The 72,089-nt window shown below is 36.9% G+C and overlaps 2 protein-coding genes across 5 annotated transcripts; one reads left to right on the top strand and one right to left on the bottom strand.

Moving 5' to 3' along the window:
* The first annotated feature begins 24,484 nt into the window (after window positions 1-24,484).
* Window positions 24,485-30,238, top strand: LOC129902479 (immune-associated nucleotide-binding protein 9-like). Of its 3 annotated transcripts, XM_055977734.1 has the most exons (7): window positions 24,488-24,631; window positions 25,609-25,728; window positions 26,252-26,477; window positions 27,241-27,518; window positions 28,788-28,952; window positions 29,037-29,171; window positions 29,848-30,238. In XM_055977734.1, the coding sequence occupies exons 3-7, from the start codon at window positions 26,252-26,254 to the stop codon at window positions 30,058-30,060; spliced, it is 1,017 nt and encodes a 338-aa protein (XP_055833709.1). In that variant the 5' UTR covers window positions 24,488-24,631; window positions 25,609-25,728; the 3' UTR covers window positions 30,061-30,238. The 3 variants fall into 3 exon arrangements, with proteins under 3 accessions (XP_055833708.1, XP_055833709.1, XP_055833710.1); XM_055977733.1 differs by lacking the exon at window positions 25,609-25,728 and having other exon boundaries at window positions 24,485-24,631; XM_055977735.1 differs by lacking the exon at window positions 25,609-25,728 and having other exon boundaries at window positions 24,495-24,631; window positions 26,247-26,477.
* Window positions 30,239-30,914: 676 nt separating this feature from the next.
* LOC129903213 (agamous-like MADS-box protein AGL11) lies at window positions 30,915-40,374 on the bottom strand. Of its 2 annotated transcripts, XM_055978721.1 has the most exons (9): window positions 40,300-40,374; window positions 39,497-39,682; window positions 33,965-34,046; window positions 33,720-33,781; window positions 33,497-33,596; window positions 33,330-33,371; window positions 33,198-33,239; window positions 31,187-31,382; window positions 30,915-31,110 (listed from the first exon to the last, which is right to left on the bottom strand). In XM_055978721.1, the coding sequence occupies exons 2-8, from the start codon at window positions 39,676-39,678 to the stop codon at window positions 31,197-31,199; spliced, it is 696 nt and encodes a 231-aa protein (XP_055834696.1). In that variant the 5' UTR covers window positions 39,679-39,682; window positions 40,300-40,374; the 3' UTR covers window positions 30,915-31,110; window positions 31,187-31,196. The 2 variants fall into 2 exon arrangements, with proteins under 2 accessions (XP_055834696.1, XP_055834695.1); XM_055978720.1 differs by lacking the exon at window positions 40,300-40,374 and having other exon boundaries at window positions 39,497-39,751.
* Between the last annotated feature and the right edge of the window lie 31,715 nt (window positions 40,375-72,089).

The following is a 72,089-nucleotide window of genomic DNA, read 5'->3' as shown; positions in this document are numbered from 1 at the left end:
GAGGTATGTAAAGCCTATCTTTTCTTTCTTTTGGGCATGTCTTAGATTTAAGTGACAAATGATACGTATATGAAGCTTGGGGTAACTCTATTCATGATCTATGAACATGATTCATGATTCATAATTCGTGTTCACTTTTGAATATTAAGACTTTTAAAGTAGTTAAGCTCCTATCCCTCAAGTCTTCTATATGCTGAAAAGTAGTGTATGTAAAGCTTAACTTTTGTTTTCTTGTGGCATGTCTTAGCCATAAGTGGTTGGTATGTGTGATGTGGAGGTAGTTCCATTCTTAGAACCCCGAGCATGACTCGTTAATCTTAGTCACTTCTTGATGTTAGAACTCCCGCGATGGTTGAGTTATGGTCTTGTAAGTCTTCTACATGATAAAAAGTAATACACGTAAAGCCTATTTCTTCCTTTTCTTGAAATAGTTTAATGTAAGTGAAACGATATATGATATGAGTTAGAGATAGTTTCATTTACAGGTTCTGGATGTGACTCATGACTAGGACTCACTTTTAAAAGATAAGGGCCTTGAAGTAGTTGAACTACGACCCTTGAGCCTTCTATATGCTGAATAATGATTGGAGGTGTAAGATCCTATACCTAGAGACTCTTTGACACACCTTATGATGATATTAGGGAAACATTTGTTATGCTACCAAGTTTTATGTGCACATATATGTATTATTATATTATATAAGGATCGGGCCGAACGTTCATTGGCACTAACGTGTTATATGTATAGGGATCAGGCCGAACGTTCCTCGGCACTAACCTATTATATAGGGATCGGACCGAACGTTCCTCGGCACTAATGTGTTATATATATGGATCGGGTAGAACGCTCATTGGTACTAACCTGTTATATTTATGGATCGGGCCGAACGCTCCTCGGCACTAACCTATTATATATATGGATCGGACTGTATGTTCCACAATGCTAATAGTATGCATATGCCTATGATGATAAAGTGATGCATTTGTAACACCGAGTCCCCGAGCGGGCCAGATACGGTACGTGATAACCTATACATGACTTTATTTTGTGAGGTGCAGGTACAGTACCCTATTAAATGCTATACTTGATTTCCTGCATCCCTATGTCACTTGTTATCTCAGTTACGTTATGCTTATATACTTAGTACATATATCGTATTGACCCCCTTTCTTCGGGGGACTGCGTTTCATACCCGCAGGTACAGACATAGGTTTTGGGAGTCCGCCAGCTTTGGATTCCACTAAACTAGTTTGGAAGAAGCTCCATTGATTCGTAGTCGAGTTGTAGTACCAAACCTCCTATGTATATATTTGTTTATTTAGGGGTACGGCGGGGGCCCTGTCCCGCCATATGTTACTATTAATGTTCTTAGAGGTCTGTAGATATATGTATGGGTTATACGTGTAAGTTCTGTTCAGTTATGTCTACATAATGTATTGTAAATATTAAGATACTATGGCAGCCTTGTCAGCTTGTATGCCCTTTCATGATAAGATACAAATGAAAGAGGCAACAGACATGAAAATGTTATGACCCACTCGGTTCTTATGTATAGTTCTTATATTGATCGTTACATCTGCTAGATACATATACGGGGATCCAGGTCAGACCCCAGTCGCGGCCCACGAGTTGAGTCGTGATAGAAGTGATATCAGAGCAGTTCGTCCTTAGATTGTCTGCAGACTGTGTCTAGTAGAGTCTTATTTATCGATGTGTTACACGCCACATCTATAAACATGAGGCTACAGGACATTTAGGATGCTACTTTCTTTCATATCTAAGATTGTGCTATAGATCCGAGTCATAGGAAAACTCCTTATACTGACCTTGGGTTTTAGCAGAAGGACGACATCAGCAGAAGGAAGTAATTGACGACATTGGAAGTTATAAAGCACGCATGTAAGCAAAGGTATAAAGGAAATATGTTAGGTACGGTATTGAAATATGATTGAAATATAAAGTTGAAAACTGAAAGGAAAGTAGACAAGAAAGTGTAACAGATGCAGTTTGAAGTTGGACATACGAGGTAAGTTCATTATTTTTATATTCTTATTGATATTGAAAGCCCTGTGTGGCTACGATATAAGATGATATTGAAAGCCCTGTGTGGTTTTGATATGATATGAATATATATATATTGGCCATGTAAGGCATTGTTGGTATTTTCTGCGTGCAGGTTTTGAGGATAGTTAAGAAATATAGAGAAAACTCTGTCGAAATTTTTCTAGAACAGGAAAAGGGAATGAAACGTAGATTCTTAATATGTCTTGGAAGTTGATACCAAGTACCCCTATTATGTTAAATTAAAGCAGGTACCCTCCAAGTCATCGATAAGAAGATAAAGGTATAAGTACCCCATTAAAGGGGGGAAGCGGATAAGAGGAATACAAGGGTGAGATGGAAATAGTGGACACTACAATATATTGGACATGGATGCTTAAACTCAATAAGATCCCTTGCTGAAATAAGTTAGTAAGGTCTAAAAGCCACTAATGAGTGGATAGAAATTAGAATAGTATCTAAGGCAGTGTTAAGAAGTTTTTGACAAGACCCTAAATGACACAATGTTAGAAGATGAATACGCATGGAAAGGAAAGGGTACGACTAGGGAATGGTATCGATTAACTCATGAGATACTATAAAGGATAAAGATACGATGCTGGATTAAAAGCCAAGATATTGGCTATGGAATTGGTCGCGACTGATGTTGCGATAGATAAATAACCAAGGAAAGGGGAACAGAAAACCCCCTATGATAGGAGATGAGAGATGCTAAGATGGGTTCAGCCAAACTACCGAAATGGGATTAGAGTTAAGGTCAAGTAAGACATGGCCATAGTTGGACCAAAGAGTTATCCTAATATCGATTGTAGAATAAGGGAGGAAAAGGCAAGGTAACACATGAGACCTAGCGAGACGACGCTAAGATATTTCTCAGGTCAAGTTAAGCACCTTCTTATATTCTCGTGAAGGTAAAGGATAACACAAGATAACGTATGTAGAGGGTTATAAGCTGGGATAAGAAAATTGTGAAATGGTTTAACCAAGACAAGCAGAATTAGCTAGTTACTAAAAGATGACGAACTTATATGCCAAATTCCTTCTGCATTATACCAGCTAATGATAGACAGAGATCAAAGTAGCTAGGAAGGTCACTATATGAACGAACTTTAGTGCTACTCAGTAGCCAACCCTAAGGATTGGGAAAACAAGAAGAAACCCAAAGGGTAGAGTACCAGTTAAAGTCTTCTCTAAGAAGTTGAGAAGTAATATATGAGGTCCCCACAGGTATTGTCTTGAATAAAGGAGCTTAATTTACAGCTAGCATTTGGATATGAGTCCAAGAAGAAGTCAGGAACATATAAAAAGGTCTTAGTACCGCCTTTCACCCTCATAACTAATGAGCAGACTGAGCATACTACTTAAACGCTGGGAGATATGTCGTGAGATGGTGTTGTTGACTTCGAAGGTAGTTGGGACGGTCACCTACCATGCCTACAATAATAGCTATCATCCCAACATCTAGAGGGCCCCTTACAAGGCTTTATATGGCAGGACGTGTAAGTCCCTTATTGATCGGGTTAATATTGGGAAGACTAAACTAGCACACCCAAACCTAATTGAGCAAGCTATTAACTAGCAGCTCAGAGTCAGCAGAAATTACAAGCGGATAATTGACGTTAATATTTAGCATTCAAGTTGATGATTGGGTGTTCTTAAAAGTGTCACCTAGGAAGGGAATAATAAGATTCAACAAGAAAAGGAAACTTAGCCCAAACTACATTAGAACTTATCAAGTTACTCGTAAGATAGACAAAGTTACTTGTAAATTGAACTTACTACCTAATTTAAAAATTATACGCCCAGGCATCAGATATGGATGCTTCACAAATGTACTGTGATCCACCCAGAGTATGTCCCATAAATGATTTCCATGAAATGAAAGAGTTATCCTACGAGGAGCAACCTATCGCCATCTTGGAGTGGCAAATTAGAAGGTTGCGAACTAAGGATGTGACTTCCGTCAAAGAAGTATGGCAAAACAAAAACAAAAAGAGGGGATGACCTGAGAAGTCGAAAAAGAGATCGAGAAAAGATATTCGTACTTGTTCCCTATATCCTAGGGTAATCTGAACTCCTAAATGGAGCAGATAGCGACTGTTATCGAGAATGCCCAAAATCTCCCTAAAACCCTATAAGACAAGTTAATATTCGAGGACGAATGTTCTAAAGGGGGGAAGGATGTTATATCCCGTACTTCTGTACCTTGAGATGTGTTCTTAAGCTTCTTGAAAATCACCATGTGATCCCTATTATCTATCACGTTACCAAATAACCCTAAGAAAGGGAGGATGTGATGCCCCATGATAGTGAAGGTTGGAAATAGAGTTATAAGTAGTTGAAAGGAGTTAGAGTCCAACTAACAAATCGTGGAACTCGACTTGCTTGTGTAAGCTACCGGCTTGGACGTCTTATATAACTAAGCTACTTGAGTACACATCGAGCTTAAGTAGCAAGGAATACATAGGTTCTTAAAGTGAGACGAGATTATGAAACTAAGGAAGAGAAATAAGGAGACGACGCACCTACTTGCTTGATACACCTACTTAAAGCAAGTAGGTGACTCACCTACTTGGGATAGACCCCACATTGCCATGTGGCAGCTTTGGGTTGGAGGCATGGATAAGGTGGTACCCTAGGAGGCTATCACATGTCATCCCTAGGAGGCTGCCATGTGTCACCTTCTAAAGACGGGATATATACATGTGTAACATGCTGAAAATGTTTCATTTCTTCATCCTTTCACTTTGGAAAACTTAGAGAAACTAGAGAGAAGGCTAGAGGCAGCCACAGATTTTGCCAAGAAGAGGTAAGTCCTCCGATTTTGTTCCATAAGTTAAGTGTCTAAGGTATTCTTCAGTTAAGCAATGGTTTTTAACAACATAAAATTTATTGTTGGGGCAATGAGGAGGTTTTTGATCTTGTTAACAAACCCATTTTTAAATAGGACTTTTGTTAGTAATACTAGTATAACTTCTTGTATAAAGCTTTGTTTCGAGTGATTCAAGATGTTTTGGAAATATATTTCATAGGTCTATAACTTTCATTTAGACTCTAAAGCTTAGTTTTGCTTTTCTCTACTCGAAAGAGGGTGATGAAGTATAGGAGAGGTGCTGTCCAGATTTTGTTTTGAAAATCCTACACTGACTACTGTTGGTATTTTGGGCATATCCTTTTGTACAAAAATGTTGTAGGGGTGATTAAAAATTTTATGCGACCCTAAGACACATGTTTATAACTTTGATTCAGGCTACAAATCCTGTTTCCCTCAATTACTCCTTCAAAACTAAGCGACAAGACAAGACAGTAGGTTGTCCAGAATTCACGTTTTGATAGTTTTGGCGAGTTTGACGAGTTTAGAGTAAGGTAAGGTCTTTACTTCCAATTTAAAGTTTATGATGTTGTTATAAGATGTATTATATACCTTGTATGCTGCTGTAAGTGTAAAAATTTCGTAGAAATGCTTGACGTTAGAAACAAACTAAATTGAAGTTGTTATAGTTAAATTAAAGTCGAGTTGGGTATTGAGCTTGTGGTGCTGCAGATGTAGGTGGTGTGGTGATGTGTTGCAGGGCCTAAGAGTATTCTAAAAGAGGTGTAGGAGCTGCTTGTTACAGCCACACGACCCTCTGCTTCGTACGGTTAAAGGTTTTATGAACTAGAAACTAAAAACCTTATTTTGATATCGTAGCTTTGAGCGAGTCGCTTGGAGTTTGTATTATGTAATGTTGAAGTGAATTTCTTGTGTATATGCTGCAGGTTTTTGTTGTTGGTTGGCTGTATTGCTTAGGGATGTAATTGGAAATTCGGATAGGGCATGTTATAGGGGAGGTGCTACCCGATTTCCATTAACTTTCTAGCTAACTAAAAAACTAGTTGAGGAAGCGAGCGAGGAAATGAGTTCTATGAATACTCCTGTATAACTTAAGACGTTGAAAAGTCTAGGGTTGTTGATATTCATATTGCTTTCTTGTTAAATAGGTTCAGAGGATGACGAGGCGAATATGGTAAGGATTAATCCGAAAGAGGTATGTAAAGCCTATCTTTTCTTTCTTTTGGGCATGTCTTAGATTTAAGTGACAAATGATATGTGTATTAAGCTTGGGGTAACTCTATTCATGAGCTATGAACATGATTCATGATTCATAATTCATAATTCGTGTTCACTTCTGAATGTTAAGACTCTTAAAGTAGTTAAGCTCCCATCCCTCAACTCTTCTATATGCTGAAAAGTAGTGTATATAAAGCTTAACTTTTCTTTTCTTGTGGCATGTCTTAGCCATAAGTGGTTGGTATGTATGATGTGAAGTTCCATTCTTAGAACTCCGAGCATGACTCGTTAATCTTAGTCACTTCTTGATGTTAGAACTCCCGCGATGGTTAAGTTATGGTCTTGTAAGCCTTCTACGTGATAAAAAGTAATACACGTAAAGCCTATTTCTTCCTTTTCTTGAAATAGGTTAATGTAAGTGAAACGATATATGATATGAGTTAGAGACAGTTCTATTTACAGGTTCTGGATGTGACTCATGACTTGGACTTATTTTTAAATGATAAGGGCCTTGAAGTAGTTGAACTACGGCCCTTGAGCCTTCTATATGCTGAATAATGATTGGAGGTGTAATCTCCTATACCTAGAGACCATTTGACATACCTTATAATGATATTCAGGAAACGTTTTTTATGCTTCCATGTTTTATTTGCACGTATATGCATTATTATATTATATAGGGATCGAGCCAGACGTTCCTCAGCACTAATGTGTTATATGTACAGGGATTGGGCCGAACATTCCTCGGCACTAACCTATTATATGTATTGGTATGGGACCGAACGTTCCTCGGCACTAACGTGTTATATATATGGATCGGGTTGAATGCTCCTCGGTACTAACCTGTTATATGTATGGATCGGGCCGAACGCTCCTCGGCACTAACCTGTTATATATATGGATTGGGTTTTATGTTCCACAATGCTAATAGTATGCATATGCCTATGATGATAAAGTGATGCATTTGTAACATCGAGTCTTCGAGTGGGCCAGATACGGCAAGTGATAAAGGTATACATGACTTTATTTTGTGAGGTGCAGGTACAGTAACCTATTAAATGCTATACTTGATTTCCTGCATCCCTATGTCACTTGTTATCTCAGTTACGTTATACTTATATACTCAGTACATATGTCGTACTGACCCCCCTTTCTTCGGGTGGCTGCGTTTCATGCCCGCAAGTACAGACACAAGTTTTGGGAGTCCACCAGCTTAGGATCCCACTCAACCAGTTTGGAAGAAGCTTCATTGATTCGGAGCTGAGTTGTAGTACCAAACCTCCTATGTATATATTTGTTTATTCAGGGGTACGATGGGGGCTCTGTCCCGCCATATGTTACTATTAATATTCTTAGAGGTCTGTAGACATATGTGTGGGTTATACGTGTAAGTTCTGTTCAGGTATGTCTACATGATGTATTGTAAATATTAAGATACTATGACAGCCTTGTTGCCTTGCATACCCTTTCATGATAAAATACAACTGAAAGAGGCAACAGGCATGAAAATGTTATAACCCACTGGGTACTTATGTATAGTTCTTATATTGATTGTTACATCTGCTAGATATGTATACGGGGGTCCAGGTCTGACCCCAGTCGCAGCCCACGGGGTTGGGTCGTGACAAACCCTATAAGTTGAGTTAACATTCTAGGACGAATGTTCTAAAGGAAGGAAGGATGTTACACCCCACACTCTTAAGCTTGAAGTGTCTCTTAAGCATTTTAGAAGTTATCAAGTGAGTCGGATAATCTACTACACTATCGTACGACTCTAAGGAAAGAAGAATGTGATAATCCATGAGAGAGAAGGTTGGAAATAGGGTCATGAGAAGTCGGAAGGAGTTGGAGGCCAAGTAAAGAGTTGTAGGACTCGATTTACCTACGTAAGTTACTAACTTAGATGTTTGGCATACTTAAGCCACTTGAGTACATACCAAACTTACATAGTAAGGATTACACGGGTTCTTAAAATAAGATGAAGTTACGAACCCACGTGGAGGAGGAGAGACCTACACGTGGAAGCAAGAGGAGGTGCCATGTCGCGTCCTAGAAAGATTCCACATGGCAGCAGGTGACCCACCTGCTTGGGTTCAAGTAGGTGACCCACCTACTTAGGATGGGCCCCACCAAGGATATGTGGCAGCCTAGGAGCCATTGCATGGATACGTGGCCCAATAAAGGCTGGACACATGTCACCCTATGGGGATGACATGTGTCACCTCCTAATGAGGTGTATATATGTGTGTTTGGATGAATACTAAGTCATTTTCCATCCAAAGAAGTGAACAAACAAAGAAAAGAAAACTTAGAGTCTAAGAGAGAGCACCTACGGCAACAAGGAAAAAACAAAGGTAAGTTCCAATTTTCTTCCGCGAATTAATTATCTACAATTTGTTTCAAGCACGTGGGGAGTTATATATGTCTCTTATGATGTCTACGGATTTATTTCTTCAGCCCTACACTTAGAAACTTGAAGAGAAAAATGTTGGAGGGAAAGAAGAGGGAGCTACGGGTTTGGGGCTGCCAAGGCAAGCCTCCGAGTTTCATTCCGTGAATTAATTATTTAAGGTGTCCCAAATTTATATAATTATGTTTGATAACATAAAATTCCAATTTGGGGCAGCGGAGAAGTGACACAAATAGTCCGCCCCATTTCAGCACATCAAGAAGTTTCCGAGGTGCAGTTTTGGTGAGTTTTGGCCAATTTCGGGTAAGGTAAGGTTTCTCCTTTCAATTTGGACTTTATGATATTTTTATGAAGTGTATTACACGTCCTATAGATGTATGGAAATATAAAATTTGCGTAGAAATGCTTGACTTTGAAGACAATCTAAATTGGAGTCGTTATAGTTGAATTGTCGTCGAAGTAGAGTGTTGTGCTTGTGATGTGCTGATGCAGGCGTGTGGGGTGTGTTGCAGGGCCTAAAAGTATTCTAAAAGAGGTGTGGGTGCTTCTGGTTGCATCCACACGACCCCTTGTGTCGTATAATTAAGGATTTTACAAAATAGAGACTAGAAACCCTATTTTGGTATCGTAATTTTCAGCAAGTTGGTTGGAGTTGGTATTGTGTAATGTTGCCATGTTTTACTTGTATATGAGCTGTAGGTTGTTGTTGTTGGTTGGCTGTAGTGAGTAGGGAGCTAACTGAAAATTCGGATAGGGCATATTATAAGGGAGGTGCTGCCCAATTTTCCATAACGCCTTAACTAATTAAAGACCTAGTCGAGGAGACGAACAAGGACATAGGTTCCGTGAATACTAAGGTGCAACTTAAGGCGCCGAAAAGTTTAAGGTTGTTGATACTTGTATTTCTTCCAGGTTAAATAGGTTTGGAGAAAGACGACGTGGAAGTGATTAAGAGAAGTCCGTAAGAGGTATGTAAAACTATCTCTTCTTTCTTTTGGCATGTCTTAGATGTAGACTATGGATGATGTAAACTTTGGTGCAACTTCATTCTTAGGTTCTGAATATGACTTCAAGACTCTTGAACACTTCTGGATGTTAATATTCTTAAAGTAGATAAACTCCTATTCCTCGAGTCTTCTATGTGACTGTAAGTTATTGATAAGAAAAAACTCCTCTTTTAAAAAAAATGGGGCTTTGAGGTAACCAATGCTCAGACTTCTATAAGATATTTCACACTGGTATATGTCTAAGATTTCCAAAACTCCTTTTTACATAGTCCTTAGTGATATTTAGAGGGTATACGTCAAATACTTCCTACCCTAGTCCCCAAGTGATGGTTCGCTTGATGAATTCATTGAGTCTTAGATAATGATTTTGTTACACCCCACATTCTTGAACTCGAAAGGTTCCTAAAGCTACTTAGAAGCTATCATGTGATCCGCCTAAGTTACGACACTATTAAATAATTCTAAGAAGGGAGAATGTGACACCCCATGGTAGGGAAAATTGGAGATAAGGTCAAGAGAAGTCGGAGGAAGTTGGAGGCAAAGCGAGGAGTCGTAGGACTTGATTTGCTTACGTACGCCTCTAACTTAGAAGTTTACTTACCTAAAGCTATTTGAGTACACACCAAGCTTCCATAGCATGAATGACATAGGCTCTTAAACTAAGACGAGATTACGAACGCACGAGGAAGAAAAAAAATTTCGTGGGGCAGCCAATAGGAGAGTGACACGTGGCAGCCCTAAGCAAGAAGGTGACCCACCTACTTGGGGTCAAGTAGGTGACCCACCTGCTTGGGGGAGGTGGACCCCGCTGCCACGTGGCAGCACCCCATTGGTCGCATGGTTGAAGTGGCCCAATGATGGCCCGACACGTGTCACCCTTAGGGGATGACACGTGTCACCTTATATATATATTAATATGTGATGCTTCAGCTGTTAACTTATCCTAAAACAGAAGCTAGACTTAGAAAAAATACGTGAGAAGAGAGAAAAGAGAGGCAGCTTTGGTTCTTGAAAATTAAAGGTAAGTTTCTCAACTTTCTTCCGTGAATTAATTATATACGGTGTATATTAAGTATGTGGATACGTATATATGTGTTTTAAGACGTTTATGGAACTGAAACTCCAGCGTTGCAACTGAAATTTGGAAGGAAAAAAAAGGAGAAAACGTGAAAAGGGGCAAGGGAGAGGGTTACGGATTTGACCCTTGTTGGGTAAGCTTCCGGGTTTCGTTCCATGAATTAATTATTTGACGTGTCCCTAAGTTGTATATTAGTGTTTTATAACCTAAAAACTCAATTTGGGGCAGCAATGAAGTACCACAAGCAGCCCGCTCAATTTCAGCACATTGAAGAAGTTCCGAGGCACAATTTCGGCTAGTTTTAACCAATTTCGGGAAAGGTAAGTTCTTCCCCTCTAATTTGAAGTTTATGATGTTAAATTGGAGTGTATTATACACCTTAGTATCTGCTGGAAGTTGGGGAAAAGGCTTCAAAAGTTCGACGTTCGAAATAAGCGAAATTGGAATCGCTATAGTTAATTGTAATCGAATAATGCCTCGTACTTGTGGTATGTGACTGCTGGTCGTGTGATGAGTTGTTAGGGTGCTGGAATGTGTGTTTCTAAGGGTATGGGTGGCTGCTGGTTTCAGCCACACGACCCTCCACTTTGCAATTAAAGAATTCGCGAAAGAAAGATTAAAAACTGTAGTTTTGGTATCTTAGTTTTGAGTAAATTGTTGAGGGTTTATATTGTGTAATATTGTCGTAATATGTATATTTTTGGGCTGCTGGTTGTATTGTTGGTTAGCTGCAGGTTCTAAGGACATGGTTGTGTATTCGGATAGGGCACATTATAGGGGAGGTGCTGTCCGATTTTTGTTAACTTCTTAAACTGGTTAAGGAACTAGTTGAGGGTGCGAGCGAGGGGACGAGCTCTATGAATACTCGTAGGTAGTCTAAGTTGCTGAAAAGTCTAAGGTTGTTAATACTTGCCTTACTTCCATGTTAAATAGATTTTGAAGACAACGACGTGGACAAGATTACGGGAAATCCATAAGAGGTAGGTAAAGCCTATTCTTTCTCTTCTTTTGGCATGTCGTAGAGGTAAGTAAACAATGATGTGATCTCTGAAGTAATTCCATTCCTAAGTGTCTTTTATTCACTTCTGGGTAATGACCTTTATAATAGTTAAACTACTTTCCTTGAGCCTTACCTATACTAAGGATTTAATGAATATACGGGCTCCTAGTTGTAAGGACTATATAAAAACATGTATTCTGGAGTCCTTAAGCAGTTAGCATTATCTTAGTACGTGTCTAAGGACCCCAAGACACTAACTAGTATAGCCCCTAATGGCATTTAAAGGGCATTTAAGGTGATTACATTACAATCCTGATTCTCAGACAATAGCTTAATTTTCTTCTACGATTGAGTCTTCGATAATGATTTAAATTGCATATAGTTGCTCATTAATCTACTCGTGTATACTGTGACCCATCTTTCCCTGAGTCCCGGGCCAGGATATGTTCTCGTGCGCAACTCACTGCATTATTCCTCGAGTCCCTCACTAGAGGGCCGGGATACGTGTATATATATATATATGATGATATGTGGTAATAAGGTGGTGATGGCATTGGGCTGTGATGATATTACAGAGGTATCCACCGGACCCCTGATAGGGCCGGCTATACGATATAATTTGAACATGCATGTTTTGACACTTCACAGGGTACAGGTATAAGTTTTCATATGATATGTTATCCCCTGCTTCGCTGTTTCAGATATGTGTTCAGTTGTGCCATATTATGTTTTACATACTCAGTACATATGTTGTACTGACCCCCTTCTCTGGGGGGCTGCGTTCATGCCCGCAGGTACAGGTACACAGTTTGGGGATCCGTCAGCATAGGAGTCCCACTCAGCAGTCCAGAAGTGCTCCATTGTGCTGGAGCCTGATTTTGGTACTAAATGTGGTGTATATATTTGTTTGGTTACGGGTACGGTGGGGGCCCTGTCCCGCCTTATGTTACTGTTTTCTTACTCTTAGAGGTCTGTGGATACGTATGTGGGTTGTGCCTGTATATGAGTGGGATCTGAGTTATATATATATATGTATGTACAGCTGTACTGATATGACCTGTTATTTTGGGCGTTCCCTGTATTGTAGCAGCCTTGTCGGCTTGCGTATATGTGTGTTATGGAACGACCCTATATATAGTACTACAGCCTTGTCGGCTTGTATGTTTTCATATATATTGATGCATTTTGGGTATAAATAGGAGACAGGTTATGTATAGGTAGCAGGGGTATGCGTGTGTGTCCGGTTCGGGCACTCGTCACGGCCTACGGGGTTGGGTCGTGACAGAAGTGGTATCAGAGCAGTTCTTCCTTGGAGTGTCCACAGACCGTGTCTAGTAGAGGCTTGTTTATCGGTGTGTTGTGCACCACATCTATAAACAGGAGGCTACAGGACATTTAGGATGTTACTTTCTTTCTTATCATAGATCGTGCAATAGATTTATGTTTTAGGATGATCCTTCACTAATCTACCTTTATGTTTGTAGTGATGCCTCCACGGAAAGCAACCACTGCCCAGAAGGGCAAGTCGACAGCTGGGGAAACTAGTCAGACCCCAAGAATTACCAGGGCCCATGCCCAGTCTATGCCGAGGATTGTACTTCAGTCGGCAAGTTCTACTACGCCGCCACCCCCAGAGGAGTTTAGGGCAGCAGCAGCTGCAGATCCCGAAACTCCAGTACAGGAGCCTCCAGTCCCACAGCATGGGGCGGAAGACAGAGCTATGAGAGATGCAGTACAGTTGCTGACTGGACTGATGGTAGGACAGGCTCGGAGGCATGGCCCAGATAATGCAAATAGACAAGATAGCTTGAGGGTTCGTGACTTCCTAGCCTGCAATCCCCCAGAATTTCATGGATCGAGACCTGCAGAGGACCCACAGGAGTTCATTAGGCAGATGCAGCGTACACTGTGAATCATTAGGGCCTCGGAGACTGAGTCGGTGGAATTAGCCTCCTATCGGCTGCGTGATGTGGCTGCTAACTGGCACGAGTCTTGGGAGTTATCGAGGGGAGAGGGTGCTTCTCCAGCTGAATGGGATGAATTTGCAGAAGCCCTTCTTAGCCACTTCCTGCCTCCAGAAATGAAACGAGCTAGGGTTGATAATTTTTTGCAGTTAAAGCAGAACGGCAGGAGTATTCGCGACTATAGCCTCGAGTTTGACTCATTGGCGAGGTATGCCCCCACAGTTGTGGCAGATATGGCAGACAGGGTGCATCGGTACATCATGGGCTTAGACCTTTATTTGGTTGATAGCTGTATGGCCATGGCTTCTCAGCCAGGCGTGGACATTGCCCGGGTACAAGCATATGCCCAAGGGGTAGAAGAGCGACATAAGAGGCGTCAGCCTGACAGATGCTTTGATAGAATTCAGGCTAAAAGGGCTAGGTCAGCTGGTTATCCAGGAGAATTTCGTAGCGGGCGATTCTAGCAATCTAGTAGGTATCCCTCCCAGCCAGCTCGGAGTGTACCTCCACAGTTTCCAGGTGGAAGAGTTGAGAGCACCAGATATTTGGGGCCTAGTCAAAGCTCCAGAGCATCAGGTATACAGATGGACCAGAGTTCTCGACAGTGAAGACCACTAGTACCACAGTGTCCCCGTTGTAATAGACTTCATTTTGGAGAATGTCGCCGAAGTATAGGTGCCTGTTTTTCTTGTGGCCGCCAAGGCCATATTGCGAGGGAATGTCCGTTTAAAAATACTCCAGGTGGTATAGCTCAGCCAACTGGGTCGGTTGCGGGTTCTTCTTCTTCTGTGTCTATGCGCCCGATAGGGCGGGGTATGCAGATACCGGCAGGCCGTGGTAGAGGTCGTGGTGGAATTTCTAGTTCTGGCGGCCCTTCTAATCGTATATATGCTTTGGCTAGTAGACAAGATCAGGAAGCGTCGCCAAAAGTAGTCACAGGTATATTATCAATCTTTGCTCGGGACGTATATGCGTTGATGGATCCCGGCTCTACTTTATCATATATATCTCCTTTTGTTGCTAATAAAATTGGGATTAAGCCTGAATTAATAGAAGCATTTGAGGTGGCTACACCAGTAGGAGATTCTCTTGTGGTGAAACAAGTATATAGAAATTGCCCGGTTAATGTATATAGTCATCGTACTTTGGCTGATTTGATAGAATTGGATATGGTGGAATTTGATGTTATTATGGGTATGGATTGGTTAGCTTCATGTCGTGCCAATGTAGACTGTAGAAATAAAGTAGTTCGGTTCCAGTTTCCGGGTGAATCAATTGTTGAGTGGACAGGAAATACGGCGTCGCCGAAGGGTAAGTGTATTTCACACCTTAAGGCAAGGAAAATGATCATGAAGGGGTGTATTTATCATTTAGTCCGCGTGCATGATCTGGAAGCAGAGGTGCCAACTCTTCAGTCGGTACCCGTGGTTAATGAATATCCGGATGTGTTTCCAGATGAACTTCCAGGTCTTCCTCCCGAACGGGAGATAGAGTTCACGATAGATATGCCACCAGATACTCAGCCTATTTCTATTCCCCCATATAGAATGGCACCCGCGGAATTAAAGGAGCTAAAGGAGCAACTGAAGGACTTGCTGGAAAAAGGCTTCATTAGGCCCAGTACATCCCCATGGGGAGCGCCGGTATTATTTGTTAAAAAGAAAGATGGATCGCTGCGAATGTGCATTGACTATAGGCAGCTGAACAAGGTAACAATTAAGAATAGATATCCCCTCCCCAGGATTGATGATTTGTTTGACCAGTTGCAGGGTGCTAAATGCTTTTCGAAGATAGACCTGCGGTCAGGCTACCATCAGGTACGGGTAAGAGAAGCAGATATCCCAAAGACCGCATTCAGAACCCGATATGGACATTATGAATTCAGAGTGATGTCTTTTGGGTTGACAAATGCTCCAGCGGTGTTTATGGACTTGATGAACCGAGTGTTCAAACCATTTCTAGATTTGTTCGTGATTGTATTTATTGATGATATTTTGATCTATTCACGATCAGAAAAGGAACATGCAGATCATTTGCGGGCAGTGCTGGAAATACTCCAACACCAGAAATTATACGCTAAATTTTCTAAATGTGAATTTTGGTTAACTTCAGTGGCTTTTCTGGGGCATATTATTGGGATTGATGGTATTCGCGTAGATACGCAGAAGATTGAGGCCGTGAAGGCATGGCCAAGACCTACAACTCCTACGGAGGTACGTAACTTTTTGGGATTAGCAGGATATTACAGAAGGTTCGTAGAACAGTTTGCTTCCATTTCGGCGCCTTTAACAAGACTGACTCAAAAGGCGGCTAAGTTCCAGTGGACTGATGCTTGTGAACGGAGCTTTCAGCTGTTAAAAGAAAAATTGACTACGGATCCTGTTCTAACCCTTCCAGAAGGACCCAATGGCCTTGTTATTTATTGTGATGCTTCCGGTATTGGACTTGGATGTGTATTGATGCAATATGGTAAAGTTATAGCTTATGCCTCCCGACAGCTCAGAAAACATGAAAAGAATTATCCAACTTATGACTTGGAATTAGCAGCGGTGATTCATGCCTTGAAAATATAGAGGCACTATTTATATGGTGTGCATGTGGATATTTATACAGATCACAAAAGCCTCCAGTATATTTTTAAACAAAAGGAATTGAACTTACGGCAGAGAAGGTGGTTGGAATTGCTGAAAGATTATGATGTCGACATCTTATACCACCCTGGGAAAGCGAATGTGGTGGCGGATGCGCTCAGCCGTAAATCAATGGGTAGCTTAGCAGAGGACGACCAGGACAGAAGGAAATGATCCGTGAGATCTGCCAGCTTGCCAGTCTTGGAGTCCGCTTAGTTGATTCGGGTGATGACGGGGTTTCTGTTCGAGGAATTGCTGAATCCTCTGTCATGGAGGAAGTAAAGCGATGTCAATACCATGACCCTGTTATAACGAAGTATAGAGATGAAATTCTCCGAAAGAAAAAGACTCCATTTGACCTTACGGCCGGTGGGATATTACGATACCAAGGCAGAGTCTGTGTACCGGAGGTTGCAGGACTACGACAGCAAGTACTGGGAGAGGCACATTACGCTCGCTATTCTATTCATCCAGGGTCAACCAAGATGTATCACGACCTCAGATGTCTGTATTGGTGGGATGGTATGAAAAGAGATATAGCAGAGTTCGTAGCCCAATGCCCAAACTGCCAACAAGTTAAAGTTGAACATCAGAAACCAGGTGGGCTACTACAGGAGATGGAGATTCCAACTTGGAAATGGGAAGCGATTAATATGGACTTTATTACAGGTTTGCCTCGGACTCTTCAAAAGCAGGATTCCATATGGGTTATCGTGGATAGGCTGACAAAATCAGCCCATTTCCTTCCAGTCCGGACCACTTACTCAGCCGAGGACTATGCAAAGTTGTACATTAAGGAAATAGTACGACTTCATGGAGTTCCCACATCCATTATTTCAGACAGAGGAGCTCAGTTCACAGCCCACTTTTGGAAGTCATTCCAGGAAGGCTTGGGGACACAGGTAAGCCTTAGTACAGCATTTCATCCTCAAACTGATGGGCAAACGGAGCGTACGATTCAAACGTTAGAGGACATGTTGCGGGCCTGCATAATTGACTTCAAAGGTAGCTGGGATGATCATGTACCCCTTATTGAGTTTGCCTACAATAACAGTTATCACTCTAGCATCCAGATGGCGCCGTATGAGGCTTTATATGGCAGGAAGTGCAGGTCGCCTATCGGGTGGTTTGAGGTTGGTGAAACACAACTAATAGGCCCAGACATGGTCCAGCAGGCGGTAGATAAAGTAAGGCTTATTCGGGAAAGATTATTAGCAGCCCAGAGTCGACAAAAATCATATGCAGATAATCGACATCGACCCTTGGAATTTTAAGTAGGTGATTGGGTGTTCTTAAAAGTATCGCCCATGAAAGGGGTAATGAGGTTCGGAAAGAAAGGGAAGCTGAGTCCGAGATATATTGGCCCTTACCTAATTCTTCGCCGAATAGGCAAAGTGGCATACGAACTAAACTTACCAGCGGATCTAGAAGCTGTACATCCAGTCTTTCATGTGTCAATGCTTCGTAAATGTGTGGGTGATCCATCCCGGGTACATCCCATAGACGATATCCAGGTCACAGAGGAGTTAGCCTATGAAGAACAACCTACCGCCATCCTGGATCGGCAAATCAGAAGATTGCGGACTAAGGACGTAGCCTCTGTCAAGGTGTTGTGGCGAAATAAGAATCGGGAAGAAATGACCTGGGAAGCTGAGGAGGACATGAAAAACAAATATCCGTACCTATTTTCGACACCTACAGGTAACCCCAACTCTTAGAACTGGTATATTAATTATTTAGATAAAAATGTATGTTATCATAGTAGAAGAAAACCTCCCTATAATCGGCATAAAGTTTTAAGAGAAGTTTTATTCAACATTCGGGGACGAATGTTCTAAAGGGGGGAAGGATGTTACACCCCACATTCTTGAACTCAAAAGGTTCCTAAAGCTACTTAGAAGCTATCATGTGATCCGCCTAAGTTACGACACTATTAAATAATTCTAAGAAGGGAGAATGTGACACCCCATGGTAGGGAAAATTGGAGATAAGGTCAAGAGAAGTCGGAGGAAGTTGGAGGCAAAGCGAGGAGTCGTAGGACTTGATTTGCTTACGTACGCCTCTAACTTAGAAGTTTACTTACCTAAAGCTATTTGAGTACACACCAAGCTTCCATAGCATGAATGACATAGGCTCTTAAACTAAGACGAGATTACGAACGCACGAGGAAGAAAAAAAATTTCGTGGGGCAGCCAATAGGAGAGTGACACGTGGCAGCCCTAAGCAAGCAGGTGACCCACCTACTTGGGGTCAAGTAGGTGACCCACCTGCTTGGGGGAGGTGGACCCCGCTGCCACATGGCAGCACCCCATTGGTCGCATGGTTGAAGTGGCCCAATGATGGCCCGACACGTGTCACCCTTAGGGGATGACACGTGTCACCTTATATATATATTAATATGTGATGCTTCAGCTGTTAACTTATCCTAAAACAGAAGCTAGACTTAGAAAAAATACGTGAGAAGAGAGAAAAGAGAGGCAGCTTTGGTTCTTGAAAATTAAAGGTAAGTTTCTCAACTTTCTTCCGTGAATTAATTATATACGGTGTATATTAAGTATGTGGATACGTATATATGTGTTTTAAGACGTTTATGGAACTGAAACTCCAGCGTTGCAACTGAAATTTGGAAGGAAAAAAAAGGAGAAAACGTGAAAAGGGGCAAGGGAGAGGGTTACGGATTTGACCCTTGTTGGGTAAGCTTCCGGGTTTCGTTCCGTGAATTAATTATTTGACGTGTCCCTAAGTTGTATATTAGTGTTTTATAACCTAAAAACTCAATTTGGGGCAGCAAGGAAGTACCACAAGCAGCCCGCTCAATTTCAGCACATTGAAGAAGTTCCGAGGCACAATTTCGGCTAGTTTTAACCAATTTCGGGAAAGGTAAGTTCTTCCCCTCTAATTTGAAGTTTATGATGTTAAATTGGAGTGTATTATACACCTTAGTATCTGCTGGAAGTTGGGGAAAAGGCTTCAAAAGTTCGACGTTCGAAATAAGCGAAATTGGAATCGCTATAGTTAATTGTAATCGAATAATGCCTCGTACTTGTGGTATGTGACTGCTGGTCGTGTGATGAGTTGTTAGGGTGCTGGAATGTGTGTTTATAAGGGTATGGGTGGCTGCTGGTTTCAGCCACACGACCCTCCACTTTGCAATTAAAGAATTCGCGAAAGAAAGATTAAAAACTGTAGTTTTGGTATCTTAGTTTTGAGTAAATTGTTGAGGGTTTATATTGTGTAATATTGTCGTAATATGTATATTTTTGGGCTGCTGGTTGTATTGTTGGTTAGATTCAGGTTCTAAGGACATGGTTGTGTATTCGGATAGGGCACATTATAGGGGAGGTGTTGTCCGATTTTTGTTAACTTCTTAAACTGGTTAAGGAACTAGTCGAGGGTGCGAGCGAGGGGACGAGCTCTATGAATACTCGTAGGTAGTCTAAGTTGCTGAAAAGTCTAAGGTTGTTAATACTTGCCTTACTTCCATGTTAAATAGGTTTTGAAGACAACGACGTGGACACGATTACGGGAAATCCATAAGAGGTAGGTAAAGCCTATTCTTTCTCTTCTTTTGGCATGTCGTAGAGGTAAGTAAACAATGATGTGATCTCTGAAGTAATTCCATTCCTAAGTGTCTTTTATTCACTTCTGGGTAATGAACTTTTATAACAGTTAAGCTACTTTCCTTGAGCCTTACCTATACTAAGGATTTAATGAATATACGGGCTCCTAGTTGTAAGGACTATATAAAAACATGTATTCTGGAGTCCTTAAGCAGTTAGCATTATCTTAGTACGTGTCTAAGGACCCCAAGACACTAACTAGTATAGCCCCTAATGGCATTTAAAGGGCATTTAAGGTGATTACATTACAATCCTGATTCTCAGACAATAGCTTAATTTTCTTCTACGATTGAGTCTTCGATAATGATTTAAATTGCATATAGTTGCTCATTAATCTACTCGTGTATACTGTGACCCATCTTTCCCTGAGTCCCGGGCCAGGATATGTTCTCGTGCGCAACTCACTGCATTATTCCTCGAGTCCCTCACTAGAGGGCCGGGATACGTGTATATATATATATATGATGATATGTGGTAATAAGGTGGTGATGGCATTGGGCTGTGATGATATTACAGAGGTATCCACCGGACCCCTGATAGGGCCGGCTATACGATATAATTTGAACATGCATGTTTTGACACTTCACAGGGTACAGGTATAAGTTTTCATATGATATGTTATCCCCTGCTTCGCTGTTTCAGATATGTGTTCAGTTGTGCCATATTATGTTTTACATACTCAGTACATATGTCGTACTGACCCCCTTCTCTGGGGGCTGCGTTCATGCCCGCAGGTACAGGTACACAGTTTGGGGATCCGTCAGCATAGGAGTCCCACTCAGCAGTCCAGAAGTGCTCCATTGTGCTGGAGCCTGATTTTGGTACTAAATGTGGTGTATATATTCGTTTGGTTACGGGTACGGTGGGGGCCCTGTCCCGCCTTATGTTACTGTTTTCTTACTCTTAGAGGTCTGTGGATACGTATGTGGGTTGTGCCTGTATATGAGTGGGATCTGAGTTATATATATATATGTATGTACAGCTGTACTGATATGACCTGTGATTTTGGGCGTTCCCTGTATTGTAGCAGCCTTGTCGGCTTGCGTATATGTGTGTTATGGAACGACCCTATATATAGTACTACAGCCTTGTCGGCTTGTATGTTTTCATATATATTGATGCATTTTGGGTATAAATAGGAGACATGTTATGTATAGGTAGCAGGGGTATGCGTGTGTGTCCGGTTCGGGCACTCGTCACGGCCTACGGGGTTGGGTCGTGACAGATTTAAACTGTGTTTTGTTTCCCACTACTCTACTCGTGTATACTGTAACACTTCTTCTCCGAGTCCCGGGCCGTTATCAGATTCGTGCTCAATTCCACTACATTGTCCACCGCCCCTCACTAGAGGGCCGAGATACGTATGTATATAAATGATGATGTGTTGTAATAAGGTGGTGATGACACTGGGTCTATGATGGTTTTACAGATGTATCCACCAGATCCCTGATAGGACCGGCTATATTGTAAAATTTGAGCATGCATGATTTTACTTCCCCAGGTACAGGTTCCTTATATGACATTTTATCCCCTACTTCTTTATTTCAGATATGCCTCCAGTCGTATTATGTTATGTTTTACATACTCAGTACATATGTCGTACTAACCCCCTTTTTTCAGGGGGCTACGTTTCATGCCCGTAGGTACAAATACAAGTTTTGGGAGTCCGTCAGCTTAGGATTCCGCTCAGCTCAGCTGGAAGAGGCTCCATTATATCGGAGCCTAGTTTTTGGCACTGGCCGCTAATGTATAGTATTATTTTGTTATTCAGGGGTACGACAGGGGTCCTGTCCCGCCATATGTTGTCATTAATATTGTTACAGGTCTGCAGACATGTATATGTGGGTTGTGTATGTCAGTTTGGTTCAGTTGGGTCTACATGATGTATGGTACATGTTATTATGTTATAGCAGTCTTGTCGGTTTGCGTGCCCTTTCATGATGTGACACAAATAAAAGAGACTACTGGTTTATGAAAATATTATCACCCAATAGGGTTCTGTTGCATGGTATTATATTATTTATAGTTTGACTTGACCACAGCTGATAGACATGTATATGGGAGTTTAGATCGAACCCCAATCGCGGCCTACGGGGTTGGGTCGTGATAACTCCGTAAGTCAAAAAGTCAAAATGAGGGAGAATTTTGGAAAAGGGACTGTAAGTAGGTTCCGTGACTCAGTCTACGAGTCGTAGAAATTGCTATGACTCGTAGGAGTGACTCTTAGGACTGAGGTTGAGGGTATATTTTGGATAAGGGAAAAAATGGGTCTATGAGTCAAGTTACCATTCGTAGAAGCTTAGATGATTCATAGAAACGACTCATCAAGAAACTTCAGAGACCTTGAATTTGCAGGTTTTCTAAACCCTATAAGATGACTTGACTCTATGAATTATCGTCAACTCTGTGAGTCATAAAAATGAGTCGTAGAGGGATTTCAGAGACTCAGTCCTCAAGGCCCCTCCAACCTGTAGGACGAGTCCATTTGACAACTTGTAGAAGTAATTATGACTCATAAGAATGACTTCTAAGAAAACTTCAGAGGCTTGGTTTCTCAGAGCCTGCACGATGAGTCATTTCTACAACCCGTATGGTTGACTCTTAGGGTCGAATTCCGACCAGTTTTAATGAGGGCATTTTAGTCTTTTCCCGCATTAGTACATCAAAGTGTGGTCATTTTAGGGACTAAATAAACCATATCTAAGGACCCTAAGCCATTCTAATCCCTCATTCAAACACTTAGACTCAAAAACACAATAGCTCCCCCCTTTCAGGTTCTCCCAAGGTTTCAAGCCAAAGTCTAGGGTTCTCCTTCAAGGTTCTTCAAGTCTCCAACCTCACAACTGCATTAGGGCCTTGTTATTCTAGGTATATGGGTCTCATTCATGGGTTCTTCCACCCATGGAACCTAAATATTTTCTAAAATAAATTGCTCAATTTCAAATGATAAATTTCTATGGTTTTTCATATTATGACTCAAATGCAAGGATTATTTAATTCTTAAAGTTTCTTTATCTATTTTAAGTTTATAATGACTCTAAATTTCATGAAGTGGTTGATTATCAAAGGTTATTATATGAAAGCATGAAAGAAGTTTTAAAGTATGTTGTTGGGTTGTTTTAAAGATGTTTTAATTGGTGCATTTTATTATTGTCATGCATGTTGGTTGATGTTAAAGATTTGAAGTTTGAATTGCATAGAACCCACCTAATTTCACTATGTTTCGATGAAGCTTGAATTGAGAAGCTTTGACTCTAAAATGAATGTTTATGAAAGTGAACGTCTATGATTCAATGTAGTCTTATGAAATGAAAGAATGATTGAGTGATGATGAAAGGGCTTTCATAGCCAAAGAATGGATTCTATGTTATAAGGACAATTCTCACATATTTGAATCAAATGAAAAATTTTAATGAGCTATTCTATCGAATGATGATTTGATGTCTAAAGCTATATGAATGATTATGTAATTATGATATTTAAATGTTATTTCGTGGGATTTGACCTAGCACCAAATGTAGCATGTAGATGGAGACTCGACCTAAAGGGTCCTTAAGTAAAGTCTTATGTTACATTAACTATGCGTCAACATAGGAGCCCTTGTAGACCATTTAGGCTAGTGGATCCACAAATAGCCCTTAAAGTTAAGGTTAAAGAAATGATTAAAGTTGACGGGGTTCTACTCGGCAAGTAGTCTCCCCGTGCCAACGTAGGAGATTATGTTGGATTTCATGTAATAACTCACATGATCGTAAATGTCGGTTACGGTCATCTTCCCACAAAATGGATGTCTCAAATGCTATATTAAAGTAAAAAAATTAAAAAAAGACAAAATCACCTACCCCTACTTCCTTTCTTCTTCACACCCACCTACCCTCTTCTTCTTTACAACCACCTCTATTTACTTTTCATTTTGAATCTTGATTATTTTTTTCTTTTAAAACCCATTAAGAAGAAGAAGAATTCTTCTTCTCATTTTGGTGGAGAAGACGATTAGGGTTTGGGGGCTCAGGGGCTCGGATGGGTGGTTAATAATTAATTAGAATTTAATTAGTATAAAATATAATTAATAAAAGAAAAGTTAATTAATAAAGAAAAGAAAAGAAAAGAAAAAAATATTAAAAATCGAATGGGTAGTTAATAATTAATTAAGATTTAATTAGTATAAAATATTATTAATAAAAGAAAACTTAAATACTAAAGAAAAGAAATATAAAAATCGGATGTGTGGTTAATAATTAATTAGGAGCTAATTAGTATAAAATATAGTTAATAAAAGAAAAGTTAATTAATAAAGAAATAAAAAGAAAAAAATATAAAAAATCGGATGGATAGTTAATAATTAATTAGGAGTTAATTAGTATAAAATATAGTTAATAAAAGAAAAGTTAATTAATAAAGAAAAGAAAAGAAACAAAAATATAAAAAATTATAATTTCTTACATGGCGATTACGTGTTTCATGTGGCAGCGAGTGTAATACACCATATACTATTAGAGTGGTGTTATGCATTCAGGTGTGTAATAATTTCATTTTTAGATAATTATGTGTGTAATAAATTAAATGTGTAACTGATTTTTCGATAAAGAAATTTATGGCTTTTCCCTAGTGTTAATATATATATATTATTTTCTATTGACAAGTATTCCTTCACTTGTTGGAAATTACTTGTGGATAAAGCATAGAGTTATGCTAGGACTTTGTCTCTTTGCTCTTAACACTATAATATAATTAGGTATTCTCTTTGTATACCGGACATCAGCTTCTTGGTTTTTTCTCTCTCCCGCGATCGGTTGAGCAACTCTCAAGGTAAGCAAATATAATCATTTTGTTTTTGTTTCAAATCCGTGAGAAAGATTTTCTTTTTTTCACTGGGATGATGTTGTGTTTAAAATTGTTAAATGGAAAAGGGAAAAAAGATTTTGCTGTAAGGTTTAGAGATGTGGTGATTGATAATGGTTAGAATTGGGTGTATTCAACTGTAATATAGGGTTCGTTCTTAACTCTATTTAGATTGAATAAAAATGTTTATTTTAATTAAAACTTGTTTCGTTTTTTGATGTATGCAAAGGTTGATCGTAGGTATGGTGTGTGGATAGATACTAACTGATTCGGGTTGTATTTACTGTAAAACCATCAGTACATGGAATGAGCATGATCCAGTTGGAATTGCTATAGATCAGTCCCTTTCTCTTCTGTTTTACACACAGCTGAATTTGTAGTTATTACTTTTTGTGGGGGGCGGAGGGCATGGAAATTGGTCATGTGGCAGTAGTTGGATATTGCTGACTGGTTGCTTAGTCTAGGATGTTTGAGTTGGATTCCAGTAATTGATGCCATTTTTACTTATTTTATTTATTTTTTATTTTTTAATAATAGTGGTGTTTGGGCCAACTTATTTGCACTACCTCCCACCAAAACAAGTATTTTATAACTGGAAGAAAGAGATCACCTAGCTTTTTTTCTGTCGGTTGGGATTTGAAGTGTCGTCTCCAAGGTTTTCACCCATTTCATTGACCATTATGTCACACTGTTGGGTGCTAGTCTTGTCTAATTTTTTAGTGTTGATGCTGAGGTCTTGGGACTTTGGAAGATTTGCATTCAAGCCTTACCCTCTCTCAATTATTAATCAAGCTATTCTGAAATTTGTGTCTCACCTGTAAGGATTATTTGACCATTCTTAGTCATATGTTGTACTCTTGTTATTTATTTATTTTTCAAAATGAAGTTTTTGTCTTTTTCATAAAGGAGAAGCTTTCATTGAAGATTTTTGTGGCTCTTTACAGATTCCATCTGCATTGTAAGATATCTGATGCACGTATTAATAGTCAAAAGGTCTCCAAAGAAGTGGGTTATATTTTTGTGGTCACTAGTAGATTGATCGAGCTTAATTGTAGGATTGTCAGGTGGATTTCTTAAAACTTTCTTCTTTTACTCTGTTTTAGACTTCAATTTTATGCCGTTAGTTGGTTTGTTGCATTGGCGGAACATGCCTCAAACACTTTCTAGAACTGATAGTCTCGAGCTTATACAGACACCTAAGAGACCTAGATCTTTTTTTAGGGATCTTATACTATTGCTTGAAAACCTTGAATAGTCCCTTAAATTGTTTGGTTTCATTTTTTATCTATTTCCTCATCTCTTTCTCCATTAACCAATTTGAAACTATTATAGTTAAACATAATTTGTTTCACCTCCATAGGAAAAATAGGCTAGCTTCTGACTGCAGCCTACTATTTAACAGTTTACTTACTTTTGCATCCATTATATAACCTCGTTATCCAAGTTTTAGATTTGCCTTTGAGAAAGTTTGTTTTGTTGATAGTGCTTATATCATATAGCCGAACAACATTATCTTTTGACCCTACTGTTTCACCATTACCCCAACTGCTCCTTCATATAATGTTTCTTTTGATTCAATAAGAATAGATGGGTGGAAGTGCGATAAGTGATGATTGGGAATTCACTACAAATGGAGCTCGGACACTGGTTCTGGTTGGGCGTACAGGTAATGGTAAAAGTGCCACAGGGAATAGCATTCTTGGAAGAAAGGCATTCAAGTCAATGTCTAGCTCGGCTGGTGTTACAAGTACTTGTGAACTACAGAGGACTGTACTAGAAGATGACCAAATGCTTGATGTGATTGATACGCCAGGTATTATGCATGGACTTTCTTTTCCTTCTTTACTGCAGTAAGCTATATTAGTCAAATAAATATTTAAATAAGTCACACACTACTCTGTCTGATGCTTATAAGTGATTTTTTGAAGAATTATTTTGTCTTCAATTATGTGGATTTTAATGCAGATTTATTTACAAAATGTACCTATTGTATTGTGTTTGACTGACATGTAGATTACTTTTTATATTCGGTGATATGCTTTAGCGTGTTCTTAAGAATTATAATTCTGAAACAAGATAATACAATTCGTAGCACACATTCAAAGGCAACGTGAAAGAGCTTTCTAAGCATTTAAAATTTGTCTTTTATGTAATCTCGGAACTGTGAGTATATATCTTGTTCTTTCAAAATACAACAAATACCCAGTGTAATCTCATAAGTGGGATTTGGGGAGGGTGGTGTTGAAGTATGTAAACTAATTGATAGGGTGATGTTAAAGTATCTTGTTTTGTTAGAGTATGTAAAGTAATTCATAGGATTGTTCTTCATAAATTACTAGGACACTTTTACTGTGTTTTCCTTCATTCCTCATATACTATTAATTGTTCCTGAGTTAACTAAAGAAACTGATAAAGCATGCTGCATCAAAGTTGCAAAATGTGTTAACATATGGAACAATGTTGCCTCAACACTAAAATTTCACCATATGTAAAAATCATGAATTTGCTCTTTATTGGATCTTTCTGTTTTTTTGACTACATAAAGTTGAAAATAGCTGACTTCATCAGAATTGCAGGATTGTTTGATTTTTCTGCTGAACCTGAATTTGTCGGAAACGAAATTGTTAAATGCATCAATATGGCCAAGGATGGTATTCATGCTGTTCTTGTAGTTTTATCTGTGCGAACTCGTTTTTCAAGAGAGGAACAAGCAGCAGTCCAGAGTCTGAGGGAGTTCTTTGGGAGCAAAATCAGTGATTATATGATTTTGGTTTTCACTGGTGGGGATGATCTTGAAGACAATGATGAAACCCTGGATGATTACTTAGGTCGTGACTGCCCCGACCCTTTAAAGGTATAATGTGCTTAAAGATAATCTCATACTTATAGCTTGTTTGACCAAGCTTTTGGGAGACCAACAGTGCTTAATTTTAAAAAATTTGGTATTTGACCAAGCTTTTTGAGAGAAAAAAAAGTGTTTGTAAGGAGTAAGAGAAGCTGTTTTTCAAAAGCTAAAAAATGTAGCTTTTTCTAAAAACACTTTTTTCGAAATCATTTTTGAGAAAAATACACTTAAAAGCACTTTTTAAAATCTTAGTCAAACACCAATTGTTGCTTAAAACTACTTAAGTTTATTGGACAAACACAAACCTTTTCTCACCAAAGGTACTTTTTTGGGAAAGTGCCTTTTTGACTAATTGTTGCTTAAAATACTTTTAAATTTATTGGCCAAACATGATCTGTTTCTTACTAAGAGTACTTTTTGAAAAGCACTTTTCAAAACAAGTTGATTTTAGAAGCTTGGCCAACAGGCTATTGCACCCTAACTTCTTGTAATCTACGTGATTTTAGTTGTTAATGTATTTGTAATTAGAAAATCTGTTAAAAGGTCTAATCTTTTTCTTTTTTTTCTTTAAAATTTTTGGAGATTTCTACACCTTGATAGATAAAACTCTGGTGGGGAAGAATGTGCTTTGGCTTGTTAGATAATAACTTACAAAACCTAGTCACATATAATGCGTAAAAACATTAGCCTGTGAGATTAATCTAGTACATGTGAGGGAAAAAATGCTAAAAAGTGTTTTCCTTTGGGGGTGGGGATGGGGAGAAGTGAGAATTGATAGTAACATTGCTCACTGGGGTTGTATGGTAAAAGGATAAAGATTAAGATCCATCTCGCTAGATTTATGACATAATGAAAAAAGGAAAAACAAAAGGGAAAAGAGAGAGGAAAGAAGTTCTACCAAATAGAGCTAGGTACTTTGATTGCCTTCATCAGGTTATTCTTTTTCTTTTCAAAGTTTTGAAATTAAAGAAGATAGTTTTAAATCTAGCAAAATCAGCACAAGTTAACAGTTTTATGTTGTAAGCAGGGGTTGAAGTGAAAGGACAAGAAAATGGGGAGAAAAAATACAATGGATCTTGAAATTTTGAGATCGACACAAAATTTTCTTTTTGTATTTAATAAAAATCAGGAAAAAGAATTTTCTACTAATAGAGCAAGATTTATACTTAAAAATCAATCATCAAACTTCAGTTGGCTTTATAGGTTATTGTTTTCTCTCTTCAAACTTGTGCAAGTATGAGATATTTTCAACTTAAAGTATTTTCTCTGATGATCTAGAATACCCTCACGATGTGCGGAAATAGGAAAGTGCTTTTTGATAACAAGACTAAAGATCCTTTGAAAAAAGCCGACCAATTGAAACAACTACTTTTCCTGGTAAATGTGGTGGTAGAGAATAATGGTGGAAAACCATATACAGATGACTTGTTCAAGGAATTAAAGGTATGTACTTTCAACAATTTAATTGTCTTCTGTAGTTATCCAGTAATTGGGCTTACTTGTTAATTGTAATGTTTTCATTTATAGAAAGGAGCTATCAAACTTCATAACCAGGCAAACGAGGTTAATTCCTTGGTGGGATATTCTAAGCAAGAGATACTAGAGTTGAAGGAACAGATGCAAAAGTCGTATGAAGAGCAACTGAAACGAATAACTGAAGTGGTATGTTTGATCTTTATTGAACTCTTTCGCTACTTTTAGTTATGAATTCATCAATCATTTATCTGCTTTTGTATATCATATTGCCAAATGCTGATGCCGGGAATGACCTATTTGTTATCTTCCACTAATTTGTTAAGAATAATAAGATTCTTTAGTTATACTAAGTTTCGTCAAGGAAGTTCTTGATTGGTACTGCTTTTCTGCTGGGAAATCATGGTGAGATATTAGATTTGGCCAAAGGGGCCATAGAACAAGATTGACCGATCTTCCTTAGCTTTCTGGAAATCATGGTAAATTTCATGTTTCTGGACTTCCCTTGGCATGTTAATTTGGAACATCATATACTATCCCCCACTGTAGATAACTTGTTTCACTCAACAAGGGTTAGATTGCAAATTTTATTTTAATTTCGTAAATGAATTAATTTAATTTCAGGAAAAATAATGTACATGTAGAAACAGCTTTTCCAATTTTATACTAATAAACATAGATATGGAATGATAATGATGGTAAAGTGTTTTTTGAAAAATCAAATACCAAGACCCCTCTGTTGAATTTTATGCAGTATTCTGGTGCCAGGAAAGTAAGGTGTAGTCTATGAATTAGGTCTGGCGATGTTATAGCTAGACAGTGCCTTTGGGCTTTCTATTTACCTATTGTTACATCTTTTTGACAGGTTGAGTCAAAGCTGAAGGAAACCACCCATAGGCTTGAAGAGCAATTGGCCAAAGAGCAGGCAGCTAGGTTGAAGGCGGAACTAAGTGCAAAAGAAGCACAGAAGAAATCAGATGACGAGATTCGCAAGTTGAGAGAATATTTGGAGAGAGCTCAAAGGGAGACTGAGGAGCTCCGAGGTCGTTCAGATCGTGGCATGTGTAATATTCTGTGACAGTTATATGTAATACTTTTGGGAAGAATCTGCCACTAAAGTGAATTTACTATTTGCTTCAACTCTTTTGCACCCTCTTCTATCGTGTAGAAGAGAATAGTGATATGTCGATAATATATTCGATAAAACATCTTGATATAGGCTTTTATTTTATTCCATTTTTTTTCGTTCGGATTGACTTGGTGGTTACGAGAGGTATTTGTTCCTTCTCTTATTGCATGCATATCTGTTGAACTGAACTCGGTGTGTCTGGATGATAAATTAGTGTTATTTTCCCAAAAGAAAAGGATTTTGTAGGAGGCTTCTAATGCCAAACAGATGTCCTTATTTATGTGCTATTTTGTAAGTCTGGTTTCACAGTAATGGTCAAAAGCCTCCTTAAAATTGTAAACAAATTTGATGAGTTGGATCCTTTAAGGTCATGAATTTACAACTTTATGTCGCGGAGTTGCAAGATCTTTGATCAAGCCCTAAAACTTTAGTTTACGGGACATGTTTTTGCTTTCGATATGATTTAGAGTTGCCTTTGAAATTACGGTGACAGGTGATTTCTCACACTGAAAAGTGTGTACTGGTAAGAGCCAAATAAGATTTGAAGTGCATAAAAGCAGGCAGCGTCAGGAACCAAAAATTCTAGTCCTTGAGATCAACAAGTAACGCAAACTAAATTGAAACTAGTAAAAATCATTTTTTAAGTGGTATGGGTCAATCCATATTCAATTCGCTCATTAATTACCCAATCTGTTTCTTACCCGCAAAAAAATATGGCTGGGTTGAGTTGTAATCCGTTTTAAACCAATCCAAATTCAACTCAACCGTTTTATTTGGCACCCCTATTTCCATCTGACTGCAAAAGTAAGCCCCAAATTTTATAAAAAGATGGCGAGTCTATTGGAAGAAAGCTGATACGTCCAGAGTTTATAAGTAATAGGGAGTAGCAAACAATTCAAAAACATCAAAATAAGGTGGTAAAGCAAAAGCAGAGAGATTATTTATATGTTCCAAAAGAGCAGAGCACATTCCTTCCTCCATAGCAGAGATGGATTTTACCTGCATGAATGATTATAGTGAGAGGTGTTTATGTATCGAATAAAGATGTGATTGTGTGTTTGATAGGAAGACATACTAGGAAGGTTTCAGTGAAGTTGGAGATGAGACTTTTTGTCAGGAGACAAGGGATCATAAGATGGTACTGCAGTTTCCATCATGTTGAGTTGGAGCATATTTCTTGCTAAATATTGTTGAAATGCATTATACTCTTGTCCACCTTGCTCACCAGATGGCATCATGCTTAGTTCCTGCAGCCTCTCATTTTCTGCTATCTGAAAAAGTACCAAATCTGACTTGACTTTGATCCCAAAACTCAAGAATTGTACATCAATCCGAGAGTATAGACTCATATCTTGTTATACTCTCCTATACAACATTATATAAAAAGTTCTTACGAAAAGACTATACAACATTCAATTAACAATTGTTCCAGGCAGAGTAATCAATGATAACATTAATTATCGTGAGTCATGAACTCGTGAAGGTTAGGGAAAGAAAGCCATTTAATTTCTGTTTAAGTCTGACCAATTTATTATGCTAATAACTACTGCCGTAACTAAAAATAAATTTCAACAACATAAAAAAAAAACATATGATTGGGTAGAATAAATGTTCTAGGATAAACTGTTAACCAGTCTAAACTTTATCTCCTTTCTTATTTAATTTGTGATTGTCATGGAATATTTTAACACAGTACTTCAAATCTGGAAGAAGGATTTGCATTTTAATTTTCATTCCAAGTGTGAAAGGCTAAATAACACACTACGAATCCCGGCACTCATGTTGTGTCCATACGAGTGCGGTAGCAATAATGAAGAGTCCGCACAGCTTTAAATCTAGATACTAGAAGTAGTAAATTTTTATTAGGAAGAACTGATCAATAGTTCAATTGACCCCTGATTTTGGCAAACATGTGAAAATGAAAAATCTAATAAAATTTCACAATTTTTAGTTGGATCGTTAATACCTTAAATTGAAACTCGAAAGACGGGGATCTAATGCTAAATAAGTCACAACAACACTATTAAACTAGGAAATAAAATAATAGTTCATTGAATTTTTATAGTTCTAATAATGAAAAGATTTGAACATGAAAACTTTGAAATGGATGGCTAATAAAATAATATGTGTACGATATATGTTTGAGTATGTTTAAACCAATGTTTTATAATGTAGTGTTGACACTCGCCTCGAGGCTCACCCCAAGACGGGGTTCTGGCAAAACAACACTCCTAGACTTATGAGTGTGGCTTAGTTTTGTGAAATTTACATTCTACGCGCACGATTGATTGTTCTAAACATGCTTAAGGTTCAACACTTGGGGCTTACCTAATAATAGATATTACACAAATTATTTGTTAAATTCTTTTGTTAATATTGTTGACCCCCATAATTCTTTAATAAATAAATGATACTTAATAATTTTTTCATCTATAGAAATAAGAAGATTGAGAATAGCTCAAATAACAAGTATCACATATGTACTATTTGATAACACCGTGAGGTTGATTATTACTTAACATTTTCTTTTAAAAATATGCATAGCCAAAATTTTATATATTTACTTATCATTGGTCTTCATGTTTCTGTCATATGTCTCAAAATTATCATATTTTATTATTTCTCTATTTGAAAGTAATTTTATTTTTATTTATGATAGAGTGATGTTTTTTTTTATTATTTTCTTTTATGGAGGTAAATTGCATAGTATGGTAGTAATATATTTTTAAAAATAATGATTCTTTTATTATTTAAAAGTTAAGATATTAGAATTGATTTACGTCTCATAATAATTTTTATATCATTAGTTACATTTTATAGTTGTAAAATCATGTAGGAAATTTTATTTTTTATAAGTTTCCTTAATCATGTTTAATTATTTTAAATTATTAATGTATTTTTATAATTTTATTTTATTATATTATTTTAATATATCATAAATTAAAATATGGAGCTTACGCTCCATACCTCAAGACTTACGCCTCACTCAGTCCTAAGTAAAACACCCTTTCTCACGCTACACCTTTTAAAACACTGGTTTAGACAAAGAAAAAAACAACTTTAAGTGATGGATATAAATATAATACCTTTGATCTAAGGAATGCATTTTCTTGTTCCAGTTGAATTTCCTATATCAAGTTAAAGAATTCAAATGAGTAGAAATTTAAAGAAATTAAACCCTCTTCTCTATAATCAGAGTCCAGTAGAAAATAGTGTACCCTCTTCTGCAAATTCTCAGTCTCAGCTAGTATTGCTTCATGCTGCATGCCAACACAAACAAATAACTTAATTAGTTTGATGCTGATCATATAATGAAAATATGATATATAATAATAAAAGAAAAAGAATTAGACATACAGATCAAAATATGATATCAATATTATACCTTTTTGGACCTAATTCTTGTAATGCCTCGTTCAAGTCTGTTCTCCAACTGCTTCAGCTCCCTCACATTCAAGGAGCTCAACCCTTCACCCACCAAATGCCTGTACTTGTTACATTCAAATTATTAGCAACCTTTTTAACAGTATATATACTTAGTATTTATTTTCTTGTTGTGATGAAATATAATATTGGAAGTCATAGAAATTAAATAGTTATAAAATCACCTATTTGTGTTCTGCATCATTTGTATCTGTTGCCGCAGCTTCTTTGATTCTTGTTGGTAAAACTGTAAACAAATTAAACGGAAAACAAAAAGGAAATTATACAAAAACCATTGGGTTAGTCGACAACTTGTATGGTTGATCGACTTCTATATATATGTTTGATCTTAATCTTTTTGATTATTGGAATTAAATAAAAAGCATAGTGTTAATTAATTATGACATGTTTGTTTATAATTATTAAGTACCTGTGCATTGAGCTCTTGAGTAGTGTACGCACTAGAGGTTTCTGCTGTTGCCTTCTTGTATCGTTCTATAGTTGCCTTAACACTGTGCACATATATCAAACATGACTGTAGTTTGAACTTAATTAGAGATTTCTAAATTATAGTTTGCTTTTTATGATTCATAACTATATTTTTAGAAGGAGGAGAGATGCAAGTAAGATTGGGAGAGGGAGGAGAAAAGAGAGATTCGGGAGAGAGAGAAAAGAGGATGTATCAACATATACAATAGATAAAATTGATTTGTATCGATGAATATAATTGTATCAAGTTTTATCAATAAAATACAATTGTATCAAGTTGTATAAATAAATACAATTGTATCAAGTGTATATACGTTCCTTGTTATTTACTTTGTACATATGAAGCGTATCAACTAGAGGTGTAAAATGAGAGGGTTGAGCTGAATTTGGATGGGTCAAATTGAGTTGAGTTAATAAATGGACGGGTTATTGACTGTAGAATTCTCAACAAAAGAATGAGAGAAATCAATGTTATATTGATAATTAAAACTATAGAGTACATGTTGCTTATATATGAGTGAATAATTGTATAGTCCTAAACTAGCTATAATTAGAGTTCTACTACAATAATCGTTACTACTATGATAATGCCACAAATTATAAATAATCTAATCCTAATCGACTTCAGCTAGTACAAGAAATAGTAGCCTAGTCGATATAGGAGTCTAGTCCTAGTGTGACTCGAACTCCAGTCGTACGTTGATTGGACTAGGTTGTATAATATGTTCCATATATATCTTTAGCTTCATGTTCTATATATTTCTTCAGCCTCCCTTATCTTCAACACTTCCCCTCAATCTAGAGAGTGGAAGAACGATTACTCCTAGCTTGCCTTGAAACCCAACAAAGACTTATTTTGTCAATGATTCAGTATGAGGAGCTGCGTAGTTGATCCTTGGACCAAAAAAACCAACAAAGACCTATTTTATCAATGCTTCAATATGAATAGCAGCCTAGTTGTTGTTGATCTTGTGCAAGCACATACCAACCCAATTTAGCGTTCACTCTAGAAGTTGTATATCAACTATTATTGCCTTCACCCGTGTAATACGTTTGTGGCAGTTTTTCCTGTTGAGGAAGATAATCTTCAGAGGCATTCAATAATGCCATTGAATTTGCTTCTCTCTAGTTTTCTAGTAGTTTCTTCTTTGTGCTATTATCTCTTCCTTCAGAGTTAAATTGTTGTTTCTTCTTCCCCTACCTCTTTGGGATGAGAATGCCATGTTTGGATTCTGTTGTGACACCTTTTCTTCTTCTTTCCTTATATCAAAACCCGTGAGAGTATTAACAAATTGATTAAGACTAGGATATGATATCTTACCAGCATGACAGTCATAAAGGTCTTGTATTTGAGACCAAAACTCTACCAAAATTGATTACTTTGCTATCTTCATCCAATGGTTTGTATATGGCTGCAAGGCCATCACATATGCCTTTGAATTTCTTAATATATTCATCAATCTTGTTGGTTCCTAACCTAACACTTCGATGGTGGTGTTTGAACTGAAACTTTTTATTTCTTGTTGCTTGAAGATAAATTTCTTTCAAGAATTTCCACATCTCCTTGGCAGTTGAGCATCCCACAATCAGGTACATTCTTCCTTCTGTCAAGGTGACTGAGATCCTACCCCTTAACAACACATCTTTCTCCTTCCAAGACACAACTTTCTCAACAGATTTTCCGGTAAAACAACTACTTTTAGTTGGTTCATTCTCTGTAATGAAACAGGTTAGTCTCATCACTTGAATCAACTGCATCATCCGTATGAGATAGTTTGTTGATTTAAGTTTAATGGAGCAAAAGGCAATGAGGCGGTGAAGTGAAGAGATGGACAGAGTGTTGGTGGAGGTGGTCATTGGAGTTTGAACGTGTGGTTCCTTTTTGTTTTAATCAATACTCGGAGATAGCGAAAGAGCATTAATGCTCTAATACCACGTAGAATTCTCAACAAAAGAATGAGAGAAATCAAGGTTGTATTGATAATTAAATTTATAGAGTACATGCTCATTATATAGGAGTGAATTGTAGAGTCCTAAACTAGGTATAATTAGAGTCCTACTACAATAACTATTACTACTATGATAATACAATAAATTATAAATAATATAATCCTAATCGACTTCATCTAGTACAAGAAGTAGTAGCCTAGTCGATATAGGAGTCTAGTTCTAGTGTGACTCGAACTCCAGTTGTATGTTGATTGGACCAGGTTATATAACATATTCCATATATATCTTCAGCTTCTCTTATCTTCAACATTGACCCGCCTAAAAGCTACTTAGGCTGAAATAAGTTGGGTTATAATGGGCTAAAATATTGATCATAACTCAATCTGTCCAACTTTTACTAAGTTTTAATTGCTTCATTTGTTCTTTTATAAATATTTATTACCTAATAAAATAATTTTTTCTCTCTCTTATTTTGGCTATATATAATATATCATATATAAAAAAATAAAAATATTTTGATAAGATTTCTTATGAGTCAATCTGGGCTACATATCAACCCAATTTTCAATAAGCGAAAATGAATTAGGCTGAAAAGGGATGAGCTAATAAATGGGCGGGCCAACTAGAATTGATTGAGCGGATTGAGTTTGATTTTGTCACCACTAATATCAACGAATATAATTTCTTTTCAAGAGTATACATTTATATCATGTGTTATATACTCTTTCAAAATACGATTGATACACTATTTTATCTATCCTTTGTCAGACATATTGAGAGTTCGAGTATGAATCGAAGAGAAGAAAAGAAAGAAGAGAGGTATCCACCATCTCTTGCCTAATTTTTATCAGTAATATACCCCATTTGTATCAGTAATATACCCAAATTTGTATCAATAATATACCCATTTCATATCAGGCGAGAGATAGAGAGGGAGGGGATGAGAAAGGGGAGCAATGGACGAGAGAGGAGATAAAGTGCAAAACTGTAGTTGAATAGTATAAATAAAACAATGGAAGCATAAAGATTAATATTGTGTTTAAATGACACATACAAAATGGAAGGACTCAAATGGAATAAAAGGTTGGGATCCATGGGGTGCTAAAATAAAAAAAGGTGGGCAAATTACAGAGTTTGTCTATGTATTTGGCCTTCTGTATATAATTTCCCTAATGCTTCAGACGTTGAAACTTCCCTAATTACAGATTTATGAATTACAATTAATAAAAGGAAATAAATTTCAGTCATATACTCATACATATGTATGCCACATGAGATCTCTGACCAAGTATGTATAATATATGGATGACAATTAATCTTAAACAAGAAGGTGCATTACTTATCATTTGATATATTGCTATATATATATATATATATATATATATATATATATATATATATATATATATATATATATATATATATAAACAAACGACAGTCCCAAGTACTGAAACTTGCCGTATGCATGCAAGGGAAAAGTAGCATGCATGCATGCGAGAGAATATGTATATATTCATAACCTGAACTAATTATGAAAATATTTTTCTTGCATACTAAAAGCAAAAAAGTGAAAAACAAAGCTAAATGGGCCTTTTACAGTGTATAAGCTACAAGTAGAAATCAAACAACCCGTACTCACAGTTTTTCTACTGATTGACTTCCATTTTCCTGTTTCTATTTTGTTGTACTTTTTAGCTTATAATTGTTAATGTTATCTGTGGTTTCTAAAGACATTAAGACCCCATCTGATCAACTTGAATCCACTAAAATTTGTTACCTAACTCTTTTGGAGACTATAACTTTCTTCTGGTTTTTCTTCTGCCCGCATAATGAGCTGCTGCAACAGCAGCGACAGCTATTCCTTCGTTTCATTTTATGTTGACTTGTCTTAAAACAAAATTATTAGGATTTTTTTCTTTTATTTTAAAGTTTTTATGGAAAGCAATAATGTATCGATAATGAGGATGTGAAGTTTTAATGTACTACTATATCTTTTAACCTAATCGCGACCATCTCCAATTCAATACCAAATTTACATTAAATTTGGTATAACAATATTCATCACCCATCAATTTTACTTTTTAAATATTTTAATATTGTTTCATTATACAATACTTTTAATTAAACATTATATAAATTGTATGTTTTAATTAAACATTTCATTATTTTTATGTAATATTTTTATAATATTAATTTTAGATTAAAAAGTTAATTTTTGATAAATTATTTTTCTATACATGACTTTTTAAAATTAAATTTATGTTAATTCTACCATAAATTTTAATTGGATATAATTAAGATTAACCTTCAAATAAATTAAATATGCAAAAATGTAAATTGATGGACAAATAATACAATGTACTACGTAAAAAAGATTAAGGACAAAGAAGCTTATTTTGAACTACGTAATGAATTAATGGAGCATTTATGAGAGCACCATAGTAATTTTGAAAGTTGAATATTCATGTAGAATTTGAAATAAAATTTTTAATTGTGTAAAGTTTAATTAATTATACTTCGTTAATGATTGTACTTTTATTTGTGTTATCCATTATTATGTATAATATGTAATATTTGCTAGCAACTTATATTATTAAAAAATTATGATATAAAATAATTTTATATTAAACGACTATAAAAGAAAATAATATAAAAATTATATATAGTGAATGTTTTAGAAAGAATTTTGTTTTATGAAGTAAGAAAATATAAATAAAATAAGAAATAATAATATAATAATGAATAGAGAGAAAAAAATATATTTTTGGTGTAAAATTTGATGCGGTGAATTGAAGCTAATTTACACTAAAAATAATGCTGAAATTTAGTGTTTGGGTTGGAGATGCCTAAGCTATCCTTTTTTTCTCTTTCTTTTTTAGAATAAAAATTTGAGAATCTATCAGATTCCATTAATTAGACCAATCATAATCGGAGCTGAGAACGATCCTCTACGACTCCATGATCAAAAGCTCTAGTCTAATAGCCATGATTCATCCACCAAGCTTCATTAAAACATAAACCTATTTCACTGTACAACAAATTGCTTAATTAAGCTACACGAGTATAATTTTGTTTTCATGTTGTAATTTTAATTTTTTTATTACCCCGTCTCAATTTATATGTTACATGATTTGGAATTCAAGAGTTAACCAACTTTTTTTTCTATCAGAAATATTTTTAAATATTTTAAATTGTTAATTATTGTAATTTATAGTCCTATTTAGGTACGTAGTTATAGACATACGATTTATTTTTTTCAAAAAAAACCATAAGACTTCTATGTCCGAATTTACCGTAAGAGTTTGAATCTGGAAATTTCAATGAAAATATTATTTATCCATTAATTTTGGATTCAGTGTATCCGTCATATCCAACCTTTGTTGTCAGGTAATTACCTTTTAACGTGTGTTGTTAATTTACCTCAACCAGAAATCAAGAAGAAGATCCAGGTAGAGAAGGAAAAAAATGAAAATGACAAGCATGAGACGAATAGCGGACGAAACAAAAAGAGATATATAGTTACTTGTTATTAGAGTATTCATAGAGGCGACCACGGTTAGAGAAAACAATGAGAGCAATCTCAGCATCACAAAGAACAGAAAGTTCATATGCCTTTTTCAGCAGTCCATTTCTCCTCTTGCAGAAGGTCACCTGCCTGTTTGTGTTGTTCTCTATCCTCTTTATCTCTATCTTTCCTCGACCCATTAATCTACACATCTTTCATAATTATTAATTAAAACAAAACATACATTTTCATTTTTCAGATATGCAAATTACATTTTGTGTTCATCGATCTGTACTCGTCACCATCTCATCTAAATGCACACTTTTATTATTGAATTATATTTGTTCATACCGTTTTCTGGTATATTTGCAGATTAGAAAACTGAGCAAGAGATATTCAATCAAGAAAAACCTTGTAAAAAAATGAGGAGGAAATTGCTTGGAGAAAAAAAATACTACGTTCTTGTGAGTGCACACATATATAAGACATAAGAAGATTTAGGTTAAAAACCGGAAAGAATAAAATATATTCCATAATTTTAGTAGGGTTTCTTCAGGCAAAACTCCTGATGATAAGTGGAAGAGATCAATTTGGCTATTATGCTAATTAAAAAAGGCAAAGCATAATTTTATGTAAACAAAATAATCCAACATCTTCTGAAAATAAAATATATAGGAGCAGATCTGAAGATTAATTTACATGAAAAGAGAGAAAAAGGTTTCAATGGAAGGAAGAAATTAAAGGGAAAGTATATATAGTTTTCACAATTTATTCATTGGGAAGCTAAGATGAGCTGCATACTAAGAAAAACATAAACAGACCTGAGTGTCTTCAATGGATAATATTTGCTATTTTCCGGCGAGCCTTTCCGGAAGCTCACACAAATTCCAAAAGACTTTGCTACTCTTTTTATAATTGACACAATTACATTACACTATAGTTTATAGCTATAGGTGTGAGTTCAAAATGTGACTGTGAAAGGAAAGCGACCAACAGAGAGCAGCTGGCAAAGAAAATGACATTTTTCCACATATAAACCAGACGTGCTCTTCTTTATTACCACCTTTGCAGACCAAATTCTACACCAAAATAGCATAGGGTTTAATTTCCTCTTTTTTTCAACTTCACTAATTTGCCCTACCATTATTAAACTTTCTTTTTTTTTTTTTTAATTTCTTCCATTTCCTTTCTATACATTAAAATAAACACTTTTAAGTTCTGTGCACGGTTGCCGTAAAACATATTTACACAATTAAGAAGTAACTAGTCTTAGTGTAAGCGTTTTGGGCATATCTTTTATATTAATAAGAATTAATTTTTAAAAACGACATAAATAATATTTAAAAGATGTGATTGTATAATAATAAAGTAATTTAGATAGAAAATTATAAATTTCAAGTTGATAAATTAAATGATCATGCTTGAGAGTTTGATCTAATCCAGTTATTCTACCTTGATCAATTTGTTCTAACAGTTGCATCATTGAATAAAAGCGTTGTAGAAGTAGCGTTTGATTAAACGGTAAAAAAGTCGTTCCTTTTTGCATAAGCACTTAAATGCATGCATTACGTATATATTTCATATTAATTATTACAAAATTTATATTACTATACTATGGATGGATTACAAGTTAGTATGAATATTAGTATTACGAAACGCATTGTAATAAAAAATTGTATTGTAAATTAAAACATATAATATAAGTTATTCCTCACCTTGTAATTTCTATCCTGTTCCCCTTTCCCTACCCCCAAATAAAAAAAATATAAAGTATAAGTTATTCGTTTAAACAATTGACGCTCACGAAATCATATTGTACTAGCTTGTTTTGGCTTTAATAAATTGATATCACATCACAAAAACATAATTTATTTGTAATTGGTTGTTATAAAATTGTTATACCGCTAAACTATGAAAGACTCGTCAAAATTAATGGAAACAATAACAAATACTTGTATTAAGATAGATTGTATATATTACACTTCTTGGGGTATGGCCCTTCCCTTGACCATCCTATCAACACAAGATTCTTTGTGCACCGAGCTACTCTTTTTTAAATTGTATTTCGAAAGTTCTAAATATAAGGTTGCTTTGAATAATAAGTACAATTATGTTCAATGTGTAATTATTTCATAAAAGGCAAAATCATAATCACTTTTAAATTTCTTAATATCAATTTTTTTCTATATTTCAAATAAGGATAGATTTAATACATAAATTTAGTTAATTTTAAAATCAAAAATATTAAAAAAATAATTAAATGACTATTTTGTCAAGTCTGAGCTCTATTTTAAAAGGATGACAAGGCGAGGACCTTTTTTACGAGGCTTCGTACTTTAAAATTTAGTAATAACTTAATTTTATACCTTTTATTTTTTCCTATATGAGATGATTTTAACTCAATTTTTTTCTCCTCTTAATCTACATGTCTAGTCAAACACCATCATATAAGTTGAAACTTAAGAAATAATATAGATTTAACTAAATAGACTGAATAACAAGAGAACATTAATTGAAACAACTTAATGTATGTAATTGTATTTCTATATTATTATTTTTTTATTATGAAATTGAAAATTAATAAGAAGAAACTGAAGAAGGAATTCAACATATTAGTGCAAAATGAAGTTTTTCATTTATTTTCTTGTACCGTTAGTTGAAAAATTATGATGGATAATTAGTTAATTTAATAAAGAAAGGATTTTTATAAGTTAAAAAAATTGTAATTGATTTTCAAAGTCTTATATGTTAAGAAAAGATTTAAAAAAAAATAAAATTCTAGTCAATTTTAAAATGCTAAATATTAAATATTCTTAGTATATATTATATTACAACTAAAGTTTTTATGATAACCAAATAGCTGGCAAGCTTATAAAAATGATGAGTACTTCTCTCTCTCTCTATATATATATATATATATATATATTATATATATATAATATATATATATAACTTAAATCCTAAATAAATACTTGCAACTATAACTGATTATATTTTTAGACGAGATGATCACAGTATTTATGAAAAATATAACTTAAAATTTGATTGGATACTACATTTTCTTATGATGGATTAGGATTTGCCGGTGTATAGCTTCACATTGAATTCACCAAGTATATACTTAAGACAAAGAGCTGCTAATTGTAATGATTCATTTCTGTTGTTAGCCAATGGAAAAGGAGTTTGGATCAGAAATTTTTTGTAAGACTCAAAAGTTGAAAAGTCGAAACAAAGAAAAATGTTGCTGGTGCAGGTCCTACGAGCCAACCTACGGGCTGTAAGAAGTCTTACGGACCGTAGGAGGTTCTCGTAGGTAGAGTATTGGAGTTGAAAAAATTGACTAAGTATGAGTTCAAATTATGAATAGCTTCTACGGATCGTATAAGGTCCTACGGTCCGTAGAAGGGGATCGTAGAAAGGTTCTGAGAAATGACAAATTTCAGTAGCTCAGGTTAGTTTCCACGAAAGGTCCTACGGATAGTAAGATGTCCCGTAGAGTGAGAATCAGAGAAGGTGATTTTTGGGAATTCTGAAGTTGTACCAGACGAAAGGGTTGACGACCCGTAGGTTTTTTTTTGACCCATAGACTAGGGTTGTAAGGTCAAGGTGCAAATTTCAGTAGCCTCAGATTTTGGGCATGGCTTCTACGACTTCTTCTGACAAATCATAGAAAGTCCTACAGACCAGACAGTCCGTAGGTGTTACACCCCGTACTTTTGTACCTTGGAACGCGATCTTAAGTTTCTTGAAAGAGTCTTAAGCTTCTTAAGATTTCCTAAAGTTTCTTAAAGTTTCTAAAAGCTTCTTAAGACTTCTTAAGAACTCTTAGGCTTCTTAAGAGTTACCATATGATCCAGGTAATCTATAACGCTATCAAACAACTCTAAGGAAAGGAGAATGCGATACTCTATAGTAGAGAAGATTGGAAATAGAGTTATAAGAATCCAGAAGAAGTTGGAGATCGAATAATGAGTCGTAGGACTCGACTTATTTACGTAAGCTACCAGCTTGGGAATCTTGCATACTTAAGCTACTTGACTACATACCAAGCTTACGTAGCAAGAATTACATAGGTTCGTAAAGTAAGATGAGGTTACGAACTCACGAGGGAGAAAAGAGAGTGCCACGTGGCAGCATGAGAGAGTTCTACGTGGCAGCAGCTGGAGCAAGTGTGGTGGACTCCCACATTCCATGTGGCAGCCCGTGATTGGAGGAAGGGATGTGTTGGCCCAATGAGGGCTAAACACGTGTCACCACTTAGGGCTTGACATGTGTCACCACTTAGGGAATGACATGTGTCCCCTCCTAAAGTGGCCTATATATATATATATATATATATATATATATATATAATTTATGACTTTATGTTCATCTTTATCCTATAAGTCATCTTATCTCCAAGAAAGTTCTAGACAAAAAGAAGAGAAAAGAAACTTAAGCTAGAGAGAAGAAAGAGCTACGGTTTTGGGAGAAAAAAAAGTAAGTTCTTTGATTCCATTTTATGAATTAATTATATGGGGTATACCACGAAGGTATGAAGGTTTTAATAATATAAATTTATGGTTTGGAGAAGCCCCAAACGTACAATAAATAACCACGAAGTTTCAGTCGCGCTAAAAGAGCTTCCGAGGTGAGTTTTGGCGAGTTTCGGGTAAGGTAAGGATTTTTATTTTAAATTAAAGTTTATGATGTTGTTATAGGGTATATTACATGTCTTAAGTGAGTCTGGAAGTGTAAAAAGTGTATAAGGATGCTTGACGTTAGAAACAAATTAATTTGAAGTCGTAGTAGGTAAATCGAAGTCGAGTAGTGTGTTGTTGTTGTGGTGCTACAGGTTGGGGGTGGTTTAATTGCATGTTTTAGGGCTAGAAAGTACTCAAAAAGGGTGTGGGTTCTTCTGGTTGCATCCACACGACCCTCCATTTCGTATGGTAAAAGATTTTACGAAATAAAGGTTAAAAAAAACTCTAATTTGATATCATAGTTTTGAGCTAGTGGTTTGGAGTTGTATTGAGTAATGTTGAAGTGATTTACTTGTATATATGCTGCTGTTTGTTGTTGTTGGTATGGTTGTTGACATGGTGGCTGAGTTAAAATCTCGGGGATGTTGAAGTTATTGGGAGATGCTGCCCGATTTTCAGTAACTTAGGAACTAGTAATGAACTAGTCGAGGGAAATGGATAAGGAAATGATCTCTATGGAGACTTGGTTGTAGAGTCGAAATTGGAAAGTGAAAGATCATTAACCATAGTATTACTTTCATGTTAAATAGGTTCAAGAGACGACGAGGCGAACGTATTAGGAGTAATTCGTAAGAGGTATGTAAAGCTAACCGTTCCTTCTTTTGGCATGTCTTTGGCATAAGTATGTAAAGCTAACCGTTCTTTCTCCTGGCATGTTTTGACATAAGTATATAAAGCTAATATTCCTTTTTGGCATGGTTTTTATGAAACAAGTATATGACTTTTATATGATTCCAAGGAAGTTCTTATTCGTAGAGCCGTTAGGATGGCCAACTTCTTAATTTTCCAAAGGATATTTTATCGTGCCTAGATACGTATATATGATTCCAAAAAGTTCTATTTGGATATAACTCATAGTCATATTCAAAAGGTACTTGATACTACTCTTGTCTTGATGTTTGAATAATAGCTCATTTTGTTAACTCCATCGAGTCTCAAAAATGATTTAAAGTGCATTTAGTTTCTCACTACTCCACTCATGGATGCCTCAATGATTCTTTCACCGAGCCCGAGTCAGGTTTTGTTATTATGCGTACTTCTATGCATCGTTCGTCGTGCCTTGATGCGAGGGGGCAGGTACGCCCTGTACATGGGTTTGATTTGTGAAATTATGATGTGCCATGTACACATATGATATGATATAATCTGATATGACCATCTGATAGGATATGATTTGTTATGGAGATGTTTTCTACTCTGGAGTTATGATGTGATATGGCGCCAGTGACGGGGCGGCGACCACGATTTATTCACCGAGTCCCATAATGGGGCCGGATATGGCATATGTTTTTCTGCATACATTATCTGTGGTTATGAAAAACATTTTGATATTCTGGATATTTTGCTCATTTTTGCACCTTCTGTTCTGGTAACGACTTTACCTATTACAGTCCATGCTTTACATACTCGGTACATTATCCGTACTGACCCCCTTTCTTCGGGGGCTGTGTTACATGCCCGCAGGTATAAACACTTGGTTTGCTGATCCGATTGCTTAGGAAATCCACCTTTTTGGTTGGCAGTGCTCCTTTGTTCGGAGCCCTATTTTGGTACTAACTTTGTTGTTGTACATTTGTACATATTGTTTAAGGGTACGACGGAGCCTTATCTCATCATATGATTATGCTATCGTTCTGTAGAGCTTTGTAGATATGTAATTGTGGGTTCTGTATATGTTTTGGACTTTTATGTTCCGTGGCGACCTTAACGATATTAGTGTGCTACATCTGCTTCCGTATGCTCTCTAGCGTCCTCATTTGATTTCTACATTTGTTTATTCTTCTAACACGCTAAGTGGGACTAAGGGTATGTATGGGTGCCCACCTCGGGCACTAGTCATGGCATACAGAGTGGGTCGTGACAAAAGTGGTATCAGAGCAGTCCTTCCTTGGAGTGTTTACAGACCGTGTCTAGTAGAGTCTTGTTTATCGGTGTGTTGCACGCCATATCTATAAACAAGAGTCTATAGGATATTAAGGATGTTACCTTTCTTTCATATCTAAGATCGTGTGATAGATCCGAGTCATAGAAAAACTCCTTATATTAACCTTGGATATTAACGGAAGGATGACAGCAACGGAAGAAAGTGACTAACGATATTAGAAGTCACAAGGCATGCAGGTAAGCAAAGGCACGAAAGATATCTGTTGGGTAAGGTATTGAAGTAGAATTGAAATGTAAAGTTGTAAAGTGAAAGGAAGAGTAGATAGGAAAGTGTAACAGGGAGAGTTCAAGTGGACATACGAGGTAAGTCCATTTTCATACTGTTGATTATAGGCACCCTATGTGGCTGCGATATGATATGATATGATACATATATATGTATCTTTATACATGTTGGCCCTGTGAGGCACTGGTGGTACTTTCTGCATGCAGGTTTGAGATAGTAAGAAATAAAAGGAAACTCTGCCCAATTTTTCTTAGAAATAAAAAGAGAATGAGATATAGGGCTGTAGTATATCTTGAAAGGTCGTGCCCACAATAATGATGAGATTTAGCTAAACCACCAGTATGGCTGACCTCGAGAAATAAGTTAATTGCTAAATTGATGGCAATAGAAACTAGAGGTCGATATTGATATGGTAAACGGAAGTTGGAAAAGACTTGTGACCCTAGGGAGATGATTTAAAGAAGACTGGTAGTTCTGGATAGAATAATATATTAAGGCACCGATGGAATTGATACATAGGGATAAACTATGATGAGCTATAATTAAAAGAGAGTAACAGTATGATTAAGACAAAAGCGCAAAGGAAACAGAATGGTGACGGATATGAAGTATTAATAGAACAGCTTGGGAGATATTAAGGATAAGACTAACTAAGAAGGGTAAGTAACCCATAGTAAGAATCGTGAAAAAGGTTAAGAAGTGTTATACTATGGGGTGGAATATGAACAAGATATGATGTGAATATAAAGAGGATCATTATGAAAATAAGGAAAGCCTAGTGAGAAAGTGGCTAAGTGATAGGACGTGGTCCGTATAATAAGAATATAAGGGTAAGTGTGAAATAGAAAAGCGAGCTAGGGAACAAATACGAAAGACTTATCAAGTTCCGTAGGGAAAGTTGCGAATAAAGATTATGCGATAACGGAAATGATAGCGAGCACAAGGAAAGAAAGAGTAACTGAAAGGAGTAAGCAAGAAGAAAGCGAGATGACAGTGTAACAATAGGTCATGATGTGTAGCTGAAGATACGAATACTAAAAGTGCTGAAACTATGAAAGACCAAGCTGTAGAAGGATGAGCAACGAGATAGAATGGGTGTTAAGGAATGATTAGTATGATACTAATAAAGATGGATGGACAAAATATATTTTGGAAATGAGAAAAAAGATTATGTGGAAGTAATGCGTTCCAAATAATACAAAGGTGGTATAAGATCCCCCTTGTGTGGAATAAAAGATAGACATAGACGGGATAAATGATAAGAGAAATCTACGGAAGCATCCAAGATAGATATGATTAAATAAATACAGATACAGAACAAAAGGGGAACGTACAATATGAACTTAAAAGTGAAATACGACTATATGGTTATAAGGTTAAGGCCCTGATTGAGGCGAACTTGGTATGTTGTTGAGAAAATTAAAAGCCGGTGTTGGGTACACAGTAAAGGCAAGGGGTATAAGGTATAGAGGGGTGGTGCATGCATACATTGTTGCCCCAGCAATAGTGGAATCCTTAAGAGACAAAGGCGGTAAACTTAAGGAATAAATGGTGGAATATACATTCATCCCAAAAAACAAAGGATATAGGATGGGATAAAGCTACTCCTGGAAGAGAACCTTGGACAATTATCATCAGAATACAAGTATTGCCTAATTGAAATTGGAACGACTAAAAGTGCTAATTAACTTTTCATAAAGATAAATGGAGTGTGGCCTTGGATGAGTTGTTCCATGGGTCACATTACATAAGTACAGATTAATAGATGAGATGTTGCACTATGTATGGAAAGGTTCTCATCGCTTCGTGACTTAGTCAAGGTTTCATACGTACAGAATCAAGTTATAAAGGATGAAGAAAGAGATGGAAATGATACGGTACCAAGCGGATTGGGAAAAGAGATTGGATGAGTTTTGAGATTGGACAAAGGTATAAGTACCCCCCCCCTTAAGTGGGGAAGCGGGTGAGAAGAATGCAAGGGCAAGATGGAAACAATGGATATTATAATAGCGGTGTCGAGAAGTTTTTGGCAAAACCCTACACGACATAACATTAGAAGATGGGTGTGTATAAAAAAGAAAGGGTACAACCAGTGAAAGGTATCGAATAACTCAAGAGATCATGTGAGGGATAACGATACCATACGGGGTCAAAAGCCAAGATGTTGGCTATAGCGTTGGTCGCAAATGATGTTGCGATAGATAATTAACCAAAAAAAGGGGACATTAAGCCTCCTATGATTGGAAGTGAGAAGAGCAAGGAGTGAATAAAAGAAAATAAAGAAGTATGATAAGATGGGACAAGCGAGTTTCAATGTGAATGAGATAGGTGAAGCAGAATGAACCTAGAGACGAAAAGACTACGTCTACCTCATACAAGTTATACTGGCAGGGTTGTGCAACCTATGAATATGTATGTGTTATGTATATCGCCAAGTGAGTAGATACGTGGTAAAAGGAATAAGGGTCCAATAAAGAAAATATATTTATAATATTTTGGATACGTTACAGAGAGGTAGAAAAGAGATATCCATACTTGTTCCCTATATCCAAAGGTAGTCTAAACTCCTAAAAGGATTGGAAGACGATGGTTATAGAGAACTCCTGAAAATCCTCGTAAAACACTATAAGATGGGTTAACATTCGAGGAAGAATGTTCTTAAGGGGGGGAAGAATGTTACACCCCATACTTTTGTACCTTGGAACGCGTTCTTAAGTTTTTTGAAAGAGTCTTCAACTTCTTAAGTTTCTTAAGGTTTCCTAAAGTTTCTTAAAGCTTCTAAAAGCTTCTTAAGACTTATTAAGAACTCTTACACTTCTTAAGAGTTAACATGTGAGCCGGTTAATCTATAACGCTATCAAACAACTCTAAGGAAAGGAGAATGCGATACCCTATAGTAGAGAAGATTGGAAATAGAGTTATAAGAATTCAGAAGAAGTTGGAGACCGAACAATGAGTCGTAGGACTCGACTTATTTACGTAAGCTACCAGCTTGGAAATCTTGCACACTTAAGCTACTTGAGTACATACCAAGCTTACATAGCAAGGATTATATAGATTCATAAAGTAAGATGAAATTACGAACCCACGAGAGGGAAAAGAGAGTGCCATGTGGAAGCATGAGAGAGTGCCACATGGCAGCATGAGAGAGTTACATGTGGCAACAACTGGAGCAAGGGTGGTGGACCCCTACATTCCACGTAGCAGCCCGTGATTGGAGGAAGAGATGTGTTGGCCCAATGAGGGCTAAACCCGTGTCACCACTTAGGGCTTGACATGTGTCACCACTTAGGGGATGACATGTGTCCCCTCCTAAAGTGGCCTATATATATATATATATAATTTATGAATTTATGTTCATATTTATCCTATAAGTCATCTTATCTCCAAGAAAGTTCTAGAAAAAAAGAAGAGAAAAGAAACTTAAGCTAGAGAGAAGAAAGAGCTATGGTTTTGGGAGGAAAAAAGAGTAAGTTCTCCGATTCCGTTCCATGAATTAATTATATAGAGTATACCACGAAGGTATGAAGGTGTTATTAATATAAATTTATGGTTTGGAGAATCTCCAAACGGACAATAAACAACCACAAAGTTTCAGTCGCGCTAAAAAAGCTTCCAAGGCGAGTTTTGGCGAGTTTTGGGCAAGGTAAGTCTTTTTATTTCAAATTAAAGTTTATGATATTGTTATGGGGTATATTACATGTCTTAAGTGAGTCTGGAAGTGTAAAAAGTGTATAAGGATGCTTGACGTTAGAAACAAATTAAATTAAAGTCATAGTAGGTAAATCGAAGTCGAGTAGTGTGTTGTTGTTGTGGTGCTGCAGGTTGGGGATGGTTTAATTGCATGTTTTAGGGCTAGAAAGTAATCAAAAAGGGTGTGGGTTCTTCTGGTTCCCTCCATTTCATATGGTAAAAGATTTTATGAAATAAAGGTTAAAAAAAACTCTAATTTGATATCATAGTTTTGAGCTAGTGGTTTGGAGTTGTATTAAGTAATGTTGAAGTGATTTACTTGTATATATGATGTTGTTTGTTGTTTTTTGTATGGTTGTTGACATGGTGGCCAAGTTGAAATCTCGGGGATGTTGAAGTTATAGGAGAGATGCTGTCCGATTTTCAGTAACTTAGGAACTAGTAATGAACTAGTCGAGGGAAATGGATAAAGAAATGATCTCTATGGAGACTTGGTTGTAGAGTTGAAATTGGAAAGTGAAAGATCATTAACCATAGTATTACTTTCATGTTAAATAGGTTCAAGAGACGACGAGGCGAACGTATTAGGAGTAATCCGTAAGAGGTATGTAAAGCTAACCGTTCCTTCTTTTGGCATGTCTTTGGCATAAGTATGTAAAGCTAACCGTTCTTTCTCCTGGAATGTTTTGACATAAGTATATAAAGCTAATATTCCTTTTTGGAATGATTTTTATGAAACAAGTATATGACTTTTATATGATTCCAAGGAAGTTGTTATTCGTAGAGCCGCTAGGATGGCCAACTTCTTAATTTTCCAAAGGATATTTTATCGTGCCTAGATACGTATATATGATTCCAAAAAGTTCTATTTGGATATAACTCATAGTCATATTCAAAAGGTACTTGATACTACTCTTGTCTTGATTTTTGAATAATAGCTCATTTTGTTAACTCCATCGAGTCTCAAAAATGATTTAAAGTGCATTTAGTTTCTCACTACTCCACTCGTGGATGCCTCAATGCTTCCTTCATTGAACCCGGGTCAGGTTTTGTTATCGTGCATACTTTTATGCATCGTTCGCCATGCCCCAACGTGAGGGGGCAGGTACGCCCTGTATATGGGTTTGATTTGTGAAGTTATGATATGCCATGTACACATATGATATGATATAATCTGATATGACCATCTGATATGATATGATTTATTATGGAGATGTTTCCTACTCTAGAGTTATGATGTACTATGGTGCCAGTGACGGGGCAGCGACCACGATTTATTCACCGAGTCCCATAATGGGGCCGAATATGGCATATATTTTTCTGCATACATTATCTGTAGTTATGAAAAATATTTTGATATTCGGGATATTTTGCTCATTTTTACACCTTCTATTCTTGTAACGGCTTTAGCTATTACAGTCCGTGCTTTACATACTCGGTATGTTGTCCGTACTGACCCCCTTTCTTCGGGGGCTGCGTTACATGCCCACAAGTACAGACGCTCGATTTGCTGATCTACTTGCTTAGGAAATCCACCCTGTTGGTTGGCAGTGCTCCTTTGTCCGAGCCCTATTTTGTTACTAACTTTTCTATTGTATATTTGTACATATTGGTTAAGGGTACGACGGGGGCCCTTTCCTGTCATATGATTATGCTATCATTATATAGAGCTCTGTAGATATGTAATTGTGGGTTCTATATATGTTTTGGACTTTTATGTTCCGTGACGACCTTAACGGCCTTCGTGTGCTACATCTGCTTCTGTATACTCTCTAGCATCCTCATTTGATTTCTACATTTGTTTATTCTGTTAACACGCTAAGTGGGGCTAAGGGTACGTATGGGTGTCCAACTCGGGCACTAGTCACGGCCTACGGAGTGGGTCGTGATAGTAGGACACTTTGGCAATTTTCAAGTCAGGGACATTTTGGTCTTTATCCATTATTTTAATCCTAAACTGAATCATTTTGGGATAATTTGCACGCCTTATATCTACCCAAACTTTTCAAACTTCCCCCATTCCCTCAAAATCCCTATAATTTCTCCAAGGCATTAAGGGGTTCTCTCCAAGTATCTTCTTCTCCAACTAGCTAGGATATTCAAAGAGAGTCAAGTCTCCTCTCAAGTTTCAAGCAAGAATTCAATGAGGTATGTGGCAATTTCATCATGGATCCTCTTCCGGCCATCCATGGAATCCCAAAGATTTCTCTTCTTTTTCTATAAATTTCAATCCAGTTGTTCTAGGGTTTTGATGATTTAGCATTGGGTTCATTCAATTATTCTTTAACATAATTTTAATGATCTTATTATGTATGAAGTGATGGTAATTACATGATTTTAAGAAGTTTTACATGAACCCATACATTATGTCTATTTTATGACTATGAACTATAATATGAGATTCTTCATGCATCATAAATTTATGAACTATAATTTCAAGGATGCTTTAAGATAAAATATCAATGTTGTTTTATGGAACTAAGATTTGCTCTGAAAGGGAAGTAATCTCATCATGAAGGTTTTTCATGATTTAACCACTTTAAGTTAAGTGTGATTTTATGTGAAAAGATTATCATGATCTAGATGCTTTTAATTAAGTATCTCTTATGACATGATTGGGTCGAGGTTGATGATATGGTTTAAGGAGATTTTCTTATAATTTTCAAGGTATCTATGATGAATTTGGTCTTATAAGCTTATTACCATTTTTCATGACTATGCTATGATTATGATTTGTATTCTTTTTGAGAGTATACTTAGCACCGAGTGGGCTGGGAGCAATCACCTAGATTCCATAACTATGTGCCACTGTAGGATGTCCTAAATGAATCATGTGAGCTTAAGCTAATGGATCCACAAATTGCTCATGTAAATGGTACTTACCTTGGCAAGCGGGACAACCTTTTTTTGGTATGGGAAAGGCACTTGACTCAATGATATAAATCTCATGGTTTATGTTGGTTAACATATCTCTCACAAAATTTTATAACTCCTCTATGCTATGTCTACTTGATGAATTTCTTATGAGATTGCATTGACCATGTTTTATGATTCAAATGATGCTTTTAAAAGTTTTAACTATGTTTAGCTTGGTCATTGCATTATTATGATTCACATTATGCATTGCATATTCTCCATACTCAGTACATCCTATAGTACTGATGCATACTCTTTTGCCTATATTGTTTCATAATATAGGTCATGACGCTCCTTCCCCTTCTCGTGGCTAGTATAGGTTCCACTTGGTGTTACTTTCTTTGGTGAGTCCTAATAATTCGAGGGCAAAACCACCTATGCCATCTTTTTATTTTCATACTTACAGACCGTATATCCTCTCGTCCGGTACAAATCCCAAATTTCATCTTTCAAAACCTTTTTCTATGGTTAGGTCTATGGTCCATGGAACCTTACACGAGAGGTACAAACCTCCCATAGTACCTTTCTTAACCAAAATTTCTCTCAAGTGTAGTGGTGTGGTCAACGGACCCTTCTAGGGTCCATAGAACTAACCACGATCTGTGTACACGTCCGTCCTACCAACTTTTACTCTTCAACTATATGAAGCTCATCTATGACCAAATCTATGGTCCGTAGAAGCTTATACGGACCACACAACCTCCGTAGGACTTCACTTAAATTTTACTTTTTCCCAGATTTATCTATGACAACCTCTATGGACCGTATAACCTTATACATCCGTTTATGGCCTCGTACAAACTTGGTACCGACAACTTTTTCTGCATTTTCTTTATAACTCAACTTTCCATCTTTTGAGGTGTTACAAGAAGGGAGCATAATAAAGAGCAACAAACATGTCCAACCCCTACATACCCTTTGGCTGAATAGGTTTCTCATGTTGAGTTTAGGGATGCTTTTCAAGTGATAGCCTAAGCTATGACTTCTTAAGCCAATCGAGAGATTGTGTCCCTAGTCAAACTTAATGGTAACACTGCAACTGCTAGAGTTTGGAACTTGTAAGATCCTAGAAGTTGGAAAATCAAAAAATGAGGTTCAAAAGAGGAAATTTCTGAAAACTCAGCTTTTGGCAACTGGTGATGATCACGAAGGCCATCATGGGCCATGTTCTCCACCACGGTTCATGGTGTGCTACCATGGTGGAAGTTCAGTCTCAAAATCTGCAGGGAGAGGTCCACGACAGGGACCATAACTCATGATGAGCACCTCGAGCTGTGGTGCCCTCTGTGGTGACCCTTAGAGACCCTCAGATTTCACTCCAAGTCTAGGATCACATCCATACCACTACGAGCCATATTTTTCATCATGAACTGTGGTGGGCCTCGTGGTGCCACCCTTTTCAAAACTATTATTTTCCAAAATTTGAAGTCCATCACCACGACCCTGAGTACGGCTTATATTAACCTTCACGGGCCGTGGTAGGGGTCCTTCCTGGGATCCGGATTCAGTTTTAAGTGAGGGTAATTTTGGTCATTCCCTATATTTTCATTAATAAATGTGGACGGTTTTTGAGACTAGATTCTTACCTATTAGCTAACCCAAGTACCCTTAACCCTCTCATTCTCACATAATTCCCAAAAATCCAAAAGTCTTTTCTCCCAATTTCCTCTCAAGAGTCTTCTTCTCCCTCAAGCAATTCAAAGGATTTCTTCAAGGTCAAGCTTCCATTCTCTTGAATTTAGGACTCACAAAGATTAAGGTATGTGAGTTTTCATCCATGGGTACCTTTCACCTATGGAATCACAAAGATTTCTTCTCAAATTCTCGTATGATTTCTTCAATTAAAAGCCCTAATTTCATGATCTTTATTGGATCTTCTGTCATGACCCGGCCTAGGGCATAGTCATAACACGGCGATCGAATCCCCGAAAGGCTCCAACCAAGCCTCTTGTACATATCATAAGCATACATAAGATAAAATATAAAAGCGGAAACTTCATATGAGAGTCTAAAACATGAATAGATATCTGAAAATGTATTATGACAACATAGACTCAAACATATGTCCAACGAGATACCTCTAAACATGAGTAAGAGCGCGGGATAAGACATATCCTTAGCTCACCCTCAATACACAGCATAAGTGAAAGTCTTTTGACAAAAAAAAGTAAGTAACTTGAAACTAGTCCCCGATCAATAAGGACTCACCATAACACCGTCGGATGGAGAACGCCTACTAGTTACGTAGATGATTAGGATCTTCAACCTCAATCCCTACATTATAAGACAATATAGGCAAAAAGTATGCATTAGTATGTTGGAATGTACTAAGTATGAGGGCGTGACATGCAACATAAATTATGGAATGCAAAGGTCAAGTAAAACACATGAAAAGTTGGAATACGTAAAGTCATAAGAAAATCATATTGACCAAAGCATTTAAAAATATAAGTTTAAAATCATAACATATTTAAGAAATCATACATATATGGGATAGGAACCATAACCGACAATAAGACCATGCGAGCTATAAGATGGAATCCGATGATCCCCACATCGAGAAGGGGGAGGCTACTTTGCCAAGGTAAACTCCTAATCATGAATATGTGCTATTTTTGGATCCACTAGCTAGGCCATAAAGGCAATCCTACAGTGGCACGTAGTTATGAGACAAGAGACTTTATATAAGAACCCCTTGCTTCGAGCCCCCACCTCAAGTCCACATTCGATGCTAAGTCAAATCCCACGGAATACATACATAACATAAGATCATAATTTCATATAACATAGCCATGATTATAGGCTGAAAATCATAGAGTAGCTCATTTTCATAACTTACTAGTAATGTGAGAATTGTCCTTTCATCATTACAATTATTTTTGCATAATTCGTATCGTTAGGCCTTAGGTCACCTTACTTCATAATTTGCATGAAAAAGCATAATTTGAAATATACTTATAATTCATGATCATAATAGAAATACATAGTCATAATTCATATACTTTAAAAATTCATGACTATAGATTGAACCTGAAATTAGGGTATGGCATGAATGCATGATCAATTTACTTAAAAATCATGAAATAAACTTTAAAACATGCATGATCATAAACTTTATATCAGCCCATACATAATTCATATAGATAATATAATTTAGAAGTATAATTGAAAATATCCATATTTTACATCATGAACCCTACAAATCAAAATAGGAGAATTCATGGGAAAACTCTTTAATTTAATTCAATAACCATCTATTTATATCAAAATAGACTCATGATCCTATTTTAAATCAAAATTCATGAAATTGAAATAGAGATCACAAAATCCATAAAATATCATACTTTAATTTGATAGAAAACCTTGAGAAATTGATTGGGCTTCATGGATGAAAGGATTCATGAATCAATACCCATATACCTTGAGTGAAAACACCAATTAATTTGGTAGACCTTGAGAATTTTGATGGAGAAATTGAGTGAATTTTCTTGAAGTCTTCAATGGAAACCCTTGAGAGTCTTTTTGTAGAGAGAGAAATATTTGATTGATGAATTGTAGAAGAATGAATAGAATTAAAGGTTTAGGTTAATTTATAAAGTTGAATTAGGTCCTAAAAATATCTAGGCTCATTAATTAATAATTTGGGAAAAGTCTAAAATACCCCCCCCCCCCCAAAAAAAAAAACTTAATTTTGGCCAAAACTACTTCCTAGGTCCGTGATGCGGTCCTGTCGCGGATTACTTGGACGGAAAACTTTCCCCAGGTCCGCAATACGGTCCTGTCGCGGACCACACTATTTTGTGGATACTTCAAAAATCCTTCTTCCGTTCTACGGGTCCTAAAAATCTACCGAGATCGTTTTCCCACAGGTTTTGACCCCCTGATCAATATTTCGAACTCGAATTTTCTAAAAAGATTAAGGATAATACGTTACATGAGCGGCCTATTTGAGGGATGTTACAATATCTCCCCCTTGGGAACATTCATCCACGAATGAGATTCAACTAATACAGGAAAGACATAAAAAAGGGATTTAGAAACCCGACATGGACATGAGGACACTTTGAAAAAGAATACATTGAACGTGTAACCTTCATACTTAAAGTAAAACTTAGTCCTTGAGAGAAATCATTTTTCATGAATCATGCATGCATATGAATGACATATGGAACTGAAGCATAAGAGTTTAATCGATTTGATCATAAGCAACTTAATACTTTTAGGCTTGAGTGAAAGGAAAGAGATAAGGATATCACTTCATCATGTCCGATTCTGCTTCCCACGTAGAACTCTCTACTTGTTGATTCCTTCATAACACTTTGACAGATGCAATGTCTTTATTTCTTAGCCTCTTCACTTGTCGGTCTAAAATTTCAATCGAGACCTCCTCATAAGTCAAATTCTCTTCAATACTCACATTCTCCCTCGGTATAATTGAATTTGGATTACCCACAAACTTCCTCAACATCGACACATGAAATATCGGATAAATCAAAGCCAACTCAAGTGGCAAGTCTAATTCATATGCTACCTTGCCAATGTGCTTCAATATCCTATACGGTCCTTTATATCTAGGGCTCAACTTCCCTTTCTTACCAAACCGCATTACCCCTTTTATAGGTGAAATCTTCAAATACACCATATCATCCACATCAAATTCAAGCTCTCTCCTCCTAGTGTTCGAATATTACTTTTGACGACTTTGAGCCGTTTTCAATCTTTTTTTATGAACCTTACATTCTCCATTGCATCAATTACCAAATCTAGACCAATCAATGCCATCTAACCAACTTCGAACCCCCCTACTAGAGACCTATATCTTCTCCCGTACAAGGCTTCAAAATGAGCCATTTGGATGCTAGAGTGATAACTATTATTGTAGGCAAACTCAATCAATGGCAAATGGTCATCCCAATTTCCTCTAAGGTCAATCACACACGTCTTTAACATATCCTCCAAGGTTTGAATTATTCTCTGGGCTTGCCCATCGGTTTGAGGATGAAAAGCAGTACTTAGCTTGACTTTAGTGGCAAGACCTTTTAGAAATGACTTCCAAAAATATGAACTAAATTGAGTACCTCTATCTGATATAATCGACAAAAGAATACCATAAAGTTTCACAAGTTCACGAATGTACAACTTAGCATAGTATTCGGCACCATAAGAAGTTTTAACTGATAGAAAATGTGCCAATTTGGTAATTTGGTCCATAATGACCCAAATAGAATCATGTTGTCTTCTAGTACGAGGCAAACCCATGGCAAAGTCTATATATACATCTTCCCACTTCCATGTAGGAGTTTCGATTTCTTGAGCTAGACCTCCTGGCCTTTGATGTTCAACTTTCACTTGTTGGCAATTAGGACACTTAGCCACGAATTTTGATATTTCCTTCTTCATGCCATTCCACCAATACACTTCTCTCAAGTTACGATATATCTTGGTGGATCCCAGATAAATTGAATACCGAGAACTATGGGCCTTATTTAATATCAACTCTCTTATTCCATCAACATTTGGAACACACAACCGACCTTGGTAACGTAGTACCCCATCTTCTCCTAGGGAGAAAGCCTCAACGTACTTTTCGGATACCGACTTTTTCAATTCAACCAAAGTTGGATCATTGTCTTGCTGGGCCTTGACTTCTGCCGCAAGAGATGATTCCAAAACATTATGTATAAGAATGCCTGCATCATCGGAATCAACCAAATGCACACCGAAATGTGCCAATCTATGGACCTTTTTGACCAATTCTCTTTTACCTTCCTCAATATGTGCGACACTACCCATAGACAACCGACTAAGAGCATTGGCTACATCATTTTCTACGCGAATGGTAGAATACGCTCATGTCATAATCTTTTAGGAGTGCAATCTACCTCCTTTGCCTAAGGTTTAAATCCTTTTAACTAAACACATATTGCAAGCTTCTGTGGTCCGTAAACACATCAACCTGCACCCCATAAAGATAATGACGCCAAATTTTCAATGCAAACACAACTGCCGCAAGTTCAAGATCATGGTTGGATAGTTTCTTTCATGTACTTTAAGTTTCCTAGAGACATAGGCTATAACCTTACCATGTTGCGTCAACACACAACCCAAACCAACACGTGAAACATCACAATAAAAAACAAACCTATCTGAATCTTCGGGCAATGTCAAAATAGGAATTGACGTAAGACGATCTTTCAATATTTAGAAACTTTTCTCACATTCTTTCGACAATTGGAATTTTTTCTTCTTTTGTGTCAACTTAGTTATAGGCGAAGCAATAGATGAGAACCCTTCAAAAAACCTTCTGTAGTATCCGGCTAAGCCCGAAAAACTCCTAATGTCTAAAGGAGATAATGGTCTAAGGCAATTTTTAACCGCCTCCATTTTCTTTGGATCTACTTTAATCCCATCACCGGACACCACATGGCCAAGAAATACAACCTCTCTTAGCCAAAATTCACACTTACTAAATTTAGCGAATAGTTTATTTTCCCTCAATGTTTGCAACACAATCCTGAAGTGACCCATATGATCTTCCTCATTCCGAGAGTAAATTAAGATATCATCAATAAACACCACTACAAACATATACAAATATGGCTTGAAAATGTGATTCATCAAATCCATGAATATAGCTGGAGCATTTTTCAACCCAAACGACATTACTACAAATTCAAAATGACCATACCTTGTCCGAAAGGCCATCTTAGGAATATCACACTCCCTTAACTTCAATTGATGATAATCGGAATGGAGGTCAATCTTAGAAAAATAGCTTGCTCTTTGTTATTGATCAAACAAGTCATCTATCCTTGAAATTGGATATTTGTTCTTTATGGTGACCTTATTCAATTGCCAGTAGTCTATACACATTCGGAGTGACCCATTTTTCTTCCTAAAATATAACACGGGAGCACCCCATGGTGAAATACTTGATCTTATAAAACCCTTGTCCAACAAATCCTTCAATTGCTCTTTCAACTCCTTAAGTTCTGCTGGAGCCATACAGTAAGGAGGAATAGAGATAGGTTAGGTATCGGGAAGGAGATTTATGCCAAAGTCAATCTCCACTTTGGGAGGAATGCCGGGCAAATCATTGGCAAACACATCGGAGAACTCATTAACTATAGGGACCAAATCAAGAGTAGGAGTTTTGGAATCTATGTCCCTAACTCGCACAATATGAGAAATGCACCCTTTGGAAATCATTTTCCGAGCCTTAATACATGAGATAAATCGACCCTTAACCACCGAATCATTTCCCTTCCATTCAAGAATAGGCTCATTAGGGAGATAAAACTTAACCACATGAGTTCTACAATATATAGATGCATAAGCGGCATGTAACCAATCCATACCGAGAATGATGTCAAAATTAGTCATATCAAGTTCAACAAGGTCACATGGAATAACTTTGTGCAAGACCTATACATGATAATTTCTATAAGCTCTCTTGGCTAAGACCAAACCACCAGCGGGAGTATAAACCGAGAAAGGTTTTATTAACACTTCGGAGCACACATCAAACCTCATAGCAATGTAAGGAGTAAAAAAAGACAAATTGGCACCCGGATCATGCAATGCATATACATCAAGGTTAAAAACTCGTAACATACCCGTGACCACATCGGGGAACTCATCAACCTCTTACCTAGCATAAAGAGCATAAAATCGGTTGTTGCGGTTGCCACCCTTAGGTTGAGCTTGGGTGCCTTGTTGCACTTGGTCTTCTATAGGACGACCATCTCTACACTTGTTGACTACAAGAGGGCACTCGGATCGCTTATAGCCCATCTTGCCACATCCATAGCAAGCATCCATTCCCATTAAGCACCTTCCTCCATGACGCTTTCCACACTTTGCACACCTTGGAATATAAGTGTTATTAGCATTTGCACCTCCTTCACCTTGATCTTTAGGGTATGGCACCCTATCCTTAGAAAACCTCTTCCCCGATCTTTGGTCTTGATGAGAGCGTCCACTTCTACCAATGGTCCTAGCATTGGAGAACTCACCTTTACACCGGACCCTCTTAGAATCTCTCATACTCATTTGTTTGAGCTTTTCTCTTTCAATTTGCTCGACAAAAGTCATAAGACGAGATATGTCCATCTCCTTAACAAGCATAGTGGTGCGATATTCCCTAACAACCAAGTTGGATACCCCAGATATGATTTACTCATTCGGGCATGTGGATCAACAACCATTGAAGGAGCATACTTGGATAGCTTAGTAAACTTGAGGGAATAGTCCCTCATTCCCATATTTCCTTGTCGAAGATTTATGAACTCCAACACTTTAGCCTACCTTAACTCAAGAGGGAAAAAGTGATCAAGGAAAGCAAGTTTGAAAGCTTCCCATTCGACAGGACCTTCATCCACCCTCTCTGACTTTTATTGAGTGTACCATAGTTGAGAAATACCTTTGAGTTGGTAAGCCGCCAACTCTGCTTTTCTTCCGAAGTCACCCCCATAATACTCACTATCTTATAGACCTCATAAATAAAATTGAGGAGCCTCATCAACCTTTGATCCTCAAAACTCCGGAGGATTCATTCGTGAAAAGTCCCTTAGTCTTAAGGCTGGAGTACGAACATTATAAGGAGCCACGACACCTTGGTTGGTCACCACTCTGGCTAGCATAGTGATAGCAATTCCGAACTCCGTATTAGTCACTTGGTTCGGTAGAGGACCATTGTCTTGAGAAGCCAGGGGATTTTGGGCTTCATTAACATTTTCTCCTCTTGGAAATGGTGGTCTTCTTGGAGCCATTTTTCTGAAAATTGCAAAGAAAGACTATTAGAGAAAAAAAGTCTTAACGTAAACTCTATAGCATGACATGGATCATGGAAGAGGTTAGAGTTCCTAAAATGCCTCATAGCCTCCTACTCATAAGTGTGGCGCACTTCACACCCATGAATAAGACTCTACTTGACGCGGCATGTTAGATACCCTAGGACACTTGGAAAACCTTGTACTCTGATACCAAGTTTGTCACCACCCGACCTAGAGCCTAATCGTAACACGACGATCGAATCCCCGAAGGACTCCAACCAAGCCTCTTGTACAAATTATAAGCATACATATAATGACTCAGCCTAGGGCATAGTCTTAACATGACGATCGAAACCCTGAAGGGCTTTAACCAAGCCTCTTGTACATATCATAAGCATACATAAAATAAAATATAAAAGCAGAAACATCATAGCAGAGTCTAAAACCTTGAATAGAAATCTGAAAATGTCTTATGACAATATAGACTCAAACATATGTCCAACGAGATGCCTCTAAACATGAGTAAGGGTGGAGGCTAAGACATGTCCATAGCTCACCCTCAATACACAGCATAAGTGAAAGTCTTTTGACAAGAAAAAAGTAAGTAACTTGAAAATAGTCCCCGGTCAATAAGGACTCACCATAACACCGTTGGATGGAGAACGCCTACTAGTTACGCAGATGATTAGGATCTTCAACCTCAACCCCTATATTATATGATAATGTAGGCAAAAAGTATGCATTAGTACATTGGAATGTACTAAGTATGAGTGGCAATGCAATGCATGAGAAACCATATTTGTAACAATGACCATTTAAATTAGTATGTCAGGAGAAATAGTCAGAAATCATAAGTAGTCTTTAAGAAAGATCAATGCATAATAACCATAAGAGTATCATGTAAATTAAAAGATAGAATTAGTCATTTAAAACATAAACAAATGTACATATGTGGGATAGGAACTATAATCGATAATAAGACCATGCGAGCTATAACATGGAATCCGATGATACCCACATCGAGAAGGAGGAGGCTACTTTGCCAAGGTAGACTCCTAATCATGAACATGTGCTATTTTTGGATCCACTAGCTAGGCCATAAAGGCAAATCCTATGGTAGCACATAGTTATAAGACAAGAGACTTTATATAAGGACCCCTTGTTTCGGGCCCCTACCTCAAGTCCACATTCAGTGCTAAGTCAACTCCCAAGGAATACAAATATAACATAAGATCATAATTTCATATATCATAGTCAGGATCATAGGTTTAAAATTATAGAGTAGCTCATTTTCATAACATACTTGTAATGTGAGAATTTTTCCTTTCATCATTACAATCATATTTGCATAATTCATTTCGTTAGGCCTTAGGTCGCCTTACTTCATAACTTGCCTGAAAAACCATAATTTGAAACATACTTATAATTCATGATCATAATAGAAATACATAGTCATAATTCATATACTTTAAAAATTCATGACTATAGATTGAACCTGAAATTAGGGTATGGCATGAATGCATGATCAATTTACTTAAAAATCATGAAATAAACTTTAAAACATGCATGATCATAAATTTTATATCAGCCCATACATAATTCATATAGATAATATAATTTAGAAGTATAATTGAAAATATCCATATTTTACATCATGAACCCTAGAAATCAAAATAGTAGAATTTATGGAAAAACTCTTCAATTTAATTCAATAACCATCAATTTATATCAAAATAGACTCATGATCATACTTTAAATTAAAATTCATGCAATTGGAATAAAGATCACAAAACCCATAACATATCATACTTTAATTTGATAGAAAACCTTGAGAAATGATTGAGCTTCATGGATCCATGAATCATTACCCACATACCTTGAGTGAGAACACAATTAAATTTGGAAAACCTTGAGAATTTTGATGGAGATATTGAGTGAATTTGCTTGAAGTCTTCAATGGAACACATTGAGAGCCTTTTTATATAGAGAGAAATATTGATAGATGAATTGTAGAATAATGAATTGAATTAGAGCTTTAGGTTAATTTATAGAGTTGAATTACGTCCTAAAACCGTCTAAGTTCATTAACTAATAATTTGGGAAAAGTTTAAAAATGCCCTTTAAAAACTTAATTTCGTCCAGGAAACCTCTTCAGGTCTGCGATGCGGACCTATCGTGGTCTACTTGGCCGATAAATTGTCCCAGGTTCGCAATGCGGTCCTATAATAGACTACTCTATCTTGTGCGGCTTTCCAAGTCCGCGATGCGGTCCTATCGCGGGCCACACTATTTTGTAGTTTCTTCAAAAATCTTTCTTCTGTTCTGCTTTTCCTAAAAATCTACCGAGTCCATTTTCCCATAGGTTTTGACCCCTGATCGATATTCCAAACACAGATTTTCCAAAATGATTAAGGATAATGCATTACATGAGCGGCCTATTTTCAAGACATTCTTAAGGTATATATATATATATATTAAATATTTTGAGGGATGTTACAATACATAAGGTAAAATATAAAAGCGAAAACATCATAAGAGAGTCTAAAAATGAATAGAAATTTAAAAATGTCTTATGACAACATAGACTCAAATATATGTCCAACGAGATGCCTCTAAACATGAGTAAGGGTGGAGATTAATACATGTCCTTAGCTCACCCTCAATACACAACATAAGCGAAAGTCTTTTGATAAGAAAACAGTAAGTAACTTGAAACTAGTCCCCGGTCAATAAGGACTTACCACAACACAGTCGGATAAAGAACGCCTACTAGTTATGTAGACGATTAGGATCTTCAACCTCAACCCCTACATTATGAGACAATGTAAGCAAAAAGTATGCATTAGTACGTTGGAATGTACTAAGTATGAGGACACGACATGAACTGTAAATCATGAAATACAAAGGTCAAGTAAAACACATGATAAGTTGGAATACGTAAACTCATAAGAAAATTATATTGACCAAAGCATTTAAAAACATATAATTTCAAAATCATAACATACTTAAGAAATCCTACATATGTGGGATAGGAACCATAACCGATAATAAGACCATGCGAGCTATAACATAAAATCCGATGATCCCCACATCGAGAAGGGGGAGGCTACTTTGCCAAGTTAGACTCCTAATCATGAACTGTGCTATTTGTGGATCCACTATCTAGGCCATAAAATTAATCTTACGGTGACACGTAGTTATGAGACAAGAGACTTTATATAAGAACCCCTTGCTTCGAGCCCCCACCTCAAGTCCACATTCGATGCTAAGTCAAATCCCACGGAATACATACATAATATAAGATCATAATTTCATATATCATAGACATGATCATAGGCTTAAAATCATAGAGTAGCTCATTTTTATAACATACTTGTAATGTGAGAATTGTTCTTTCATCATTACAATCATTTTTGCATAATTCGTATTGTTAGGCCTTAGGTCGCCTTACTTCATAACTTTCATGAAAAACCATAATGTGAAACATACTTATAATTCATGACCATAATGGAAATACATAGTTATAATTCATACTTTGAAAATTCATGACCATAGCTTGGACTTGAAATTAAGGTATGACATTAATGCATAATCAATTTACTTGAAAAATCATGAAATTAACTTGAAGATATTATTGATCATAAACTTTATATCAACCCATACATAATTCATATAAATAATATCCTTTAGAAGTATAAATCAAAATACCCATAATTTACATCATGAACCCTAGAAATCAAACTAGGAGAATTCATGGGAAAACTCTTCAATTTAATTCAATAACCATCAATTTATATCAAAATAGACTCATGATCCTATTTTAAATCAAAATTCATGCAATTGGAATAAAAATCACAAAACTCATAAAATACCATACTTTAATTTGATAGAAAACTTTGAGAAATTGATTGGGCTTCATAGATAAAATGATCCATGAATCAATACCCATATACCTTGAGTGAGAACACCAATTAATTTGGAAGAACTTGAGAATTTTGATGGAGAAATTGAGTGAATTTGCTTGAAGTCTTCAATGAAAATCCTTGAGAGCCTTTTTGTAGATAGAGAAATATTTGGTAGATAAATCGTAGAAGACTGAATAGAATTAGAGGTTTAGGTTAATTTATAGAGTTGAATTAGGTCCTAAAAACGTCTAGGTACATTAACTAATAATTTGTAAAAAGTCTAAAACGCCAAAAAAATACTTAATTTTGGCCAGAACTGCTTTCCAAGTCCGCGATGCGGTCCTGTCGTGGACCACTCAGCCGAAAAACTGTCCCAAGGTCCGCAATGCGGTCCTGTCGAAGACCACATTTCTTTGTGGATTCTTCAAAAATTCTTCTTTCATTTTACGGGTCCTAAAAATCCACCGAGACCATTTTCCCATAGGTTTTGACCCCCTGATCGATATTTCGAACTCAGATTTTCCAAAAAAATTAAGAATAATGCATTAAATGAGCGTCCTATTTCCAAGGAATTCTTAAGGTATTTTGTGGGCATATTTGAGGGATGTTTCATCTTCTCAATTATGTTATATATCAATGCTATTAGCCTATTTGTGCATAATTCACATCATATTGCATGATTTTAAGTGGAATTTCAATGACCCATGCCGTATGCTAGTTTTGAGTATGATTTATGAGATATGATCATGATTTTGAAGCTATTTCAATAAGCTTTATGAATGAGTTTAAAGTTTCTTTATGCAAAAACGTTTATGGAGGATGATTATATGATGTTTCAAGCAAGTTAATTGTCACGACCCAACCCCGTAGGCCGCAACTAGGGTCTGACCTGGACCCTCTTATGCGTATTTATCAACTACACTTAAGTTGAACCGTGTGTGATGTGATACTATATACAAACACCCTAATAGTTTAAAACTTTTTCATGTACATGTAGCCTCTTTCATTTGTATCATATCATGAAAGGGCACGTGAGCCGATAAGGCTGCTATAACAAAAACATTCACAACATATCGAATAGGCAACATCGAAACTAACTCACAAACAACCCACATATACACATATCTATAGACTTCTAAGAATAGTAACAACAACATATGGCGGGACAAGGCCCCCGCCGTACCCCTGAATGTACAAATATATACATTAAGTGACCAGCATCAAAATTTAGGCTCCAGAACAGTGAAGCACTTCCGACACAGCTGAGAGGAAATCCTATGCTGATGGATCTCTAGAATAAATATCTGTACCTGCGGGCATGAAACGCAGCCCCCCGAGAAAAGGGGGGTCAGTACGATATATGTACTGAGTATGTAAAGCATAACACATCGTAACTGAGATCATAACTGAAATAGGGATGCAGGGGATAAGTATAGCAATTAACAAATTACCGTACCTGCACCTTAGGACACGTAATCCTATACATCATCATATACTGTGCCCGGCCCTCTAGTGAACTCGGTATCATCATCATCGTATACGGTATCATACCATCGTATACGGTATCATCTTACCATGTATATCATCGTATTATACCCGGTTCATTACGGGGCTCAGGGTCATAATGTATTGCTTTAATCTCATATACATGCCTACATAAAGTATCCGGCCCTTTAGTGAGGGACTCGGTGAATGGAGTGGTGTACGTCTATAGCGTACCATCATAATATACATATGTACCCGGCCCTCTAAGGAGGGACTCGGTGTTCCTTCCTTATTTCACCACACATACAATTATATTACAGCCGGCCTGGGACTCGGTGAATAATCGTATCGTTATAACATATAACATATATCACACCTCACGTACGACATCGTCTCCTCGTGCGTGGAACTATACACATCTGGCCCAGGACGCGGTGAAAGAAGTAGTAACACTGTGCACGATAACATATCCCAGCCCATCGTGGGACTCGAGGAAGGATGGGTTACAGTATGTACGAGTAGAGTAGTGAGAAACCATATGCAACTAAGTCATTATCTAAGACTCGATGAAACAGTCAAGTGAACCGTCACCTGAAGACTGGGGGAGTAATTATCCGAGGTATCCCTTTAGATGTCATTAGGGCTTACATCAGTTGGGGCTTCAGGGATCACAAACATGCATCAAAATAATGCCACATAATTTATGCAATCAGAAATATAGTCTATGCAGTCAGAAACACAATTTATCTAATCAAAGACTCAACTCATGCAATCAACGGCATTTATCATTTCAGAGCCTCTAAAAAGAGGAGCTGGTACCTCTACTTTCTATTCATTATATAGCAGGCTCAAGAATAGTAGTTTGACTACTTTCAGACTCTTAATGTTCAGGAGTGACTACAAGTCACGAGTTACAATCAGAGCTCATAAATGGAATTACCTCTAAACCTATATCATATACCATTTCACTTAAAGTTAAGCCATTCCAAAGGAAGAAGAAATAGGCTTTACATATACTAATTTTCATCACATAGAAGACTAAAAGGCAATGACTCAGCTATTACAGAAGTTTTAATATCAAGAAGTAAACAAGAGTCTCGACTCATACTCAAGGCTTTACGAATGGATTGAATCCCAAATATCGTATACATATCATTCATAACTTATATCTAAGACATGCCAAAAGGAAAGAAGAATAGTTCTACATATCTATTCTAAAAACACGCCAAAAGAAAACTTCACATACCTTGTATGGACTTCTCTTAATCACGTCCTCGTCGTTGTCCTTGAAACCTATTTAACATAGAAGTAATGCAAGTATTAACAACCTTAGACTTTTCAGCAACTTAGACTACCCACGAGTATTCATAACATTCATCCCTTCGCTCGCCTTCTCGGCTAGTTCCTTAACTAGTTAGGATGTTAACGAAAATCGGGCAGCACCTCCCCTATAATGTGCCCTATCCAAAATCCCAACCATGCCCTTAAAACCTGCATCCAACCAACAATGCAAACAGCAGCCCATACATATACATATTACGACAAAATTACACAATATAAACTCCAAACGGCTCGTTCGAAGTTACGATATCAAAAGAGGGTTTCTAGTTTCTATTTTGCGAAACCTTTAATCGTACGAAACGTGGAATCATGTGGCTGCAAACAGAAGATCCCAAACCTATTTTAGAACACAATTATACCCTGAAACACACACCACACAACCAGCAGCAGCCTTCAAACACACCGCGCCTCACTTCGACTACAATTTAACTACGGCGACTTCAATTTAGATTGTTTCTTTCGCTGATCATCCCCACGATTTTTTTCATACTTACAGCAGTATAAAAGGTACATAATAAACTCCATAAAAACCTCATAAAGTCCTAATTTAAATGAGAAACCTTACCTTACCCGAAATTGGCCAAAACTAGCCAAAATCGCGCCTCGGAAACCTCTTTAGCGCGCTGAAACTGTGTGGACTGGTTGCTGTCCGTTTTGGCTGCACCAAGCCGTGATTTTATACTTCTAATACCTCCATATCATCGTGGTATATGCTGAATAATTAATTTACATAACAAAATCGGAACGTACCTATTTTTTTCCTCCTAGCCATCTCAATTTTCTCTCTTGTTCTAGGGTTCGTTTTCTGTTTTTTTGCTGCAGTTTGAAGACCAAAACTGAAGTATATCCATAATATACATACATATATGTGGTCCCAAGGGGTGACACATGTCAGCCCCTAAGGGTTACACGTGTCAAGCCATGATTGGCCACCGTGTCATGCTGCCAATTAGGGGCTGCCACGTGGCAGCGGGGTCCACCTCCCCCAAGCAGCTGCATCACCTACTTGACCCTAAGTAGGTGCATCACCTGCTTGCTTGAGGTGCTGCCACGTGTCGCTCCTCCATTGGCTGCCACGCGTTGTCTTTTTCCCTTCCTCGCGGGTTCGTAATCTCGTCTTACTTTAAGAGCTCATGTGATCCGCACTACGTAAGCTTGGTATATCCTTAAGCAACTTAAGTGTATAAGACTCTTAACTTAGTGTCTTACGTAGGTAAATCGAGTCCTACGACTCATTTCTTAGCCTCCAACTCTTTCCGGATTCTTATGACTCTATCTCCAACCTCCCTTCTCGCGAGGTATCACAATCTTCTTTCCTTAGAGTTGTTTGATAGTGTCGTAGCTTATCCGTCTCACATGATAGTGTCTAAGGAACTTAAGAAGACATTCTGAGTTCAAGAGTGCAGGGTGTAACATTAATGATAGGGAAAGTTAAGCCTCTAAAGATGTTTTATGAGTTACAATATGTAATGATTGAATACCTACACCCACATTACATGAGTTACATTATAGAAGAGCTATTCTTATGTTATTTTATAAAGATGGATTGATATCTATTATTATCTTTCCTATGATATTTATGATCATATTTTATGAGGATTTCATTGGGATAATAACTAAGTACGGAGAGGACTTTTCGGTAGGGTTTGGTTCTGTATACTATTGAAGCTACCCAAAGGAATCCTAGTAACAACCTTTTAGTCCCAAACTATGTTGCCCTCTTATGTTTACAGATGCCAATATGGCAAAGCTAGTGGATCCCCATAGCAGAGTTAGATTAGTTACTAATGGATTATGCCTTGGCAAGGTATCTTCCCCCGCCTCGATGTGGGAGTCATTAGATTTCATGTAATAACTTACATAGTTTTATATGTCGATTAAAGGTCCTAGCCCACACCAGTTTCAGTTAAGTTATTAGTTCTTATGATAAGAAGGTTTTGATGCATTGACCAATGAGTTAAATGTTTTAATGTTTTTATGACTTTATTCATGTTTTAAGGATATTGATCTTGCATCCCATGATTCATATTGATTATGTCCTATGTTTATTTTTCATGCATATAATTAGTGCATTTCATGTACTAGCGCATACTTTTTCCTACATTGTATCATAATATAGGGTCTGATGATCGCGTTCATCCTTCTCCCGCTCATGGCTAGTGCTTGCTATTAGCTTACTGTTGGTGAGTCCTCACAGTTTGAGGATATGACACTTGTTTCATATTTGACAGTTGTTTTTTCATTACTCTTATGTTGTCTATTTAGGTGAGCTTGGATCTTGTCTTATGTCCCCATCGAGTTAGTAGAGGCATGTTAGATAATAAGAGTCTATATTGTCGCTTTCTCGTATCAAGACTTATGTTCCATTTGAGATCTTGCTTTCGTATCTTGATTTAGATTTATTGCTTAGTTACCTTATGTATGCTCATGTATGTTATGCTAAGGGGCTTGGTTGGGGTCCTTCAGGATTTTAATCGCCGTATTACGACTAAGCTCTAGGTCGGGTCATGACAAACTTGTTATCAGAGCACAAGGTTCAAGTGTCCTAAGGATTCTAACATGCCACGCTAAGTAGGGTCTTGTTCATCGGTATGAAGGGTGCCACATCTATGAATAAGAGGCTATAATGAGTCTTTGGAAACACTTCACTTCTTTCATGATCTCATCATTCTATAGTGTTGAACTCTAAGGTTTCCTCCTTTAATGCTTTCTGTTTGTGACTATAGAATCATGGCTCTAAGAAGAGCTCCCATCCAAAGGAATGCTGAAGAGGAGCTAAAAGCTCTGAATTCCCCTTTAAATGAACAAGTGACGAATATGGAGTTCTAGGCCGCCTTCCAAATGCTAGCCCAATCCGTGACTACTCAAGTGAACCAAGGAGTAGTTGTTCCTCCTATCTACTTCAACTTTAGAGTTTAGAGGCTTCATGAGGATTAACCTTCCTGAGTTTCATGGATCCAAGGTTGATGAGGATCCCCAAGACTCTATTGATGAATTGTACAAGATTATTGAGATTATGGAAGTATTTTCGGAGGAAAAGGAAGAATTGGCGGCCTACCAACTCAAAGGTGTCGCTCAAGTGTGGTATAACCAATGGAAAGCTAAAAGGACTAAAGAGGGTCCCATAGATTAGGAAAAGTTTAAAGTTGCATTTCTCGACCACTTCTTCCTACTCGAGCTAAGGGATGCAAATGTGTTAGAATTTATCAACCTCAAACAAGGAAATGTGAGTATGAGGGAGTATGCCCTAAAGTTCACAAAATTGTCCAAGTATGATTCTTCTTTGGTAGCCGACTCTCGTGCCAGAATGAGCAAGTTTATTTCAAGAGTGTCAAACTTAGCTATGAAATAATGACAAACCGCTATGCTCATCAAGGAGATGGACATCTCTAGGTTCATGACTTATGCTGAGAAAATTAAAGGAGAGAAGCTTAAGGAGGGGAATGTAAGCGAGTCTGAGAGGGCTCAGTTTAAAGGTCGGTTTTTTCACAACAAATCTGGTGGTGGTAATGGTCGATTTTGAAAGAGTCAAAAGTTTCAAGGCCAAGGTTCTTTAAATGCTCTGGCTCCAAAGTTTGAGAAGGA

This window comes from Solanum dulcamara, chromosome 9, assembly GCF_947179165.1.
Source record: "Solanum dulcamara chromosome 9, daSolDulc1.2, whole genome shotgun sequence".
In the NCBI taxonomy this organism is placed as follows: Eukaryota; Viridiplantae; Streptophyta; class Magnoliopsida; order Solanales; family Solanaceae; genus Solanum; species Solanum dulcamara.
Note: the sequence above shows the minus strand (reverse complement) of the source record. Positions and strands in the feature narration are given on the sequence as shown.

Bases quoted from the DNA above. Each gene is read 5' to 3' on its own strand.
- LOC129902479 (XM_055977733.1), top strand. From the start codon at position 26,252: ATGGGTGGAAGTGCGATAAGTGATGATTGGGAATTCACTACAAATGGA. The intron at 26,478-27,240 runs GTATTATGCATG...TCAGAATTGCAG, and splicing joins TGATGTGATTGATACGCCAG to GATTGTTTGATTTTTCTGCT. The intron at 28,953-29,036 runs GTATGTACTTTC...TTTCATTTATAG, and splicing joins ACTTGTTCAAGGAATTAAAG to AAAGGAGCTATCAAACTTCA.
- LOC129903213 (XM_055978720.1), bottom strand. From the start codon at position 39,690: ATGTGTAGATTAATGGGTCGAGGAAAGATAGAGATAAAGAGGATAGAG. The intron at 33,597-33,719 runs GTGATTTTATAA...TAACAAGTACAG, and splicing joins ATGATGCAGAACACAAATAG to GCATTTGGTGGGTGAAGGGT. The intron at 31,383-33,197 runs GTATTATATTTA...GTACTTTTTCAG, and splicing joins ATGCATTCCTTAGATCAAAG to ATAGCAGAAAATGAGAGGCT.